A 70,277-nucleotide genomic window follows, 5' to 3' on the forward strand; every position below is an offset into this window, starting at 1 on the left:
GAACTCACTGTGACCATCATTCTGTCTCAGTCTCTTTAGTGCTGAGATTACAGCTCTGTGCCATTATGCTCAGCTGACATTGTTATATCTGTGGAGAAACCGAGGCCCAAAGATGCTCGAGCTACCCTGTCTTCTACATGAATGACATACATGTCACATGTCATGGCAGTCAGATGACTTTTGTGATGCTCAGGGATTTCTCCATGACCCTGGGAGAATGATTTCATTAAGGAATCAATCTTGAGGGATGGATAAATGGCTCATTGACTTGGAACCCTTCCTACCCTTGCACAGTACTGGAGTCCCCAGCCCAGCACCCAAGTCAGGTGGCTCCCAACTGCTTGTCACTTCAGCTCTGGGAGATCTGATCCCTCTGGCCTTTGAGGGCAACTGCATTCATATGCACATACCCATACACAGACATGAACACATACATGCACAAATAATTAAAAAAAAAAAAAAAGACTGAAAACAACGAGAGAGAGAGAGAGAGAGAGAGAGAGAGAGAGAGAGAGAGAGAGAGAGAGAGAGACACCAAGCTAGGTACCTTGGTGTGTGGTGCTTAACTATAATCCCAGCACTTGGAAAGTGGAGATGGGAAGATCAGTAGTTCAAGGTCATGCTCAGCTAACATAGTGACCTAGAGGCCAGCCCGGGCTGCACAAGACCTTGTTTCGAAGAACAAGTAGAAAATGGGGCTGAAGAGCCACAGATATAGGTACTTGCAGAAGCGGACAGGAGAACAGGAGAAAATGCTACCCAAGAGCCACGTTTTGGAATTTGGACATGTCCCTCTGAGAATTATCATTAGAGTCTTAGGAGTGCCCCCTTTCTCCAGCCTCTCAGCAAACTCCCTAGCCTGGAGGAGGTGCTCCACCCCTGGTGTTGGGGGAGTGGAGGACAACAGATGAGCTCACTCTTGCAGGAGGGGTTCTGAAAACAGAGCTGGCCTAAAAACCGTAGGCTCCTGGTCCATTCCCAGGCTAGCTGCAAGGGCTGCCATCATAACACACCTCAGACTGGGTAGCTGAAACAGCAGAGGGCTGTTTTCTTAGTTCTGCGTTCAGCCAGCTTTGCTGGCTCCTTGCTGTGCCCAGGGTCACTTTCTTACTAAGTCCTCACGAAGCCCTTGGTCTGTGTGCACACATCCTGGTTGCCTCGTCTCCTAAAGGCTCGGGTCTTACTGGATTAGGGCTCCAGTATTCTGACATCACTTAGTCTTAATTACCTCCAAACACAGCCCCCTGGGGTTAGGGCTTCACTGTATGCATTTAAGGAGGCTACGGTTCAGTCTGTGACCAGAGCTCACTGCAGTTCTGAGAATAAACAGAGGCCTTGTGGGGAGTATGCTGTATCACTGCCAAGCTCCCTGCCAAGGTCCCGTTTCTAGTTTGTCTTCTCCTCATTTATGCTACAAATACTTACTGAATTCTTTAAATGTTTATGTTATTCCAGATCCCCTGGGACTGAAGCTATGGATGGCCAAGAGCTGCCATGTAGATGCTGGAAATTGAACCTGAGTCTTATGGAAGAGCAGCCAGTGCTCTGAACCACAAAGGCAGCTCTCCAGCCCCTTTACTGAGTTCCTTAAACTCAAGTTCTCTCAAGAGGCTACGCTTACCCTGAAGAGCCTGAAGGCTATTTGAAATTGACCCCCAGATCATAATGGCCTGGAGAGACCCAGACCCAGACACCTCAGCCTCTGCTAGGCCCTTCAATGCTCATACGGCACCAGCCTCTGGATCTCACCTGGGGCCCTGGTGACCAGGAGATAAACTCTTCGATCACAGAGCTGATAGACCAAGGCCTTACAGCAACCCTGAAGTTAATATTATAAAGTGCACTTTGGAGGCAGAGGAGGCCAGCCTGGTCTACAAAGTGAGTCTAGGACAGCCAAGGCTACACAGAGAAACCCTGTCTCAAAAAAAAAAAAAAAAAAAAAAATATATATATATATATATATATATATATATAGTGATATCTGTTCTGGGCCAGGGGAGGGAGGGAGAGAGAGAGAGAGAGAGAGAGAGAGAGAGAGAGAGAGAGAGAGAGAGAGAGAGAGAATATCTAAGAGTTAGAGCATGGATGGGGACTTATTAGAGGAGGTACTACTGGGGTCCAGTCCATGGAAATGGGTCACGCTAGGCAGCGGCAGCAGCAGACTGGCCTGGGGTCTGTCTAACCAGCAGGCCTCCAGAGGGCCCTTATTTGACTAGACCAAAGCAGAAGGGGAACTTTGCGTACTCCAAGGGTGGTCCAGAAGTGCTGCAATTAGCGCTGCGGACATAGCTCAGTTGGTAGAGTGCTTGCAGAGCATGCGCAAAGCCCTAAATTTGACCCCAAGCTCCTCATAAACTGAATCACATGTGTAATCCCAGCACTCTGGCAGAGGCAGGAGGACCAGAAACACAAGGTCCGCTTTGGCTCCATAATGAGTTTGAAGTCAGCTTTGGCTACATAATGAGTTTGAGGTCAGCTTTGGCTATGAAGGACCATATTTGGAGGAAGAAGAGGAGGAAGAGAATGAGGAGGAGGAGGAAGTAGGAGATTCTTAGATAAAAATATAGACTCTCAGAGTCCATTCCAGATCTGCAGAATCAAAAGCCACAGTCAAGGGGCTGGAGAGATGGCTCAGAGGTTAAGTGCACTGGTTGCTCTTCCAGAGGTCCTGAGTTCAAGTCCCAGTAACCATATGGTGGCTCACAACCATCTATGGTGAGATCTGGTGCCCTCTTCTGACACACAGGCATATATACAGGCAAAACAGTGTATACATAATTAATAAATAAATCTTTTTTTAAAAAAAGCCACAGTCAAGCAGGAATTCTAAGGGAAGTTTGGGGGCTGGAGATGAAGCTTAGTGGGTAGGCCTGCTGCCTCGTGTGCATGAAGCCCTGGGCTCGGTTCCTAGCGCCACATAAACCAGGTGTAGTAGACAACGCATTCCTATAATCCGAGCCCTGGGAAGGTAGAGGCAGGATTATCTTGCGTTCAAGGCTATCCTTAGCTACGGAGCCTAGGCAACAAGAGTCCCTGCCACGTGGGTGTGGTGGTGCACACCTTTAATCCCAGCACTCCAGGGTGGGGATGGGGGTGGGGGAAAGGCAGAGGCAGGTGGATCGCTGTGAGTTTGAGGCCAGCCTGGTCTACAAAGCGAGTCCAGGACAGCCAAAGCTAACACAGAGAGACCCTGTCTCGAAAAACCAAAAAAAAAAAAAAAAAAGACCCTGCCTCAAAACAAAACAAGCCCCACCCCAATTCTATGTGTTCTATGTGGCCCCCTCTAGTTCTTTTTGACATTTAGCTCCTTATTATTTGTCGTGGCTCTGTGCCCAGCCCACTGTCCTCATACCCTTCTCTGATTTCTTCCCTCTCTAGAGATCTGACATCCTAGCCTGGCCTTCACAGGCACCAGGCATGCTTATGGTACACATACGTACACACAAGTTTTTCATTAAAAAAACAACAACACTCCTACATATAATTAAGATACATTTTTTTCCCCTGAAATGTGCTGGTCTTGGCCATGGCTCAGTTGGTAAAGTCCTGCCACGAAAATATGAATACTATGGGACTGGAGAGATGGTTAAGAGCACTGGCTGCTCTTCTAAAGATCCTGAGTTCAATTCCTAGCAATGACATGGTGGCTCACAACCATCTATAATGAGATCTGGTGCCCTCTTCTGGCGGGCAGGCATACATGCAGGCAGAACACTATACATAATAAATCTTTTTTAAAAAAGTATGGACACTAAGTTTAGAAGCCATCACCCACATAAAAGCTGGGTGCGGTAGCACTTATCTATAACCCCAGTTCCAGACAGGTAGATCATTGTCCAGCCCACCTAGCAGAATCAGTGACTGCAGCCTCAAAGATTCAGTCTCCAAAAACCGGGGGGTGGGGTGGGGGGTGGGCTGGGAGTCGGGGTGCTCAATTTTAATCCCACACTGGGAGCTAGAGACAGGCACATCTCTGTGAGTTCAAGGCCAGCATGGTCTCCATAGAAAGTTCAAGGTGAGACAGGGCTACACAGAGAGACCCTGTCTTTAAAAAAAATTAAACAAAAAGCCACAGAAAGCTCATGAAAAAATTAAATTCTTATTTTAGGGAAGCCAGAGGTGTGTGAGAAAGAAAGGCGCAGATGACATTTTAAGCAACCTTTGTCTAAGTCACGAGAGTGTAAGCTGCAGCAAAAGGGACAGGAGTGGTCTCCACACTGTACTTGCTGGTGGGTTCCTTCTCCTTGGACTCAGAGACCGGGAATCACAGGGCTGAGCTCACCTCATCTGAAATCCAGTGTTTGAGATTTCACATTCACAGCAGGCCCAGTTTCTAGACCAAAAAAAAAAAAAAAATCTAATTCGGTGGTGAAGAAAGAGTTTGTGGTTTTTGGCATTGTTGATCTGAGGGATATATGGGACAGACCCAGAACAAATCCTCCCTGCAGTCTGAGCCAAAGGCCTACCCCACTCAGAGGAGGGGTTCTCCTACTGCACAAAGATGCCTGGAGGCAGAGGCTGAAATCCAGCCAAGGCTCTGCTTGCTGACCGGGAGGCCTGGGAAGCAGAAAGCACCTTCTACCTAAGGACCACACCAAGCTTCAAGAAGTACCTTTACCCAGGGCAGGCCATTGAGTTTGCACAAAGGTTCCGATCAGTTAATGGTGGTTTACCAGCCTCGGTACTGGACAGTAATCCAACACAGATGAGCTCCTTTTCCTGTACTCCACAGAGCCAGTGTGTAGGTGTGTGCACACTCCCCATCCGCCTGCCTCAGCCTCCCAAGCACTGGCATTAGAGACCTGAGCCACCGTATTTGGCTCTGCTATTCTCACTCCTATTTTAGTCAACATTTTTTTATTTTTTTTTTAGGAGCCGGGGAGGAGGTAAGACAGGGGCTCACCATGTAGCTCCGGCTGGTCTGGAACTTCTAGGTATACAGGCTGGCCTCGAACTAAGCCCCTTCCTTTCTGCTCTCTGGATTCCCAAACATAACCAAAGACAACATAAACAACCGTTCCAAACATAATGTGAGAGAGAGGCATGGCGATCACCTTGCCGCTCTCTTTCTTTCCTGAGACAGAGCCCTGCCAAGCAGCCCTGGCTGGCTTGGAATTCACTGTAGAGCAAGGCTGTTTCTAACATGCAACATTTTTCAAGTGGGACCTCATGAAATAAGACACTCCTGGCAACACAAAGGTAACAGTTAATTACACAAAGAGACAACACACAAGCCTTGCTGGCTAGTCATCTGACACAGGATTGACAGCTAGAATATAGAAAGATTTGATTCTCAGCACCCAGATCAGGTGACTTACAACCACCCGTAACTTCCAGTGCCAGGAAGCCAATAGCCTCCACAGGCACTTGTGTGCATGCAGAGAGATGGCTCAGTGCTTAAGAACGCTGTCTGTTCTTCCAGAGGTCCTCCTGAGTTCAAGTCCCAGCAACCACATGGTGGCTCATAACCATCTATAATGTGATCTGGTGCCCTCTTCTGGCCTGTAGGTGTGCATGCAGACAGAGCATTCCTATACATTAAATAAATAACTTAGTTTTAAAAATAAATCTTTTAAAAATATAATATGGAGAGAGATATTTAAAAAAAGCCATGACAACTAAATGACAGGAAAGCAAACAACTCAATTATTAAATGAGCAAATGAAATGAACAGAAAGTTCTCAACAGAGGAAGTACACAGCTTGGGAGACTGCTCAGTCAGTAAAGTGTCTGCCCCGTAAACGTGAGAGCCTGACTTCCTCCCCCGAACCCATGTGACAGCTCCAGGCGTGACGCAGGTCCTCATCCTCTCGTTTCTGGGAAGATAGGGACAGAAAGATCCCTGAACTCAGCAAACAGCCAAGCTAACATAAGTGGTGAGCTCCATGCCAATGAAGGACTCTGCCTCAAAGGGGACAGATGACACCTGCGCGCGTGTGCGCATGCACACACACACACACACACACACACACACACACACACACACCTACATGTGCACCTCATAAATGAACACAGATTTTAAAAAGATGAAACACAAATGCTCAATATAAATATGAAAGAATCCGACCTGTGCATCAGAGAAATGTAAATTAAAACACTAAGCTTTTATCCCAATTAGAACAGCAATCATCAAGAAAACAATGTTGGTGTGGACACAGAGAAAAGGGAACCATATATACTGTTTTCAGGAATGTGAGCTAATCTAGCCACTGTGGAAGTCCGTGGAGGTTCACCCAAAATCTTCCTCATATGAAGATCTTCCATATGACCTGGCTGTAGCACTTGTACATACTTAGCCAAAGGACTCATGTCAATCACGTCACTGTTTACTGCAGTGCCGTGCACAGTAGTAGGTTATGAAACCAACCTCGGTGCCCTCAACAGAAGAACAGATGCAGAAAATGTGGTGTATACACACATCAGTCTTAACTGCAAAGAAAAATGACCTTGTGTTGTTTGCAAGAAAGTGTATTCAGCTGAACATAACTAAAGTAAATTAAGCTAATCTCACAACATTTGAGATTTTTGTATAGATACATAAAAGCATCTGGCTGGGCTGGGCAGCACATGTCTTTAATCCCAGCACTCAGGAGGCAGAGGCAGGTAGATCGCTGTGAATTTGAGGTCAGCCTGGTCTACAAAGTGAGTCTAGGCCAGCCAAGGCTACATACAGAAACCCAAGCCTGTCTCAAAAAACCAAAACCAAAATCAAGGAAAAAACTATCTATCTATCTGAATGAAAATGATCTTATATAACCCACTACCAGGTACAAAGAATGTAAGCCAATGACATAAGAAAGAAAATGAAACACACCCATTGACAGCTGGGCATAGCACACACGTGCAATCCCAGCACTCAAGGGGCAGAACCAAGAGGATCACTGCAATTTCAGTGCCAGCCTGGGCTACACAGTGACCATCTCAGGCTATACAGCAGAACCCTGTCTCAAACAAAACAAGAGGCAAGAAGGAGTTTCTGAGCTTGAAGACAGGTCTTTAGAAATATCCTGGCCAGATAAGAGAGGAGGAGACAGGAAAATTAAAAGAACAAGCAAGCCTTTGAGCATAAGGGTCGTAATTAAACACATAATAGGTGTTCCATAGGAGAGAAGTGAAACACCCTAGAAAACCTATGCAATGAAATAGTTGCTGAAGCTGGGAACAGTGCTGTGTGCCTGCAATCCCCAGCATTTGTTGGGGGGTGAAGAGGGGTTAGAGTCAGGAGGAGTGTGCAGAGTTCCAGGCCAGCTTGGTTTACACAGAAAGTTCCAGGCAGACAGAGCTACATAGGGCAATCCTGGAAAGATACAGAGATCAAGTCTAGGAAGCTTGAAAGACCTTAATAGCTTTGACTATGAAAGATCCTCTGCAGCCAGGCATGCAGGCCCATGCCTCTAACCCTAACATTTGGGTAATAGAGGCAGGAAGCTCAGGAATTCAGTACCAGAGTTAACCATGTGGTGATTTGGGCTAGCCTGGGCTGTATGAAACCCTGTCTCAAGCAATAATAAAATATTTGGCCTTAGAAACAGTATATAAGTTTATAGGAAATATTTTCTTCCTAAGAGAAAACATGGGCCGGGCGTGGTGGTGCACGCCTTTAATCCCAGCACTCGGGAGGCAGAGGCAGGCAGATCGCTGTGAGTTCGAGGCCAGCCTGGTCTACAAAGTGAGTCCAGGATGGCCAAGGCTACACAGAGAAACCCTGTCTCGAAAAACCAAAAAAAAAAAAAACAAAAAAAAAAAAAAAACAAAAAACAAAAAACAAGAGAAAACATGGTCCTGCAAAGCACCTCTTTGCTTTACCTTTCCCCCATTTTCCCTTCCTTGAGTGGCAACTGTGGAATAGGAGTCTAGCTACTATCAAAGAATACTGCGGCCAGGAGAGGACTCTGCCAGTCAGGGCATTTACCACCAAGTCTGAGGATCTGAGTTTGATCTGGAATTCACATGGCGGAGAGACGCAATTCTTTTGTTTGTGTTTTTGTTTTTCTGAGACAGGGCTTCTCTTTGTAGCCCTGGCTGTCCTGAACTCCCTTTGTAGATCAGGCTGGCCTCGAACTCACAGCAGTCAGCTTGCTTCTGCCTCCCAAGCAGCAATAAAATACATCTGTAGAGCCATTTAGGAATAAAAGAGGTCTACAAAGTGTATTTTATTTATCCGCAAGGAAAAACTTCAGATCGTCCATTAAACCCCTCATATATTATGTGCCTGGAGGCCTCGCAGACATCAAAGTGATTACCTAAAAAGGCGACAGTGTAGTTGAAAGCAAACTGACTTCAGAGACAAAAGTAGACTGCATGTTGGGTAAATGCATCTTCATTTTGTTTTGTCTAGTGAAGCACAAATTGATCTAGAGAACACATTTGCAACAATCCTTTCCTTCAGTAATGACAATAGAAAAAAAAAAAAAAAGCTCCCTGTGTAACTGTAGTGAAGATGGCAGTAGAAGCTGGTCATGGTGGCATACACCTTTAATCCCAGCACAGAGGCTGGCGTCTAGCACAAGAACTACCTAGTAAAACGTTAGCTTAAAAAAAACAAAAAACAAAACAAAACAAAACAAAAAACAAAAACAGCCAAATGAACACTGAGCAACTATCGCCACCTAGTGGTGGCCTAGTCTCAATCCCAGGTGCCTTGTTAAAGAGGAGCTGTTTTGCGAGATGTCTGGAACATTTGGACATAATAATCCTGTGGGAGGTAGGAAGCTGAAGGCGAAAACCATTAGGAACACCTAGCATTTGACTGAATCCCACACTGTTCATGCTTTCCAGCATGGATGAAGCCCTCCAGTGTAGGTGGTCTCATTTAAGCCTGGTGGCAGCGCTAGAGACCTTGCTCTTGAACACATGACAGCCAGGTCCAGTGTCGTGGGGAACTTGCTCCGGGATGGTCAAACTCAAAGCCTACAACATTGCTAGTACTAACGTGTGCAGTCTGTTTAACTGTAGCATGTAGTAGCATCAATGTACGTGCACATGGGGTCTTATAGACAACAGGGTCTATATTGCAAGGTATATTTTGCACACATACCTCCAACACTGCTAGTGCGACACACACCCCACCTTCTGTAGCAGAATTCGCTAGGCCTCTGGGTTTGCTTTGTGTGGGTGATGGCAATGCTGTACTAGCTGGCTTTTCAGTGACATGGCTCAGTATACCGGTGCTTACTGCCAAGCCTGCTGATCTGAGCTCAGTTCCTGGAACCCACATGGTAGAAGGTGAGAACCAATTCCCACAGCTTGTCCTCTGCTCCACATGCGCTGTGGCATGTGCACGCCCATACACATGTATATAGATAAATGGTAAATGTAACTTTAAAAACCTTGCTGAAACTTTCATGGTCTAGGCCGTTTCGTGGGTACTTTATACCTATTTAAATTAAAGTATATGTGTGAGCATCACTGAGAGTCAGCGTTGCTCAGTATCAGAGGTGGGCACGAAAACTTTGCAGCCTAGTTTTATTTTGTAAAAAAAAAATCCGGGGTGTGTAAATTACTCCTGTGGGTGGAGGAGTCTTGGCCAGGTTCATGACTTCCCTGTCAGCTAAGTCCTGGCAGGGGTAGGGAGGTCTTTGCTTTTAGCGTCTTCCGCTTCCTGTTGTCAGTGCCTTCTGCTTGTCCCTTGGCTAGACAGACAGTCAGTCCTGTGTCAGCAGCTTTCCACAGCAGCACCTCAAGACAGCTCATTCCCAGCCCACCCACACCAAACCCTCACTCCCCCTACCCCCAGAGCTGAGGACTGAACCCAGGGCCTTGGGCTTGGTAGGCAAGCAGTCTACCACTGAGCTAAATCCCCAACCCCAAAACCTCACTTAAAAAAAAAAAAAAAATGATTAACGGGGCTGGGTGGTGGTGGTACACACCTATAATCCCAACATTCAGGAGGCAGACGCAGGTGGACCCTCTGTGAGTTAGAGGCCAGACTGGTCTACAAAGCGAGCCCAGGACAAGCCAGGGCTTGTTACACAAAGAAACCCTGTCTCAAAAAACCAAAAAAAAAAAAAAAAAAAAAAGACTAATGTGTGTGCACATGTATGATGTGAGCGCATGGGCCCCAGTGCCATGGCGCACATGTGGAGGTCAGAGGACAACTTTTGCTGGTCATTTCTCTCCTTCCACATCTCTGAGGCAGGATCTTCTAGGTTTCTGCCGAGCTGCTGTTCCACCCTAGCTGGCCTGAGATTTCCAAATGATCCTCCTTGTCAGTTCAGCCGTGCTGGAACTAGAGATCTGTACCACCACACCAGCTCTTAACTTGGGTTCTGGGGGTGCGACTTGTAGTCGGGCTTTGTGTGCCAAGCCTTTTAATCCACTGAGCCAACTCCCAGCCTCTTACTGGAGTAAGAAGATTGCCAAGACTGCCAGGCAATCGCCATTCTTCGCGGATGATTCCCATCTCCTTTCAGTCTTCCCCACCGACCAAATCCCTCCTCATTAAGTGACACTAGCCAAAGACAAGTGGCTCTTGTATTTATTATTGGTCAAGCTGTAAAGGATGGAGCCACAACGCTGGGAACTTGGAAGCAAAGGTTTATCTCCAGTGAGAAACGGATGGCTTCCCTCTCTAAGAAATAACATTCATAACTGATCTAGTTTGTAAGGCCTCCTAAAATGCCTGTTAGTGTGCTGATCTTATCCCTGAACTCAACTTTCTCCCTTCATTCTAATTTTCTTACTTATAATTTTCCTATTTTTAAATTTTAGTTAAAAACATGTGTATGCATAGGTATTTTGCTTATGTTTGTCTGTGTATCACATACTGGTGCCTGCCTGGTGCCTGCAGAGGTCAGAGGAGAACATAGGATCACCTAGGACTGGAGTTACAGACCGTTGGGAGCCATCATGTGGGTGCTGGGATCAAATGTGGGTCCCCTGCAAAGTAGCAAGTGCTCTTAACTACAGAACCATCTCTAATTCCCAATTTGCCTACTTTACAAGTCTTCTTCCTTCTTTTTCTCCTCCTCCTCCTCCTCTTCTTTTTTAAAGAACTTATAATCTTTATTATGTATACCATGTTCTGCCTGCATGTATGCCTACAGGCCAGAAGAGGGCACCAGATCTTATTATAGATGGCTGTGAACCATCGTGTGGTTGCTGGGAATTGAACTCAGGACCTTTCAGCCATCTTTCCAGCAACAAGTCGTCTTTAAATTCCTTTGGGGGAGATTTTAGAACAGAAAGGAAACGCTGTGGTATGGGAGGTCAAATAGTGGCTACCCTGGGTTGGGGAATCAGTGACTTGCAGGAACATTTGGGATTCTGCAATATAGATCAGCCATTTCTTCAGCAGGATGCTTGTCACACAGGTGTGTCCACTGTGACACCCTTGAACTTGCTTTTGTGTAGCTCTTTGTGTGCAGGTGAAATGATAACATGTCAGTGAGGCCTGTGTACCTGGAGTGTTGACTCTGAGCCACACATCACAAACTTTCCTTTTAATCCTCACACTTTGAGGACACGTTTTACATGGGGAATCTAATCTGAGGTTCAAAAAGGGAAGGGACTGGGGGACTGGCCAGGTCCATTTTCCTATCACACTGCCTTTTCCCACTTCCTATGTTATTCTCTCTTCACTGGACTCAGCCACTGACTGTGAAGTTGAGGGAAAGGACTTCCTGGAAGCAGCCTTGAGCAGCGTCAGGGCTAAGCCAACATGGGATGCCTTTGGTGGAGGACAGGGTCTGACCTTGAGACCTTAGGCCCTCCTGCCCACCCCTCCACCCCCCACAATCAATATTCCCCGGGAGACCCATGTAATTTCTTGTAGTTCCCCTCCTTGCAAGTTGATTTCAAGGGGGGAAAAAAGGCAAAAGAAAACCTCTTCCATTTCCTCAGCTTTGTTCCTACTTGCAATAGCCATTTTTGAGCCTCCAAAGAAGTGATTACACAGCTGACTAGCAGGAGAAAGGGCTTCTCTCAAGCTGAAACAGATGGCCATGAAGGTCAGCCAGGAACCCCAACTGAGCTCTGAGCCAGCCCCTCCTCTCTCTGGCATTAGGTGATGTGTTTTGACTGGGCAGACCCACAGTGAACACTGCCCAGCCTCATCCCCACCAGACCACCCCTCTTCAAGATATGGTTGGGGTTGAAAGGCCCTAGTTACTGCACAAGCAGGCTAGCCATGTGCTCAGGATGATGTTCTCACTGACATCTCTCTGCAAGCAAACACAGAAAAGGCTTGCAGGGACAATTTTTATGCACAAGTGGGAAGAACGTCAACTCTGTGTCATAATGTAAAAGTCCCATGTGGCAGTGCCCAGTAGACAGGAGTTCCCCATAGTCTAGACCATAATTAGCTTGGGCCTCAGCATTCCGCTGGAGCCACTGCCTCCCAGCAGGGAACTGGGCCCACTCCAGGGCCCGTTGCCCGTTCACAGCTAAAATGCAAACTCTGAAGCAGGTACCAACCATGTTCCTGGAGAAAGTGCAATGGGCAGATGGGAGGTGTAGGTGGTGGCCTTCCCTACCTCCTCTCAGGGCAACTGGCCAACTACTGAGGGCATCCACAAGTAGGCAGAGAGGGCTGGCAAGATGGGTTAGTGGATAAAGGTACTTGTACCAAGCTTGAGGACCTGAGTATTTTTAGTTTTATTTATTTGTTTATAGGACTGGGGATTAACTCAACAGCCAAGCATTTGCCTAGCATGTGTCAAGGCCTGGGTCCTATCTCTACAACTACAACAACAACACACTATTTTAGCTAGGCATGGTGGTGCATGCTTTTAATCCCTGCAGAGGTGCAGAGGCCAGCCTGATCTGCAGTGTATTCCCACCCAGCGAGGGCTACACAGTAAGACAGTCTCAAAAATGACAAAAAAGCAATTGTGTGGTTTTTTTGCTTGTTTGTTTGTTTGCTTGTCTTTTGAGACAGGGTTTCTCTGTGTAGCCTTGGCTGTCCTGGACTCACTTTGTAGTCCAGGCTGGCCTTGAACTCACAGTGATCCACCTGCCTCTGCCTCCCGAGTGTTGGGATTAAAGGTGTGTGCCACCAGGCCAGCTTAACAATTGTTTTTAGATTATTAATGAATATGAATTTTGGCCTGCAAACATGTATGTGCACCATGAGTGCCTGATGCCAGAGAAAGGAAGATGAAGGTGTTGGATGCCCTGGAGCTGGAGCTACAGATGCTCGTGAGCTACCAAGTGGGTGCTGGGAACCAAACCTGGACATTGGTAGATAACCGAACTTTGATATTTTCTACTTCCTCCAAACCCACATCTTCTAGAAGCATTAAATTTCTAAGAATGACCTGTTCCCACCTCCCATTGCTGGGATTAGAGGCATGCCACCATGCCCAGCTTTATGCAGATTCTTGGGAATCAATTTAGGTCCTCACTTGCATAGCAAGCACTGCTGCCTCCTGGGCCCCAACCCTGAACTTCCTCTGCCTTCTTTTTTCAAGAGGCGGGATTATGGGATTATGGGTGTGACACACACATGGCTAACTCAGCGCCGGGGAGGTGACCCAGGGTCTCATGCATGCTGGGCAAGCGTTCTACCAACTGAGCTATACAGCCAGTTCCAAACCAAGATTTTATTCTTTACGTAAAATTAAACAAGCACATCCAGCCAATTAGCATGCAAATCTGATTTTGTCCTTAATAAAGACTGCACGCCTACCAAAGAACTGTCTTAAATGTATTTATTTTCAGCAGATGCTTGTTTTGTGCACCTGAGAGTCATACAACACAGCTAAATCACGAAACCTTACTTTCAGGACTTACAGTTGGGTTTTTCTACAGTGTGTAAATGCATTCACTTTATTTACTTGTGTGCACATGTGGAGGTCAGAGAACAGTCCTCAGGAGTTGGTTCTCACCCCACCTTTCTGAAGCCAGGTCCCTTGTCTGCTGCACTGTGTACTCCAGGCCAGCTGGTCCTGGAGCTTCCAGATGCTTCTTCTTCCATCTCTGCTTCTAAGCTTGAGGTAGGAGTACTGGGATTACAGATTCAAATGGCCAAACATGGGTTTTTTTTTTCTTTCTCATTTTGGGTGTTTTGCCTGCATATATGTTGGTGCACCGCCTGCAGAGGCCAGATGAGGGCATTTGATGATGCCTCAAGACTGGAGTTACAGAAGGTTGTGAGCTGCCATACAGTGCTGGAAATCAAGCCCAGGTCCTCTGCAAAGGCAGCCAACACTCTTGACCACTGAGCCACCTCTCCAGTCTCCTTGCCTTTTTTTTTTTTTTAATTTCATTTTTGTCTAGACAGATTCCTGGGGTCAAACACAGGTCGTTAAACTTGCACAGCCAACATTTTTACCTGCTGAGCCATCTCCCCAGTCTTCAGTTGTTTTTAGTACAAAAATAACAAATATAAATTTAAAATATAAGAATATAAAAAAACATAAAGCAGCTTAAGATTCTTCTCTTCAAAGCGAAGCAGAGTCGGTGGAGGGAGCGGGGCCCTTCGGAGGCTTCCGGAACTTGCCCTGAAGGAAAACTCGCGGCACGGACAGGCCTTCTTTTTTATTTACTGTCTCCCGAAACACATACTCGTTCAGCACTTCTTCATAACCTGCATCCACAAAGAGCTGCGCCAGGAACTCTAGAAGGCAAGCAGCGGTGAGCGTTGAGGGCCAAGACAGCATAGCTGGAGGGGTTTATTTATTTATTATTATGTACACCTGCAGGCCAGAAGAGAGCATCAAATCATGATGGTTGTGAGCCGCCATGTGGATGGTGGGAATTGAACTCAGGACCTCTGGAGGAGCAGTCAGTGCCCTTAATCGCTGAACCATCTCTCTAGTCCCGGGTTTTTGCTTTTATGGGTTTTTGTCCTTCTGTAATGAAAACTTCAATGCTAATTTTATTTGATTTGTTTTTAAGTTTTTCTCCTCTGATTTTTTTCCTCTCTTGAGAAAGAATTACACTTTACATCTCAGACTGGCCTGAACTTTTCAGTGCTTCTGTTTCCCTGGGGTTGGGAATACGGGCTGGTGCTAGCACAGCAGGCTTGCTTTCTTTTCATCCATTCATTGGGCCATTCTATCTTTAAAAAAAAAAAAAAAAAAACACATCCTACTTCACATAGCCTTTTAAAAATATATATATTTATTTATTTTATACATGAGTGCTCTATCTGCATGTACACCTGCCCACCAAAAGAGGGCATCAAATCCCACTAATGATGGTTGTGAGCCACCATATGGTTGCTGGGAATTGAACTCAGAATGTCTGGAAGAGCAGCAAGTGCTCTTAACCACTTTGCATGGTCTTAACACCCAAACAGAAGCCTCCAATTAAAGAATCAGCAAAGGTGTACCTATCTTGGCTTATTCATGTGTTAGCAAATACAAAAGTCTGACTAAAAACAGACAAAGCCCAAGCTAGCTATTGAAAAGACCTGCACACACTCAACTTGTTTACAGAAAGGAAGGATATCCGTGACTGGGGCTTCCTGATGATGGATTTAATCAGATGTGGCAATTTCAGACACCTTAGATTCTTCTTCATTTTCTTCTGATATTGTACATTTAATTGTAAACACTCATTTTTAGTTTAATTTTAGTATCTAAAATAATGCCAGAAAATAGCAGTATAAGTTGAATGGCATATACCTGTGAGGCAGAGACCGAAGTGCTGAAAGGCTAGGCCTGGGCTACAGACTGAGGCTTTGTTTCAAAAAACTTAAAAATATAGGGCTGGAGGTATGCATAGCTCATCAGGTAAGACTGCCTGTTGTTCTTGCAGAAGATCCTGAGTCGGTTTCCATGGTGCCTCACAATTATCTTTGGAGTTCAGAGGATCTGACACCCTCTTCTGACCTCCCCACTCACCAAGCACACACATGGTACACAAACAAACACACACGCAGACAAAACATATACATTAAAAAATAACTTTAAAAAACCGCTAAAAATAAATAAACCTAACCCTAAAATGAAAATCAAGAGGTAGGGTCACAGTTTAGTGGCAGAGCACTTGCCTAGCGTGCTTGAAGCCCTGGGCACAAGCTTGAGCACCCCAAGAGCAAGCGGACCCCTCCAAAGCCACAGAGCCCAACACTGACAACTCTCTTATTCCAGACTATTAGGTAGACTCAAAACTAATGTTTGAAACACTTAAAACCTAAAATGTTTGGCTTTTTCTGGTTCAAAATGCTTTTTCAAGTATTTTTTTTTATTATTATCATGCATATGGAATATGTGGTGTGTGTGTGTGTGCGCGCACGCATGTGTGCATGCACGCATGCCTGGTGTTCTCAGCAGCCAAGTGGGTGTTGGATCCCCTGAAATGAAGTTACAGACTTCATTTGTTAAGTGCTATGTGACTGCTGGGATTCAAACCCAGGTCCTCTGGAGGTGCTCTTAACCACTGAACCATCTAACCAGCCCTCGGCCTCACTTTTTTGGGGGGCAGGTTTCAAGACAAGGTTTCTCTGTGTAGCCTTGGCTATCCTGGAACTTGCTCTGTAGACCAGGTTGGCCTCGAACTCACAGCGATCGGCCTGCCTCTGCCTCCCGAGTGCTGGGACTGGTGTGAACCACCACACTTGTTTTGACATTGTAATTCTTAACATTCATGCACTCAACACAAGCCGCCCCCACCTTTTCTTTTGAGACAGGGTCTCTCTCATACAGCCCTGGCTGTCCTGGTCCACCTTTCTGAGACAGAATTTCTTCATCAACACAACTAGCTGCCCAGGAAGCTCCATGGATATTTACTGTTGCTGTCTTTCCAGCACCAGGATTACAGGTCCATGTCACCATACCTGGCTCTCACAGGATACTGAGGTGCTGCAGCAAATATTTTATTAACTGAGCCATCTTCCCAGTTACAACTACCTATCTAACTTTGTTGTTGTTTTCTGAGACAGGATCTCATGTAGCCTAGGAAGTAGATGAGGGTGAGAAGGACCTATCATTGAATTTATTTTCTAGGTGTTTTGCCTGTATGAAGCATGTGCATACCGTGGTGCCCACAGGGGCCTGATCAGAGAAGGTGCTTCATTTCCGGGAACTACAGTTACAGATGGTTGAGCCACCAGGTGAGTGTGGGGAACTGAGGTAGGTCCTGAGCAGGTGCGACAAGTGTTCTTAACTGCTGAACCATTTCTCCAGCTGGACCTTGAACTCTCTTGCTGTTCCTGCCTCTGGCTTGCTGGTGTCTAAGTCCTGTGTGCCATCACCCCAGTTTATGTGGTGCTGGGACTGAACCCAGAATCTGACCCATGCTAGGCCAGCACTCTAGCACCTGAGCCACCTTCCCAGCATTCTCTGACAGCAAATGTATCTCCTTGCAAACCCAATCACTTTTTTTTTTTTTTTTTGGACACAGGGTTTCTCTGTGTCAAAAAAAGCCCTGGCTTTTCTGGACTCACTTTGTAGACCAGGCTGGCCTCAAACTCACAGAGATCTGTCTGCCTCTGCCTCCTGAGTGTGCCACCACTGCTCGGTGATCCAATCACTTTTATTTAAGAAGAACTTTTGCCTTTGGGTATGGGAAAGTAACCTCAAGTCAGCATGCTAAACTTAAGCCACTTACTTTAAAGACGTGTCTGAGGCCTGTCTATTGTCCCAGGCTCACTCACTAGCCACTGTCAGCAGAGGCCTTCAAGCTCCCCGCAGCCCAGAGCTGGGTCTGTGTCTCGCAGGTACGGGGTGAGTGGTGTGCATCAGAGTGAGTTCTAAGGACTTGGGACTTGTGTGTTAGCATGGCCACATACCTGCGCAAGCAGCACTCCTTCACTGATGATGCAGTCAAGTCAAGAGAGCAGAGAACAAAACACTCTAAGGAGACGCGTCAGTCCTCTTACCATCAGTGAAAAAGTATGATCTGGTTCCATCTTGTCTGACATAAAAATTTTCTCCGAGTTTGCTTCCAGCGTTAAATCTAAGCATGGCATGATCATGCAGCCCATAGTCACGGAACAAGACACTTCTGCCTGGTTTTAGGACCTACAAAAGTAAAGCAGGTTGCATCTAAGCCCGTTGAATAAAATACAATCTGATGTCGCTAGGAATTAAAACACAGACCTAGGGTAGCTGTGAAAGAAGACATAGAAAATACTCTTAATATGAATGGCTGCTTTTAAAAAACATGTCATGTGTGGGGGTATATACCTGTGGTCCCAGCACGCAGGAGGCTGAGACAGGAGGATCATTCTGAGTTTGAGGCCAGCCTGGCCTACATAGCGAGTACCTGGCCCATCAGGGATACATAGCAAGAGGACTCTGTCTCAAAAAAACACATGTAAATAAAATGTCTAAAATGTCATTTTTTGGATATTATGGAGCATAGCACAGTCTCAAGCCCCACATAAAAGCAAGCAGTTAAGACACGCGCTGCCTTCTGCAAGGCATGAGCCATCCATCATCCTCACCAGGCTGAGGCTCCAGATATCTACTGACAACTCATCTCTGAAGGGCTGCCGTGTGAGACTCCCTATTGGGTCTCAACACTGATCCCCTCCCTGAAGTGCTCGGCTCTGGCCTGGCCATCTTGCTCTGCACCATGTGGGAAGGAGGAGAAAGCGATGCTTTCCTCAGAGCCTGTTTTCTGTGGGGTAACCAGTGTCACGCACACCTCCTCTACACCTCAGGACTGACAGGTGTCCACAGACCCACACCACCAGGCTGAGCATGAAGCACTTGTTTTAAAATGAGAGGTTACCATCTCTTGTGACAAGCTTTGCCTCCTTTGGAAAGTGTGCGGTGTTGCACGTGCACAGAAATGTCCTCCCTCCAGCCTCTTTCTGCTTTTTGGGGGGTCCTGTTGCATACAGGGAGCAATGAGCTCTGTGGTGGAAAGCTTCTGCCTCAGACGGTTCACACCGGGCTTTACTAGGCTGCTGATTTCCTGACTGCAGAGCCTGAAGACGGCTTCTCACTAGTTCTTTTCCATCAAAGCGCATGATTTTAAATTAACCAACCAATCACATGATGGTAGTGAGAAAGTAACTGGACTGGGTTAAAAAGTCATTGTAGCTCAGCTGAAGAAAGGCATCTAATGGAGACTAAAAATAGAGGGACTACTAAAATGGAATTTGTTACTAAAGGAAATCATGCCCTGGGAAAGCACAAAAAATCGACAAGTATGACATGTCATACGTACTAAAATATAGATGGCATATTACTTATTTCTATAAAAAGCTGAGGAGAGGCTGACCTATGAAGACAGGCTGGGCATTAGGGCACGCAGAGACATTCAGCATCTAGGTGGTATGCTCACCATAAGCCTCTCTGATTGTACGCTGAGGGTGGGGCGCTTATGTTATGAATATTAAACCTTAGGGTGATGCAGAGTATAGACAACACATGTGAGCCGTGAATTCTGAGTTTACTGCTCTGTCTAAGATGACTACCACTACCTGCCCATAGGCTCCCGGCTCCCTCCTGTCCTCTACCCATCAAGAGGAATTCTTTATCTAGAGCGCACAGGTCCAGAAGGCATAAAGTTAAGAACTCAGAGGGCTGTAAATTTCATGTGGAGAGTCAAGGTGCACCTTTATTTTTACTGCTTCTCATGGGATGTAGCATTGCTTTAACTATGAATTGTGATGGTTAATTAATGAAGATATTCTCGTGTCATGGCACAGTTCTTTTTATAATTTTATAATTAGAAATCTCTTTAGCCCCAAACTCAGAGATCCACGTACTTCTGAACACTTAAGCTCTGTTCTCATAGAACAGGTTTCTGTGGTGTCTGTGGAGACCAGGCTTCCCTGGCATCACTCACAGGGCCTCTGGCATCCCTGCTATGTCCTGTGTACCCTTTCTCCACTCCACACTTCCTCTCTTTCCTTCCTTATTTGTTTTGTTTTGGAGACAGAGTTTCTCTGTGTAGCCTTGGCTGTCCTGGACTCACTTTGTAGACCAGACTGGCCTCGAACTCATGGAGATCCGCCTGCCTCTGCCTCCCTGACTGTTGGGATTAAAGGCCTGCGCCACTCCTCTTACCCCTCTCTTTTCTTGGCATCTTACTATCCCCTGTTACTCTCACCTATTAACTCCAGGGTTACTTTCCTACATTCTGCAAGGACTGTATCTTCTGGCTTGTCTTACTCTAAATGCCATTCTATTTTATATTATGGAAAATTTCAACAGACAAGTAATTGTCCTTCCAATTATCCCTCCCCGCTGCCCCCCCTCTCTCTCTGAGGCAGGGCCTCTCATTGTTCACCACTGCCCACACCTAGCTAGCTGCCTTCAGTCTTGTGGGGATTTTCCTGTGTCTGCCTCCCATCCCACCAGAAGAACACTGGGATTATACATATGTGGTACCAGCTTCCCATAGGTTCTGGGGATCTGAGCTGAGGTTATGACTGGACGGCAAGCCCTCCACTCACTGAGCTACCATCTCAGCCTCTATGCTGGTTTCTTTATAATGTCATCCCCCCCCACCACATTTATTTATATGAGTGTGCATGTGTGTGAGTGCCATGTCGCGGGCGTGGAGGTCAGAGGGCTGCTTGAGGGTTAGTTTGCTCCTCCTTCAGAGCCAGCTCAGGTCACTAGACGTAGTAGCAAGCATTTTTACTCACAGAGCCATCTTGCCTGCCCTACTCTGGCCTCTTACTGATTTCTCTCTCCTCCACCTACCTGGAAAGCACCTATTTTCACAGTGATGTCACGAAGCTCTGGCAACACTAAGAAGCAGATCACTCCACACACTCAATGGCAGGCAAGCCACCCTCTTTCCTAGCATGTTCTCTCGCATTTTCTTACGCCCTGTTTCTAGTGGTCCTTCCCTCTCACCTGGGCCTGAGTTAGGCAGTATGCTCCTCTTTGGTGCCTTTCTCCTGTCTAGTTAAGTCCCTATCCCATTTGTGTGCATATTCTGGGTTCTCACCTGCTCAGATACCAGGGACAGAACAGAACCGAGGAGGAAGGCAACAAAGCTGGGAAACTCGCAGGCAGAGATAAATAAGCGTGGCAGAAGTAGACATTTTAAGATATACTACTTTGGAGGAGAAAAATTCCCTACGTTTTCCAATGTCTTGAAACGTGTCTTTATTTAAACCAGGGCTAAGGGCTGGAGAGACAGCTAGCTCACTGAGAAAACTTGTTGCTCTTGCAGAGGATCTGGGTTGAATTCCCAGCACCCACATGGCGCTTCACGATTACCAATAATTCTAGTCCCAGAGGACCTGGTGCCCTTTTCTGATCCCCTTAAGTACCAGGCATGCACGTGGTACACATATACACACACATAAAATAAAAAATAAAGACAAAACAGGGTTAAAGCACTAATGTACACTGCCAAATGCACAGATTCTCTCATCAGCATCCGTTTTCACCTCGATGGCTGCCCCTTTCCTCTGAAATCAGACCACACAGATACTGAACTGCCTCATCCTCCATGCTGTGCATGGATCAATCATCTTCTCTCCAGCTTACTTACGCCTCTGCAATGATACACTTTAATTAAGGTGCTGAGTGGGGCTTAGCATTTGCTGCTCTGCAGAGCATGGCCACCAGTTTGAAGGTGCCTCAGACTTGGCAGGAACCACATGGATAAAAGTTTTGTAGAGCACAGAGCCCCTGGGCAGACTGGTGACCAGATCCTTAGCCTCCGAGTTTTTGGGATTGGGCACACAGACCTCTTTCGAGTATTGGATTATCCCCTCCTCCAGGGCGTAGAGATACTTGTTCTTCCCCAGTCCCACATGAGTGCCTGGGTGCCATCTAAACCGACGCTGAGTCCCAGGGATGCTGCCAGCACGAACATAGTGACCTTCCATTATCTGCTGTAGTGTTTGCCTCGTGACTGCCCACCAAGGTTCTCAGAGCTGCCGCCCATCTTCTTGGATGCGAGTCTGACAGGGAGAGCTGCAGGTGCTGTGGGGCTCAGCAGGGCTGCTGCACTCAGCCTGTTTGCTTCACGTTCGCTTCCTGGCTTTCTTTTTCTTTCTTTCTTTCTTTCTTTCTTTCTTTCTTTCTTTCTTTCTTTCTTTCTTCCTTTTTTTAAATGAAGATGAACAAATTGAAAAGACTTGATAACAGAAATGTTAATCAAGCTGCGTTTTTGCTTTTTGTTTTTGTTTTTCAAGTCAGGGTTTCTCTGTGTAGCCTTGGCTGTCCTAGATTCTCTTTGTAGACCAGGCTGGCCTCGAACTGACAAGAGATCCACCTGCCTCTGCCTCCAGAGTGCTGGGATTAAAGGCATGTGCCACCATACCTGGCCTCATCCACCTGCTTTTATTAGATGTGAGCCTCAGCTCTGAAAGTTGAGGTCAGAATACAATCTGCCCCTAGATTCCTGGTCTATAAAGTCCAGGTCAGAATACAATCTGCCCCTAGATTCCCGGTCTATAAAGTCCAGGTCAGAATACAATCTGCCCCTAGATTCCCGGTCTATAAAGTCCAGGTCAGAATACAATCTGCCCCTAGATTCCTGGTCTATAAAGTCCAGGTCAGAATACAATCTGCCCCTAGATTCCTGGTCTATAAAGTCCAGGTCAGAATACAATCTGCCCGTAGATTCCTGGTCTATAAAGTCCTGCTCTGCCTTTTAAAACAGCGTTTGAAGCAGGGCCTCACAGCATTATGCCCCTAGACCCCTTGTTCTGCTTTAAGGAACACAACCCTGTGTGCGCTGATGGAAGAAGCAGCAGTCTCAGACTCAAAATGATGACCCCTGGGAGTGATAAAAATAAGTGCTCAGGTTTTTAAGTTAAAAAGTTTGAGAAGATTCCTTTTTGTGTGTGTATGTTTTGTCTTGTCACATAGCTCAGGCTGGCCTCAAATTGAGACTCATCCTGCCTCAGCCTCTTGAGTGCTGAAATCACAAGCATGTGCTACCATGCTTATCAGAATTTACCATTTTTAATGATTGATTTCACTGATTCCTTTGTTTTGCTTTGTTTTTCGAGATAGGGTTTTTCTGTGTAGCCCTGGCTGACCTGGATCTCACTCTGTAGACCAGGCTGGCCTCAAACTCAGAGAGCCACTTGCCTCTGGGATTAAAGGCATGCTCCACCATGGCCCATCAATGTCTCCAGTTCACTGCAATGAACATGCCATTGAAGTTCACAAAGCAGTGGCATCACTTACTTGTAGTCTCAGTGTTAGCATTAAGAGAAAACAGGCTCAGAGATAGGTGCCATAGCTTGTCTTGACTCATATGACTCAATAGGTGAAGTATTTATTTGACACAGTGTCACGTAACCTAGGGTTTGTTTATTTATGAGACACAGTATCAAGTAACCTAAGGTAGCTTCAGATTTACTCTACACATGACAAAGATCTTGAACTCTTGACCTCCCTGAGGCTGATGGTGTATGCCTTGTTGGCTTGTTTGTTTTCATTAAGAGTCTATAGCTGAGGCTGGTCTTGAACTCACAATGTAGACTAGGCTGGCCTTGAACTCACAGCACTCCTCCTACCTTAGTTCCAAGTACTATGATTATAGGCATGCTCCAGCAGTTTCCTGGTGGCCACAGTGGTTTGGGTTCCTGGCACCCTAATAATAGTAATGGTGGTAGTAATGTAAGAATGGCTGGCTTTGAGAAACACTTAGCAGAGTGCAAGCAGTACTGGGCACACACCATACATCTTATTTAATCTCCCCCAAATTGTAAAATGAACTTACTACTTAATAAGCTCACCCTATCTTGTTCTTTCTGAGCTCATAGGCACCTGGCTCAATTTAGCCGTTCTGCTTCAAACTCCTCTCCACCTGCCTTTTTCAATCTGGCCACTGAATTGCCTCTGCTTGGTCTCCAACTAACTCCAGCAATTTGCTCTGATCTCCTGGCTCCTTCTTTGGCTTGTTCGGTCTTCATCTGAGTTCTCTCTCTACAACTTTTCTATTACTGTCCAGGTAAAGCTGCTCCCTCTGCCCCTCTCTTTCTCTGCATTACCCCTTAAGTAGCTTCCCTTTCCTCTCTCTTCTCATGAGAGCTGGAGTACCCTATTCTGTTAAATCTTCTCTGATTCATCACTTTCTTTTTCTGCCATCCAATTAGACATCCCTTTCAAACATGGGTGCTTCCTTCTACAAATTAACTTTACCTTCGTTGTTTGGGATTAAAGGTGTGTACCACCACGCCTGGACCTAAGCTTTTCTTTACCTGGCTGAACTTAGATCGGCTTGTCTCTGCCTCCTGGATTAAAGGCGTGTTTGTATCAGCTGGATCACACAGACCTAGAAGGATATGATCTCTTGCCAGAGCAGCCATGTTTGGAATTAAAATTCCTCTACCCCAAATGCCACCATCTCAGAAGGATTATCCCAGCATTCTTCAGGTATAGAGGCAGGCGTGGAGAGGAAAAGGAACTTGCCTAAGTAGTGAACCAGCTTAGAGTGGAGCCTTCTGACTGTGCTCCTGACCACACAGTCCCAGGTAGCTGCAGCAGCTTCCTTGCTCTGGGGCTGGCGATGCCCTGAGGTGCAGCCACAGCACTGCACAAGCCCAGACCCACAGCAGATGCTTCATGCCAGTCACTCCCTCCCCTGGTACTGGCTACCGTCCACTCAATTAGGAAGAGGTTGGGAAGGCAGCACACAAGCCGTACAGAGAAGGTAGGCAAGGCAAACAGGCTGGCCAGCCCTCCAGCACAGGCACCGAGTCACTAACCTTGTACACATTTAGCAAGACAAGGCGCATCTTCTCTGGGTGAACAGCTGAGAGCACAAAGATCAACGTGACGGCATCCACAGACTCTGGGGGGACGTGGTCAAGGAGGTCATCTCGAGTGAGGTCACACTGGAATACTTTGCATCTCTCTGTGTTATATAAAGGATTTTGCTAGAAAGGAGAAAACAAAAAGGACTTAGGACTTTAACCAACCGCCATGTGATGCATGTGTGAACACGCAGCACTGGAGAAGATTCTGGTTCTACTTGTTCACTGCTACATGAAATGGTCACCCGTTGCCGGGGAATTAATTCTTGATACTGCTACAGGAAGCAAGGCAGCACTTCAGCAAACTGTTTTTAACTGAGGGCAGAATGCTGTCTGTCACAAATTTAAAACCAATGGTTTTAGAGGCTTACTTTTATAAAAGGATGATATAAAGTCGGCAGCTGCTTCCTAACCCTCCTTGGTTATCTGTGACAAGCCTACACCATGAGAAGTCCTCCCACCTGACTCTCCTGGGATGCGGCCATCACAGTTCTTATGTGGCATATTTTCCTTGAGGCAAAAGACTAAAGGTCCTAACCCATCTTTCTAATAGGTATATTTCTGGAATGTTTTGGTTGATTGGCGGGCTCCAACACACTTAGGAGTATTATAAAGGAAGGGAATAAGTTTTTTTTGTGTGTGTGTAAACAGGGACCTGAATAAACTAATATGCAAGGCTATTGCTGGGTGGGAATTTTAGTATTAAAAAAAGATTCATTTATTTTTATTTATATATATTTGTGTGCATGTGAGTGGCCCTCGGAGGCCAGAGGGCATTGAATCTGGTGGAACTGGAGTTACAGGCAATTGTGAACCAGCAGATATGGGTGTTGGGAATCAAACCCAAGTCCTCTGTGAGAGAACTCTTAACCACTGAACCATTTCTCTATCCCTGCAAATGGCAATTTTTTTTTTCTTTTGAGACAGGGTTTCTGTTACACAGAGCTCTGGCTATCCTGGACTCTCTTTGTAGACCAGGCTGGCCTCAGAACTCACAGTGATCCGCCTGCCTCTGCTTCCCAAGTGCTGGGATTAAAGGCGTATACTACCATGCCCAGCTCAAAAGGCAAATTTTTAAATGAATAAAATAGATGTTGAGGGTGACTGTGCCTCAAGCCAAGCAACCGCTATCTTGGGGAGTTCCCCTTGCAAGAGGATTATCCCAGCTGGGCTTGCTGATTGTTTACACACCCTCCTGGAAGGGTTGGAAGGGTCCCAAGACCCTCACCTGAGGATCTAGCTGCCACCTACTTTGGGGGCATGGGACAAAGGAAGGTGTGTTCCAGTTAGGTGGCTCTAAGAAAGCCCTTATTCCTGCTGGGTAAAAGGCTTTACAGGTGTGGCCTGCAGGGGAGGAACCCTGTAAGAAGTCCAGGAAACTCACTGGTTCCCAGAGTGACCTTTGGTGGACTGTGCCTTGATTTGCCATTGGTAGGCATCAGTTAGCATCTCCCCCAGAAATGAATTTTTGCAATAGAAGGAAATATGCCACTAGGCATCAAAACATACTACAAAGCATAGTAATAAAACAATATGAGAGCGGTGACAAGCAGTTCACCAAAACAGAAGACTCTCAACCAGGTCCGCATCTATTTGTGAAAATTTAGTATATTATGACAAAAGCTAAAGAGGACAATCAGACGAAAAGGTCAATAATAATGATAATGAATGTGCTGTGCTCTGAAAACCACCAGATACACGAGAAGACTTTAGCTTAGAGATGAGCACGAATGGAAAGACACTCCCACACTTAAAAAAAAAGCCATGAAGACAGTAAAATAATGGCAAGTGTGCAAAGCCATCAAACAAGAAAAGCCACAGAACTTCTCAACCCTGAAGTCTAGAGAAAAACAGGGATATTCAGGGAGACTTAAGCCCTAAGCACTTCCTTACCTGACGCAGAAGTCTCCAGCCTGGAAAAACAATATTGAAAACTTAGTAGCTGGGGCCGGGCGGTGGTGGCGCACGCCTTTAATCCCAGCACTGGGGAGGCAGAGGCAAGCGGATCACTGTGAGTTCAAGGCCAGCCTGGTCTACAAAGTGAGTCTAGGACAGCCAAGGCTACACAGAGAAACCCTGTCTCAAAAACAAAAACAACAACAACAAAAAAATTAGTACCTGGGCTGTGGTGGCACACACCTTTAACCCCAGTACACAGGGAGCAGAGGCAGTCCGATCTCTGAGTTCAAGTCCAGCCTGGTCTACAGAGTGAGTTCCTGGTTACCCAGGGCTACACAAAGAAACCCTGTCTCGTAAAAACAAACAAAAAACAAAGCAAAACAAAATTAGCAACTGGTTTGGGCCTGTTGAGTATGTGTGTATGCCTATGCATGTGTAAGTGTATAGTGGGAGCGGGGAATGGCATAAGATACTTGTGACTGAACTCTGGGGGAAGAAGAAAGAATAAGAATTCAAGAAATTATGTGAGTATGGTCAGATTAAAAAAAATATATTTTATTTAATTTTAATTTATGTGCATTGGTGTAGGGGTGTCAGATCTTGGAGTTACAGACAGTTGTGAGCTGCCATGTGGGTGCTGGGAATTGAACCTGGGGCCTTTGAAGGAGCAGGCAACTCCTTCATCTAAGTCATCTCTCCAGCACCAGGTCAGATTTTTCCTCCCAGATTAAAAACCATAACAAACAAAACAATAAATGATCATCTAAGTGCCAGGAGTAAAGAATTCTTACACACAAAACATTATTACCTCAAAAGTAAAAGGTTAATATACTTGATATGAGCCAGGTAAACTCACTTGTAATGCATGGTGCACACTTGTAATCCCAGTACTGAGGAGGCTGAGGCAAGAGGATCAACAATTTCACCTTGCCTCAGTCTGGGCTATCTCAAAGAAAAAAAAAAAAAAGATAATTAAATCCTGTGTTAAGAAAGAGCTACCAGTGGCGGTGCACGCCTTTAATCCTGCCTTGGGAGGCAGAGGCAGGCGGATCGCTGTGAGTTCGAGGCCAGCCTGGTCTACACAGTGAGTCCAGGACAGCCAAGGCTACACAGAGAAACCCTGTCTTAGTATTGAATAGGCAAAAAGAGATGCTCAAAATATGTAAGACCCTGAACATATTCTAAAAATAAGAAAATGACAAGCCAACAGGAAAACAGATAAAGGTTATGAATAGGTAAGTTTTACTGTGCTGTAAAATGTGCACAGGTGGGGACTCTGCCTCTTGTTCACTGCTCACCCCCAGTGCTGAGGACAACACACGGCAGATAGTAAACTCTCAATAAACACATGCAAAAAGGAGGTCATGGCAGAAGAAATAATATGTATATTTACATATTTTAGTCTTTAGTATCTCTGGTAATGATAAAAGTAAAATACTGAGACTTTTTTCTCAATGTTTGGCCAAAAAAAAATAATAATAAAAAAAATAAAAATGAGGAAACAGGAAAGAATACCTTTATCTTACTGGTAAAGTTGGCATAATCTTTTTGAAAGGAAATGTGGCAGCATCTTTAAACAACATAAATATTCACATTCTTCTAAGGGATTCTGTCTCCTCCATCCTCACCACAGAGGACTGTGTGTGTGTGTGAGTTTTGAGAGGCTTATACACAATACTGGTCACACCTGATTTACAAGCACAAGCAATGAAGCTAGGTGCACACCTTTAATCCGGGCACTCAGGAGGCAGAGCAGGCAGATCACTGTGAGTTCAAGGCCAGCCTGGTCTACAAAGTGAGTCCAATACAGCCAAGGCTACACAGAGAAACCCTGTCTCCAAAAAACAAAAACAAAACCCAACAAAACCCAAAAACAAGTATAAGCAATCACACATAAATCTGTGAACTATATGAATGAAGCACAAAGACACTGTGTGGTTTTGTTTTGTTGTTTTTGATTTGCATTGAATAAAATGTTTTCATATGTACACTCAAAAGAAGATGGCCTTCATGGTGACCTTCGCTGGTAAGCTCCGGGAAGTGGACTCTAATTAGACAGATGGTCTAAGGAAACAGAACAGCAGAATACATGTATGGTGTACCAACCTTAACGTAGTCAACTGCCCTTGGGGAGAAATCACAGGCATAGGCAAAGATGTTTAAATCTTCTTCTAAGAGTGGGAATAAACAGTTCCCAACCCCACATCCGGCTTCCAGTAGAGTCAATTTTTGACCTTCATACTGAAGAATAAGAACACAAAAAGTTACAGCACATTACATTTGCACAATGAAGAAATACACCAAGCCATGATGTTTAGCATGCAAGAAATGTCGCCTCTGACCTCATGAAGCAGATAATAAACAGAACTAATGCTGCCACCTCACTTGTAATTAGGCTTTCTTTTCTAAAAACGGGATGACACTAAAGCACTTCACAGAGTCGCTATGAAGCTTAACTAGAGCAGTTGTAAAATTCTTAGAAAAAAGCCGGGCGTGGTAGTGTACACCTTTAATCCCAGCACTCAGAAGGCAGAGGCAGGTGGATCTCTGTAAGTTCGAGGCCAGCCTGGTCTACAAAGTGAGTCCAGGGCAGCCAAGGCTACACAGAGAAACCCTGTCTCAAAAAAAAAAAAAAAAAAAAAAAAAAAGAAAAGAGTTACCGTGACTGATTCATTCACTATTGTAAGTAGCTCCAATCTGTCACTAAAGTTTACCGTTTGCCTATTTAGTATTTCTAACTTTCAGATTAGCTTTAAGTAAGTAGAAAACAGCATTAAGGGGCTGGAGAGATGGCTCTGGGGTTAAGAGCACGTGCTGCTCTTCCAGCAGGTGTGAGTCCCTGCACCCACATGGCAACCTACAATTCTAACTCCCGTTCCAGTAGATCTGACCTTCACAGGCAACAGACACGCATGTGGTGCAGACATACACGCAGACAAAACACTTACACACGTGAGATAATAAGACGGGCAAATCTAAAGGGAGCCTTCAAGTTGTTTTCTATTAAACAGCCCAGAAATTGCTAAAAATTCCTTGAAACCAAACAGAACTCCCTTTGGGTACATTTTGATGAGCTTCCTAAATTTTCTTTCAGACAGCCCAGTAAGGGAAGCGCTTGCCACACAACCCACCCGCCCTGAGTTAACCTGTGTGCCCCGAGCTAACCTGTGTGCTGAGGGCCAGCAGAGACCCCGTTTCAAAAAAAAAAAAAAGGAGGTAGACAGCTCCTGAGAAAGGTCAGCCAAGGTTCACAGGTGGGGGTCCACTCTGCGTGTCATAAAGGACCTCTCTTCTACACATCATCGCAAAGGAGGATGAACCCCAGCCTACCTCCCTACATGACCTTAGCTCCTCAAACTCTCTGGTGGTCCAGTGTCTGTCCTTGAAAAAATTAGTACTGTTTCTTTTGTAAAAAAGGTCCCAGTTCTTCTGAGCCTCTCTCTCCAGTTTTTGCTGTTTAAAATCAGACACCAAAGTTTGGTCTCTCTGCACTTTCTCCTCTTCTTCAGAGCTAAGAATCCTTGTCTGCAGTCCTTTCTTTTGGGAAGAAGCCATTGTAGTTGCTGATAACACACTCAAGGCTGCTCTGTTCTTCAACCATCTGAGTAGTCAGCGCAGATACTGCAGACACAGGGTTTCCTCTGGTTCATTTTCCCCAGGGGTCTTTCAAGCCCGCAAGGCTACTTAGAAAAAAAAAAAGATTCTGGTTAGTGTTTCTCTATCAGCAGTCTGCCCCACCCCCTCCTGTTTATCTGAACCAGGGTCTAATTCTGTAAAGCTGTCCTTGAATTCCGTGTGGAAGAAGCCCAGGCTGTCCCCTGGATGTACAGCCTCCTGCCTCAGTCTCTCAAAATGCCGTGATTGTGGTTGTACTTGCCTCAGAGGGCTAGAACGTTCTTTAGAACTTCTGGAGTTTGGGTTCTAAAATAGTCCAAGACTCTGGGGAAGAGGTTCCTGAAGGGCTCTTTCAGGCGCTGGGGTCAATTCACCAAACACTCCCCAGATGCTGACTCTACCCACCATTCTGCCGGGAGTGGGAGAGGTCATAAAGGCCCAGACAGTCTCTACTGCAGTGAGCTCACTACACGCCGGGACCAGAGCTCTCACGTGCGGGACCCCGATTCGAACCAGATGAGTCAAGTATTACAAGAAATAGGTTTAGTAAGGCCAAAGGGACGCGGCGTCCACGAACTGACTGAGAAAAGGTGAGAAGAAAATTCACATCAACGTTCGGCGCCGGTGGAAAACGTGGCTTCAAACCAACAGCAATGACCTCCCTGACTGAAAGCCGGTAGACGACTGCCAGACGAAAGAGGGAATCAGGGTGCGTTTAGGACCATGTTTTGGGAGGTGTGATGGATATAATCCGGAGAGGCCGGAGTTCCTGACCGCACCCACAAACGGAAGGGAAGAGTCGCCGGCCCGCCAAGAACTAAGACCCTCACACCGCAACCATGGAAGTAGGGGGAAGGGCCGAGTGACGGGTGGCTGAGGTCCCGAGATCCGTCATCTCTCTCAGGATACACTAGGTCACAAGGGTCTCAGGCATGTCGAGGGCCATTCATACCAACGCTCAGACTCGCGTTCACTCGGTTCCCCACGCTCTGGGCTCCCGGCCATCAGCTCACAGGGTCACCAGCAACGGATAGGTCAAGGAAGGCACTCACCTGTCAGTCAAGCCCAGGGATCGGGGATAGAATCTTCTGGCTGAGGTGTAAACCTCCCGAGGCTAAACCAGATACAGCCCAGGACTGTCCATCCCAGTTCTCCCGGGGAACTCTCTCTCGATGGCACTGCCCCCGCTATTTCCTTTGGGGAACAGGAAGTCCCTCCCCGATACCGGAAGTGCAGTGGCCTTACTTCCTCAGACTCTCCCCAAGCGCGGAGTTGACTGGTTTCCGGCCCCCGGTGGGCGCGGACTTGGCTCAGAGCGCGCTCCACAGCAGCGTCCCCGGAGCGCGGTCCAGCCGGCCGCTGGCGCGGGTATCCGGGAGTGCGGCCGCGCGAGGAGAGCGCCGATCCAGGTGCCGGACAAGTGCAAGGCCATGAACGGCACGGCGAACCCGCTGCTGGACCGCGAGGAGCACTGCCTGCGGCTGGGGGAGAGCTTCGAGAAACGGCCGCGGGCCTCTTTCCACACTATTCGCTGTGAGTGAGTCCTCCCCGCGCTTCACTTCGCCCTCTCTGGCCGCCACGTGCCAGCCCAGACTCCCCCCTCCTGTCTAACCTCGGCTCTCCAGAGCGTCACCTAACTTCTCTCTCCCCCCGATCCTCGGGGACTTCGACCGGTTCTTTATTTTCCGATTGCTCCTACCAGACTAAACCTCTGGTTGCTGCCAACCAACTGGTCCTCGGTTTCAAATACCATTTCAGAAGGTCGCGCGGGCCCTTTATTTCAAATCCCCCCTTCCCGGTCCTTAAGCCAAACTTTACTCCTTTGGAACGAGGTCCTCGTCCCCTCCTCTTTGTCGGGTTGTTCCGTAGGGGCTCTTGCCCTGGGAAAGGCTTCCCGTTTTCTTTCCTTGCTTTCCTTTCCCCTTGCTCTTGATCTCCACAGCCGGGGGTGGGGGGTGGGGGTCTGTATTCTTTGTGGCACCCGTAAGGTTTTCTTTTCCTCTCTCTGTGCTTCTTTGGACTGTTTTTTGATGATGTTGCCGCTGTTTGAGACGGTGTCTTTCTCTCGGCTGAGCTGGCTTAGAACTCACTATATATTTTGAGGCCAGCCCTGGGTATGCTGCAGTCCCCCCCTGCCTCAGCCTGGGCGGTGCTGAAATGGTGAGCCCGACGCACCATACCTAGCTGCCATTAGTGTCTTTCGGTCACCTACACCACCTTGACTACTGGGTGAAGAATAAAATTAGAGTTTGCGAATCTGGCATAAGTTAAATGTCTGAGGAAACGTCTGAGGAAAGGAAGACAGCAGCATAGGGAATGTGCAAATAGTCATTATGTTGCGCCCTTTTTCTACATGATTATAGACTCCAGGGGTGCCTCCACTGTGTGTCCTGAGTTAAGATTTGGCTGACTGCGCACGTCCCTCTGTGATTCACAGGCTTCTGGTTTCCGGCAGCATTAAATTGGTTAAGACTTGCTTTGTCATAGGAGCTAATAGACGTGACTCAACACATAAGAAGGGGGTGTGTTAGATATTAAAGTTCCATCTTCCCGTGGCCGCTTGTGCTGTGCCCGTGCTTCCCACTGACAGCGCATGCAGCTGTTTCAAAGAGATGGTCCCGGGGAAACAGTAAGACTATCACCTCCTGAGTTGAGGTGTCTTCCCCCCCTCCCCGCCCCCGCGCCCCCTACACTGAAGGGCTGTGAATGTTTAAATGAGGTCCTGCACGTGTGCACTTGGCCTACAGGTGTGTGTTAATATGAAAAACGGCCGTTTGTAAGGTATAAGTATAATTTGCAAGAATCAGCAGGGTAACTTCTGGAGTTGACCAGTTTCTGAACATATCCAGAAGGTGGGTTTTTTTTTTTTTTTTTTTTTTCCCTTCCAAAATGGAAGAACTTGATGTGTCAGGTTCTATTTTTGAACATTTCTGTGCCAAAAAAAAAAAAAAAAAAAAAAAAAGTCAACTTCATGGGGCCTATGGTTTTTCATGTAGGATTTATAGGCAAGAATGTTTGCACTGTTGCTTTTATAGACACAGTTCTTACTATGGATGGTCAAATGCTAGCTGTTATCTGTCACTTGAAAGAAGGGACTATCTTGCACTAACACAAGGGTGTCTGATTCCAGCTCCCTGAACAAAAATGATAGCGTGGTTGTGGGCAGCCCGCGCAGAGGGCTTCCTGAGTTGGGAACCATCCACTCGGGCTAGGCCGTGTGGGACACATTGAGCTAGTCTCCCTGCTTTTGCGTATGAAGTTTTCTGTGATGACGTCTTTCCGAGTTTTAAATGATGGGGTGGGGAGTTGGCTCAGTTTGTCAAGTACTTGCTATGAAAGTTTGAGGATCTGAGTTGGATTCCTGGAACCCACATAAAAGTGTGACAGTGTGTGATAAACAGTTGCAATCCCCAGGGCTGGGGATATTGAGACCGAAGGATCACTGGGGACTCACTGGCCAGTTGGCTTCGCTTAGTCAGTGAGCTCCAGGCCAGTGAGAGACCCTGTGTCAAAAAACAAGGCAAGCAATGCCGAAGAGAAGCTATCTAAAGTTGCTCTCTAGAGGTACCTGCAGATATGTGCACCCGTGTTCACACGTACCCATGCACATACAGGAACACACAAACACATGTGAAAGACTCCCAAATTATTTTTATGGTTTTTTTGTTTGCTTGCTTGTTTGTTTGATTGGTTGGTTGTCTTTTTTTTTTTTTTTTTTTTTTTTTTGGTGTGTTTTTTCGAGACAGGGTTCCTCTGTGTAGCCTTGGCTGTCCTGGACTCACTTTGTAGACCAGGCTGGTCTTGAACTCACATCGATCTACCTTGCCTCTGCCTCCCGAGTCCGCCTAAAACGGTTTTTATTTGTAATAAAAATTTTAATTCTGTCTGGGTGTGGTGGTGCACACCTTTAATCCCAACACTTGGGAGGCAGGTGTTTCTCTGTGAGTTCGAGGCCAGCCTGGTCTACCGAGCAAGTCCAGGACAGCCAGGACCAAAAAAAAAAATTTTTTTTTTAAATTCTGAAGTTAAAATACCCAGGAGTCCTTATTTTCAGTCACCCAGTGGGAAATATCCGTTGTTTCCTTTTAGATGACTTTAAGCCAGCGTCCATAGATACTTCCTGTGAAGGGGAGCTCCAGGTTGGCAAAGGAGATGAAGTCACAATTACGCTGCCACATATCCCTGTAAGTTGTTCCCATTGTTGTTGGTCTAATGTTACAAACCCTGTGTGTGTTTGTTTGTTTGTGGTTTTGGAGACAGTTTCTCTGTGTAGCCTTGACTGTCTTAGACTCCCTTTGTAGACCAGGCTGGCCTCCAGCTCACAGTGATCCACCTGCCTCTGCCTCCCGAGTGCTGGGGTTAAAGGTGTGTACCACCATGACTGGCCTAAACCCTTGTGTTTTATTTATAGTTCGAATTTCCTTCTGTTTAAATTTGTATTTTATTTATAATTTTAATTTGCCAACATAAGTAAAATAGGAATTTATAGGTTGGGTGGGTAGTTACTCATGTGGCCGGGGCGTGATTTAAGGTAGTCTTTTGCTCTTGTCCCTGAGTGCCCTCTCCCCAGTACACAGCACAGTAGTGAAAGCTGCGTCTGGACAGTGGCTCCTCTGCTCGGCATACATAGATAGCATTTATCCCAAGCAGTTCTGGAGAGGAAGGCCCTATGTGCCCATGTAGCCATAGCAGCTCCTGAATGTAGGACAGCCAGAAAGTAGGCCAGGAGCCAGGGAGACATCTTTATAGGTAGTCAGGGGTCCAGTGCAGGCTGGTGGTCTCAGGCAGGAACACTCAACTAATTTAGGGGTAAAGAACTCAGTTCAAAGTTGTACCAAAGACTTGGAAGAAAAGACTTTGTAAAGCTCTCTTTGGGGCAGCGCTTTGGGTCTGGGGCTGAAGCTCTGTGGTAGAGGGCTTGCTTCGCATGTGTGAGGCTCTAGGGTCAGTCCCAGTACAGCCAAAGGGTGAACAGAAAGGAAACCTCGAGTTTGCCTTAACAATACTGGGGAGATGGCTGAGGGAATAAAGTGCCCAAACAGGACTGGAGTTCGGGTGCCGTAGAACCCATGTGAAAAGCTGATCAGGCATGGCGGCTGCCCGTGATCCCACATTTACAGAGGCAAGGACAGGGTATCCCTGGGGCAAGATGGCTAGATAGACTCCGTTGGGTTCTTCAAAAGACCCTGCCTCAATAAAAACAAGTGGAGAGTGATTGAGGAAGGTGCCTGGTGTCAGCGTTGGGCCTCCAGGTGCATGTATACACACATGCACCTGCGCACACATCTGCTCACACATAGGGGACAGTCATAAATGCATGCACCGCATAACGCACGCATATAAAACAAACCAAAAGTTAAAACAGAAGAGGTCTTTAGTACATTTCATAGTTCTATGAAATTACACAGAAAGTTCAATGTAACTGGTGACAGAATGAAGTCTATGCAGCAAGACCTGGAAACTTTGAGCTGAGGCAAAAACAGTCTGTTCGTTCAAACTCCTGTTTTATTGCATGTTGCCCATGGCAGATTACATCATCTCCCATTGGATCTTAGTTTCCCAAATGAAAAATCAAAGGGGTAGGTAAATGGTCCCTAAGCTCCCTTTCTAACCTAAATTTTTACTGTGCAAATAAGGGGTTGAAGAGCCAAGCAGTTTTGTTGTTGTTTGTTGCTGTTGTTTTCTTTTTTAATTCTGAGCAACAATTAAATCCTATATTTGACATCTTAAATCAATATCCAGTGTACTAGCCCATTACTAAGCTCTCAGAATTAACTTTAAACCAAACAAGTACATTTCTTGCTTTTGTGCAGCTTAGGGTCTAGAATTTAAATACAGGAATATATAGTAAGTATTGACCACGATGCCTTCCTATAACCCCAGCATTTGAGGGTGGAAGCAGAGTGATTGAGAGTACTGGGCCAGCCTGGGCTACATGAGACCCTGTCTCAGAACCAAACCAGAGTAAACATTTATTGTGGAAAGCCAGAGAGAAGAGTTCTTTGAACTTTGCAGAAGGCCAGTTAAAGCCCCAAGGCAGGAACTAGAGCTTCTTGCTTTCTAAAGCCCACAGAGCCCAGAGAAGGTTGGTAGAGCCAGGGGGCTGAGGAAAGGTGCCGGCCCAAGGGCAGCATGGGAGCTGTTGAAAGGCTTGGGTGGATGACTAGCAAGAGGTAGTTTTACTCACCAGGCTGATGGGCCACACTTGGTCATTTGCCTGAGGGGAGGCCCTGCGGTCTTCAATTGCAAAGACATACAAAGCTCTTTCGGTAGCCTAACCAGTTCTAGTGGTGGCTCTGTGCGGGGTGGGGGAAGTTAATTGTTCTCAGTTCGTGCATTATTATTCTGTGAACCGCTTCCCCACACCCTTAAAAATGTGCCTAGTAATTAAAATTTTTATGCTGAATTTCTTGATTGCCTAAAACCAGATGCTTGCCATGCTATAACTGCTCCTTTCCTTTTGTCTGGAAAGCCAGAGGAGTTAAGACAGATCAGTCATTTGTTCTTTTTGAGTGGCTCTCATGAAGGGTTGGATAAGGCAGTGTCCTGTGTAAAGATGGGCTGTTCATAACTGGTGTGTTTATACTTTTGTGGCAAACAGGGGTCCACACCACCGATGACGGTGTTCAAAGGGAACAAACGGCCTTATCAGAAGGACTGTGTGCTCATTATCAATCATGACACTGGAGAGTATGTGCTGGAGAAGCTCAGCAGCAGCATTCAGGTCAAGAAGACCAGGTACGGCAGACTTCCATGTCCTCCCTTCCTTTTGCACTGTGGGGATCAAAACCAGGATCTCGCGGGGACTGGCAGGAGCTCGCTCTCCTGAAGGATATCCTTGAATGTCCCTAACTTGTGGCATTTAGTCCAGTTTTATAAAGGTGTGAGCATCTGCTTGCTCACCAGGTTCCATCAGTAAATGTTAGCCACTGCTGTCACAGACACATCAATAATAAAATGTACATTTTCCTCACATGCAGTAAAAAGAAAGAATGCTTTTAAGAACTAAAACGTGAAGTCATTGGGGGGGAAAACAAAGTACTTAAAATTGAGCCAATTTTGTCAGTCTCATAATTGCTCTTATACTACTAGTAGGGGACTCTATTTATGACATATATGTTGACTTAAATTACAATATAATAATTGCATAACTTTATTAGAGTAAACTAGTGCTTGTAAATTAGGATATACTTGAGGTGATTGTACTATCAAAATAAAGCCTTGCCAACTGAGTATAGTGGGTTATACCTGTAAGCCCAACATTTGAGTGTTTTGGGGCAATAGGTTCAGAGTTCAAGGCCATCTGCAGCTGCATAGTGGGTTTGAAGCTAGTCTGAGTTACATGAGCCCCTGTCTCAAAACAAAACCAACAGTCTTGCAAGGTTGCTCAGTGGGTCAAGGTGTTTGCCACCAAGTCTGACCACTTGAGTTCAGTCTACAGGACCCACATGGTAGAAGCCACAGCATAAATAAAAATATAATTTTAAAAACTTAGAAATAATTAAAAAAAAATTAGAATGTTTTCTAATTTTTTAAATAGTGAGCTTTCTTAATAGTTTATTCAACATTATAGTTTATTTGAGAGTCAATTCATTATATAAATACACTGCAATACAGTAATCATTGTAAGACTAAGGGTCTTGTGTGGAGGGCACTAGGCATCGGCCCAGAGCTGTGCACATGGTAGGCGAGTGCTCTTACATAACCTGAACGAAATCACAAGTCCACTAACTGAGCTTTAAGAGACTTTTAAGACTTGGTGTCTGCCTCCATTTTTCCTTTTTCACTCATTCCACTAGAAAAGGAAACAGCTCCCGTCTATCGAAATTATCTGCTGGGTGTTTCTTTACCAGCAGTTTTAGGAAGGTGCTACTCTGTGAGGCAGGGGATGAGACTGGGGATTACAGAAAGTGACATTTGCCTAATTCGACTGCTAGAGCTGAGACGCCAGGCTAGGCGAAGGGCCCCCAGTGCCTGCTCCTGTCCTGCCCTTTGTTCTTTGAATCAAGGCCTACACTGAAGCTGCTGTTCCTGGGACCCTGGCAGTGCTCTGCTCCCTCCCTACTCTGTGGCTTGAGGACCAGCAGCATACCTCTTGGGTACTTATTATGCTTGCAAACTCTCAAGACCTACTAGTCAGAACCTGCAAGACCTCCAGGGGATTTGTGCAGATGCTGAAGTGAAAAGCACTAGGCTGGTTCCTAATTTAGTTTATTCAGAAGCTTGTATATTTATTATTATAAGTTTATATTGAATTTAAGTCATTGTGTGAATTTTTTTCTTTTCTTTTCTTTTTTTTTTTGGTTGGTTTTTCGAGACCGGGTTTCTCTGTGTAGCCTTGGTTGTCCTGGACTCCCTTTGTCGATCAGGCTAGCCTCAAACTCACATCGATCTGCCTGCCTTTGCATCCTGAAGCTGGGATTAAAGGCGTGCACACCATGCCCAATGCATAGTGTGATATTTTCTTGTAAACGTTTAATGTTGGCACACATTGAACACTGTATTTTATCTCCTTGCTGAGCTTATATTGGATGTAGCATATTGTGGGGTTTTTTTGTTTGTTTGTTTGTTTGGGCTTTGGTTTTTTGAGACAGGGTTTCTCTGTATAGCCTTGGCTATCCTGCATTCTGTAGACCAGGCTGGCCTTGAACTCAAAACGATCCTCCTGCCTCTGCCTCCAGAGTGCTGGGTGTGTGCCACCATGCCCTGCATGGATGTAACACATTGTAATATCAGGTCTTACAAGGCTGAGGCCAAAGGATCTTGAATTCTAGGCTGAGGCTGTCCTGAAAACATAGCCTGACCCTGACTCAGGAAAAAAGTGAGCTCCTTGGAAGCAGAGGGCCAGTTCATTGACTGCATCACTGATGCATAGTGCAGTCCTGGGATGCAGTGACGCATGCATGTTAAGTGCGCTCTCATGGTGAGACTACAAAGATAAGATTTTGCAGTCACCTGGAAAGAACATCGGCTCTGCAGACTCTGCCCGTGTGCTTGCTCACCTTGAGAAATACTATTTTGCCTCTTGATTTAATGTCTCTTTCAGAGCTGAGGGGAGCAGTAAAATCCAAGCCCGAATGGAACAGCAGCCCACTCGACCCCCACAGCCATCACAGCCATCACAGCCACCCCCTCCACCACCACCCATGCCGTTCCGAGCACCGACGAAGCCTCCAGCTGGACCCAAAACTTCTCCCTTGAAGGATAACCCCTCACCTGAGCCCCAGCTGGATGACATCAAAAGAGGTAGGGGGCCAGCGCTGGGCTGGCGCACGGGGTGGGGCCAGGTGTGAACTCTGCACGACCTCACAGCCACGTCACCGAGTTCTCCCCTGGACGTCATTTGACAGGAGTGAGGCCAGGAATGGTTACTTGGGTGTGATTGTCTTGGCAGCTGCTTCTGAAGCTTAGGGTTTAAATCAGCCAGAGCTTCACGGGGCTTCAAGACTCACAGAAAGAATAGTCTAGGTGTGCTGCTTCTGAGCACATCTACTAATGTAAGTGTTTTATTAAAGGGAACTCCTAAAATGCCAGGGTTAGATCTCCTTGCTGTGCCAAAGTGAGTAATTCTGACAGGGCTGGAGGCTAGTGGCATGGGACCTGGCCCAGAAAGACTTAAAGGACGGGCTTGCTTGGGCCTTTCCTTTGCAGACTTGAGACAAGTGTACCGTGGCTTTTGCTTCACACAGTAGAGGGATCTGGTCCTCCACACTCTCAGCATTATGGGTGTAAGCATCGTTCATTTCACGGGTGTATGTTTGTGGAACAGATGCAGTCCCTCATAGCAGAAAACGGGAGGAATTGAAGGCAGGTTCCTGGGAGTGTGCCTTTCTAACCCTGTAGAAATGCTGCCTTTTCACAGTCACCCTGAGCTTTGAACAGTGCTGCAGCTCTTGACTATTTCCCTCTCTGATTCTAGAAAGCTGTTGTGGAAGTGTCCACTGTAGTGTAAGAACAATTAGGCCAAGAGTGGCCAGTTGTTGCCAGCTGTGCTTAAAGCTGTAGCCGTGTAAGGCTATGGTGGGATTTGGACAGGAAACGCTATGTCTGTCTTGATGAGCCCTGCGTGTATTCAGGAACATTGGAGTGGTTAGGGAAAGCGTGATTTGGTTTAGTCTTTTTCCCGCCTCCACTCTACATCCACGAAGAATGCAGATCCTGACAAGCATGGCCATGATCAAATGTGTAAGAGTCAAATGAGGGGACGGTGCCTCACCGTTTGCCCTCCTTTGCCAGGGTCTTTCTTACAGGCTTCTCTGGGAGTCAGACAGGACTCAGGCAGACTCAGGATGTCCAGGCTTCTTTTTTCATAATGGCTTAGAAAATCCATTGACATGAACTCACCTGCTCTTCAGCAGCTGTGATGTTTAAGTGTTGTCACCTTGACAGGATCTGCAGTCCCCAGGGACAGCCCTCTGGGCACTCTGAGAGGCGCTCCTCAGCCTCTGGGCATGGCTTTGAGGGATTGCCTAGGTTAGGTTGAGGTTAGGAAGATCCACACAAGTGTGCAGCACCATTCCCTGGCTTTGGGTCTCTGGCCAGATGAAAAGGAGGAAGTGGGCCAGCGCAGGCTTCAGTCACTCTTTGCTCTTGACTGTGATGCCCCTGCCTCTGTGACTTACCTTATAGGCTGTACCTGGAGCTGTGAGCCAGAATAACTCCTTGCCCAAGTTGCTTCTGTCAGAGATTTCTTTTATTTTTATTTCTATTTTTTATTTTATTTTATTTCGGTTTTTCGAGACAGGGTCTCTCTATGTAGCCCTGTCTGTCCTGGACTCACTTTGTAGATCAGGCTGGCCTCGAACTCACAGCGATCCGCCTATCTCTCCTTCCTGAGTGCTGGGGTTAAAGGCGTGTGCCACCATGCTCAGCTCCTGTCAGAGTTTTTAATTACAGCAACAGAAAGATAAACAGAAGGATCTAAAATAATCCTAGACTTCCAATTGGTAGACAGATGGTTTCCTATCCTTTTCTCTTGTTTTTTGTTTTTTTAACAATTACATTTGTTTGCTTGTCTGTACAAGGTCTCACTCTGTAGCCCTGGTCTTGAATCAAGATCTTCCTAACTCCTCGGCCCAACTGCTGAGGTGATGGCACACACCACACCCAGATCAGAGCCTTTATTTAAGGAAGTCATAACCCTGGTGTGCTTCTTAGTGGAAGAGGCCTTCTGAAACAGGTCTGCCTTTTGTTTATTTTGGTTAATTCAGTAATCCCATCAGCCCTGGAAACAGAATAGGCGTTCTTGCTGGTTCAGGGCTTCAGTGTGCCTCCTTGGGAAGCAAGGAGGATTGAAATCCCTCGCTGCAGTCGGTTTGTAGGAGCTGCCTCTCATCTCAGAGCCGTGTCATTGCAGAGCTGAGGGCTGAGGTGGAAATTATCGAGCAGATGAGCAGCAGCAGTGGGAGCAGCTCCTCTGACTCTGAGAGCTCCTCCGGAAGTGATGACGACAGCTCCAGCAGTGGAGGCGAGGACAATGGCCCAGCTTCTCCTGCACAGCCTTCACACCAGCCGCCCTACAACAGCAGGCCTGCAGTGGCCAATGGAACCAGCCGGCCCCAGGGAAGCTCTCAGCTCATGAACACACTCAGTAAGTGTATCCTCCTCTGGTGCTGAGACACAGGGGGCCATAAGCAGAACCAATAAACTACAGGCATTTAGGGTACAGGAGAGGGTGCTGACAAGGACAACCTGGGGAGGCCCAGATCTTTCTTTTTCCCTTTACTTATGGCTGTGATTTCGGAGTACTTAAACTTGTGTAGACGCTTTGGTTTCCCAGGTTTAAGACATGGCCTGCCTACATTGCCTACCTCCTGGCCTTTAAAAGTTCACCTGTTACCTCTATTTGGACACCTAGCCTTTGGCAAGAGAAAAGGAGGAATGTTGTCATGTTTGGGGAGCTTTTCCTACAGTTGAAGAAAACAGGAAAGCCAGAATAAAGTTGGCTCTGTTTCAGAGGGGGGCAATCCCTCTCTTCTTCTCTGTGTCTCCCTCCCTCTCTCAGGCGTTATTAATCTCAGCACTATGGCATCCCAGGCTGGATAGTGTCTTCCTGCAGGGCTGTACAGGGCCTTGGTGGGTGTTAGGACCATGCCTGACTTCCACCCTCTTATGCACTGCTGTTTCTTCCACCCACCCACCGAATGCACCTCAGCATTCTGCCCTAGTGTGCCCTATCAGCTGGGTAAGTTGAGGTCCAGAAAGGAAATCTGTCCTCACACAGTCAGAAAAGGAAGTCCTTGCAGGTGGGGCTGGGTCCTCTGAAAGGGTTCCAGGGACAGAGAAGCTGGGCTAGAAGTTAGAAATACTGGATGTTTACTTTCATCCATCTGGTATCAGCTCAGTTTTGTTGTTGTTGTTTTTAATACACATTTCTGTTATGTGTATTCTAAAACCTGACTAGTTTAAACTTGAGATTTAAAGTAATATCGGCATCCTGGTCTGAGGTGGGCAGAGGTGAGCCCAGATTAGCACGCTGCAGGTATGAGCAGCCCTCGGCTGCTGCAATGGGAGCCTCTTCCTTAGCTCTTTTGCTGTGTGGGGTGGGAAGTAGGACCAGGCCAGCCTTGGATTTGTGGTCTTCCTGCCTCGCCTCCTTGGTATAGAATTTATAGGCAAGAACCACCAAACCTGGCTCTACTTAGCTTTTTCTAAAAACAACTTAATGAAACTGGGTAGATAGCTTAGGGCTTAAAAGCACTTGTTCTTGCAGTGGCCTGTGTTCAATTCCTAATACATACATGGCAGCTCACAACCACCCACAACTCCAGATCCAGGGGCTCCAACATCCTCTTCTGACCTCCAAGGGTACCAGGCACTCACATGGTGGTGTACAGACATGCATGCAAGCCAAACACTCATATACATAAAATAAAATAATTTAATTATAAATCAACTTAATATGAACATGGCTGCCAAATGCTGTATGCTATTTATATTTTCTTGCAATTTATTAATATTTAAATTGTCTTGCTGCTCCTCTTCAGCACTAATAAGCAGTACCAAATTGTGTTTGCATGTGCTAAAAATAGTGTTCCTTTCAGGGGCTGGAGAGATGGCTCAGTGGTTAAGAGCACTGCCTGCTCTTCCAAAGGACCCGGGTTCAATTCCCAGCACCTACATGGCAGCTCACAACTGTCTGTAACTCCAAGATCTGACACCCTCACACCAACACCCATAAGTTAAAAAATTAAATAAATAAAAAACATTTTTAAAAAAATAGTGTTCCTTTCGAAATATTGACTGCACCAGCCTTTTCCATGACCCAGTTCCACCAATCTCCTGTTTAATATATTGGATTAACAAAGTTTTTTTTGGGTTTTATTTGTTTTTAAATTTTTAAATTAGGTTTATATTTGTGTGTGTGTGTGTGTGTGTGTGTGTGTGTGTGTGTGTGTGTGTGTGTGTTTGCCTGCTTATATGTGTCACACCACATGAATTTGATACCTAAGGAGTCAGAAAGGGCATCGGTTCCTTTGGGACTGGAGTTACAGATGGTTGTGAGCCACCGTGTGGGCGCTCGGAATCAAACCTGGTCCTCTACAAGAGCAGCAAGTGCTCTTAACCTTTGAACCGTCTCTCTGGCCCTGATTAGCAGCCTTGTACTATAATGTGATAGCTGAGCAGCCAGCCAAAGAATTTTAAGATAGTCTTGATGTTTTGAGTGAAGGCAAAATATAAGCATATTAAAATGCAGTGAGCTACACGGTGTTGGAGAGGGAAGTGTAGAAGGCAGAGGAGCCAAGGAAGTCATCAGCGGTTGTTCTTTCAGCTTGATGTTGTTTTCTTTCCTAGGAAATGACCTGCAGTTAAGTGAGTCTGGCAGTGACAGTGATGACTAGCACCTGCCTTTTGAAATCTGCTTTCTGGTACGCAAACATTGCTGCAAGACCCAGTTACTTCTGCCGGGACGCTGTGCCACAGGAGGATGCTGCCGATCCAAGCCTGTAGGAGGAGTTGAGGCCTGGAAGAACTCACATACTCAGTTTTTAACTTGGTGGTGGTGGGAGATTTTCTTATGTAATTCTTGAATAAGCTCTTGTTTCAGAGTAGATCTATAGGAGAACTAACAGAATTCTGGTTTATTTAGTTAACACTATTAATGAAAAACAGATCAATGTCCCCTGGTCTAGGTGACTCAAAGCCCATGTCTTCACCAGGCCAGCAATTGAGCAGCCCTCAGTGTGGCCGGGGAGTCTCTACCAGTGTAATAACAGTCTCTGAGAGGTGTGGGAAGGGGATCCTCAAACTGTGTCATAGAAATATGTTAAGACCACTTTACATCCTTGACACAAAGTGGTCAGGAAGTTTTGTGTGACCCAGTTTGACAAGGCCGTAGAAGAGTCTCGGCAGAGTCTTTGGGTCAGTTGGGGGTGAGGGGTAGGGTGGAGATCCAATAGTTAGCCCAGCACAGCTGGGAAAAGGAAGCGTGCAGCAGAGCACGCCAGTCACCTGTCCCTGGGGCAAGCTTGCTCACCACTTCCTCTTTTGAGTTACACTTGCTGCTGTCAGAATCTTCTGCACAGGACTTTCTATTGGATTCCAAATGACAAAAAGAGCGACGCTGGCATTCAACTTGGATTCAGACCCAGGCAGTTCCTGTGTATGCGAGGCAGAGTAAGCAGATAGAGCAGCGCCAGCCACCACGCTGACACATCCTCAGCTCATCTGAGGCTTTTGGTTTCCTGTGGATCCATCCCTAGGATGTTGTTCGTTCTGTGGATGATAGCAGAGGGTAGGAATCATAGAGGAATGTAATGAAGCGACCTCTGAGCAGAGTGAGCAGCAGCCAGCTTCCACAGATGGGAGGCCAGATAGGAGTTCTGCAGTACGGAACGTTCTCCCGAAGCTCACTTTATGCTTTTGTGCCTGACTCTGTCTGATTGGTATTTTTATAGAGGACAATCAGATTGCCTTTTGCAGTGTGCCGTTTCCAAATGACTGTTGTTGCTGGAAACTGGTCACTAGTCAGTGCTCCACACTGAGGAAGTGTGTGGTGACTTGTATGTTGCTGCCCATCTCTGCAGTCTGAATGAATATATCCTAGGAAATTCTATCTTCGCTTTAAGATATTAATAATGCTTTTCTTTCTTTGGGTTCCTCCACTCACATACCCCCTTTCCTCCTGAGCTAGTGGAGGAAGGTGGTCTGGACCTAGGAAGGAAGTGGATGGTCCATGGTAGGGGCTTAGGTTAGAGTCCACTATGTGATTCACACAGAGATTGAAGTGAGTGAGCTGAGGTGGGGGAGATGCTCAGTGGATCAGTGGCAGATGGGAACTTGTTTGTGGAAAACTGATAATTGCTTTATAATTCTTTGGTAATGACAGCTCAGGGAAGGTGAAGGTTATGATTGGGTGACTTGACTTGTCACTTGGATGTGGGAATTGAATTGTTTTACTGCTCTTAACCTGTTCAAACTGGGGCAGGTTCCAGGAACTTGAACTAAAAATGTCTGTTTAAGTCTCCCCTTGCCCTGCTTTTCTCCAAACACTTTGGTTTGTGTAGACAGACCTGTGGTGCTGGCTTGCTGGTCAGTGGCAGTTTCTATAGGAAGTGCTTGCATGTGGCGTGGGGCCCTCTGAGCCTCAGACCACCCTGTTACCTGGCCGACCCAGCACCACTGTCATTCTTCAGTAGGCTCCAGTGTCTTCTCTCCACACAAATCCCTGGGTCGTTCTATCCTGCCCCCCAGCAGAGGAAGAAAGATATCTTTAGAAATGCAGAATGGAGCCTCCCGGATGGCTTCTCAGGGGTAGCCTTGTGCCAACCAAAGGACTTCCTTCCTGTCTCTGTGCCTTTGCTGTCCCCTCGTCTTCGCCTACTCTAAACCTCTCTCCAGAGCTCCTCAGACATCATTTTTACACACTCTTCATTTATTTCAACCTATGGGTATGGCCTGGTACACGTGCAAACTGCCTTTCTCCTCCCTGGTCTCTGGTTGGTATTAGTGCCTCAGAAGCCGGGGCTGTCATCACGGAACTAGAGATGCAGGTGCTCCTTGCTTGGTTGAGGAAGAAACTTAGCCAGCCAGTGAAGGACTGTGCATAGACACAGGGGACCGTGGCAGGCATTGAGACAAAGCTGAGAATACCCATGCAAGTCTCTACTGAATTTTCAGTTTACCTTGTATTTACTCTATGCAATGTTGGCCACTTAGGTGAGGTGGAAAGACTCATTCTACACAGATGCCATGGCAATCCTTTGAAAACCATTGGGAAAACGCAATACAGACAAACTAGAGATTTGTAATAATGCCACTGGTTAGTTCATTTCTGTAGCAGAGTAACGCTCTCTGTGGGTGGACTGCTGCAGTACTAGGGAAACTTGAAAATTCCAAAGTCCTTCCTTCCCTTTTGTGAGTCTGCTTTAGTGTGTGTGTGTGTGTGTGTGTGTGTGTGTGTGTGTGTGTGTGTGTTATTTATTGCATTATTTTGAAAGAGAATTATTTGTTTGTTGTATAGATATGTATTGAGAACAGCCAAACTGGATCTTTCCACTTGGCAAGGAACACAGACTTTCTGACACTCAGGCCTTACCTGGTAGCTTGGAAGACCAACTCAAACGTTAGGAGATGTGTGTCTTTGTTTTCTGTTTTTTCAGTCTTAGGTTCCTTGTCTCCTTTAATATTTAAAATCTTGTGCCTAAAAATTTATTTTGCTTAATTCTGATGTAGACATGCATGTTTACATTTATATAAAATATTTGCTGTGTAGTTTCAAGATGAATATATTTAAATAAAAATGAAGGTCAGCAATATATTTAATGTCTCGGGGGTTTTTTGTTTGTTTTTTGTTTTTTACTGAAAATCTGTGTAAAATAGGGTTCTTTAAGAATCTTTTATGATTAAGTCTAATGGATTAACTTGATTCCTTTTCACTTTTGTGTCATGAAGTTCACCTCAGCTTTAAGAAGATCTAGCAGTCAAAACTAAATGAATTATGATTTTAAAAAGATATGAGGTGCAGAGAACTAGAGAGATGGCTTGGCCATTGTGAGCTCTGACTGCTCTTCCATGGGAACTGGGCTTGATTCTGAGCGTGGCAGCTAACAGTTATCTGTAACTCTAGAACCATAGGATCAATACTTCCTTGTGGTCTTGGTGTGCACTGTGTGCACATGATGCACACTCATGTGTACATGGAAGCAAAACACTCACAGCAAAAAAGAGGAAGTTCAGGGTGGAGAAAAGTGGCAGCCAGCTAAGAGCTTCTTGGTAGTCAGTCTCTTCCCCTATGTACATCAAATTGAGTAACACCAAAGTGTCTTCACAGGATGAGAAAATGAGAAGATCCCATCGTACCTGCAGTTATTGTACCAGAACAAGACCCATCAATGTGGGAGGGGAAGAGTTGCTCACAGCAGCTCTCCCTCAACTCCAGGCAGGCCTGGAGGAAGGCACTTCCCTCTTAAGAGAGTGAAATGCACTAAGTCCATGCTGTAGACTTGAAACCTGCCCCAGTGCTCCTGCATCCCTGCGAAACCCTGACACTTAATGGCTAGACTAATACCTGCAGAATAAACATCTAAAACTAGGTTAGGTCAGGCATCAGAAGGAACCCCTATCGCAGCCTGTGGGCCTCGGCCCCTTTGGGAGTCGAACAACCCATTCATAGGGGTCGCCTAAGACCATCAGAAAAGAAATTTAATGTTCATAACAGTAGCAGAATTACAGTTATGAAGTAGCAATGAAAATAATGTTATGATTAGGGGTTACAGAATCAGGAAGGTGAGAACCATGCTCTACAGAAGCAGCAGCAGAGTCGGGGCAGGACTGACTTCACTCTGGGGAGCAGGGCACCACAGCACAGGGCTTCATCTCAGAGCCCAGTGTCAGGCCAACCATGGAGCAGAAAGCACTGTGCAGAAGTCAAGCCCACCGCCTCAAGACCTGCTTGGGCATGAGGTGTGTTCCTGGGCACCCTCAGTATTGGTTCCAGCTTTATCAGCCCTTGAGTGGAAAAACCTGCTCTTTCCCAAGATGTCACAGTCATGACTAGATTCAGATTGCTACCAGCTTTCTGAGCTTTTCCACCATCTGTTCCTAGCCCTGGCTGTCCTCAATGCTCCTTAATTGTTGCTGTCTCTCCACATATTTTCTCCCACAACCCCCTCTCTCCTGCCCCTCCCCATTTGATCCTCCCATTCCAGCACCCCCTTCCATCCATATCTCCTTGTGTTGTCCTCGATTTACTTTGTAGCTCCAGACTGGCCTGGAACTCACAGAGATCTGGCTGCCACTGCACCCAGCTCATACCTATTTTATTTCCCCTTAACAAAATCTACCTGACCCTCTAGTCGGTTACACTATACTCTGTGGATTATAGCTTAGTTATCACTGATTTCACAGCTAATATCCATATTTAAGCTAATACATACCATATTTGTTTTTCTGGGTCTGGGATACCCCCTCACTCAGAATGATTTTTTTTTTTCTAGTTCCAGCCATTTGCCTGCAGATTCATGATACCATTTTAAAAAATGGTTCAGGAATACTCCATTGTGTAAATGTACCGCATTTTCTTTATCCATTCTTCTATTGAGGGATGTCTAGACTGCTTCCGATATCTGTCTATTCTAAATAGGGGGGCAATGAGCATGGTTGAGCAAGGGCCTCCGTGGTAGGATGAGGCATGCCTTGGGTATATACCCAAGAATGATACAGCTGGATCTTGAGGTAGATTAATTCACATCTTCCTGAGGAGCCACCACACTAACTGCCAGAGGGTCAAGTTACCCTGCACTAGATGATTCAATGGTGTCATAATTCATACTTTGTTATCTACACACTTGGTTACCCTTTGGATGTACTCTGAAAGACCCTAACAAGCACCTCACTTTACCTCACTTGGGACCAATCAGGTCAAAGGTTAGCTGATAACGGTTAGCCAAAATGTGTTACGGCCCTCACCTTGTCCTTTACATTTGGTTTTTCCATAAAAGGACTGCCCCGACAGCAGGCCGATGTCCCAGTCAGGCTCCTGAGTGCTTTCTGTGTCCCTTATTGCAATCAGCTCAGAAAAGGCTTTTAGGAAACCATCGCTATCTCACTGAGATGGGAGTTTGAGTGGGTTGTGTGGCAATTCTTCTACTACAACATGTTTTTGCTAGTGACTATGACAAAGAAAATCTTAAGGAAAAATAGATTGTTTAGCAGATGTTTTTGCTGTCGGCTCTGATGTAGAAAATCTTAGGGAACAACTCGAAGTTAAGAAAAGTACAGACTATGGACTTTTGGAGGTTGGTGAGCAAAGACAATAGTCCAGCATGCCACTGGCTGGAGTGACTTTTTCAAACTGGGCTGTTGACTGAGATGATTATTGATTTCCATCTCCCTATTTTTTGCCCTCAGCTTCCTGATAAGATTTAATAAAAATTTATTAATGAGTAGATGCACACCTTAAAGTTTTAAAGTAGAAATGGCTGGTTGTTTTTATATAAAAGTTTAGATTGTGATTCTTTAAAGATTTTTTTATAAGATTACCTTTTAAAATAATTGATTCTCTCTTTGTAACTGCAAACTACAGCCTGCCAGTAAAGAGAAACTAGCTGAGAAATTACCTTGTTTGCTCGTACTTTGTTAATATATAACAAAATTGCTTAGTTATAAATGTATGTGGGTTCATGGGAGTAACTTGTTTTTCATGTTTGTTTTTCACACATAATACATATGAGCATGTGAAAGTATTGGGGAATGGGCTGGATAGAGGGCTCAGTGGTTAAGAGCACCACCTGCTCTTCCAGAGGTCCTGAGTTCAATTCCCAGCAACCACATGGTGGCTCATAACCACCTTTAATGTAATCTGATGCCCTCTTCTGCAGATAAAGCACTCATATGCAATAAATAAAATAAATCTTAAAAAAAAAAACGGAAAATATTTGAGGACATAAATATGTTTATCTTAATTTAAACACTAACACAAATTCCAGGCAAGGTAGTATACTACTGATTCCAACACTCAAGAAGTGGAGGCAGGAGCATTAAAAGTTCAAGGCCAGCCAGGCAGTGGTGGTGCACGCCTTTAATCCCAGCACTCGGGAGGCAGAGGCAAGCGGATCACTGTAAGTTCGAGGCCAGCCCGGTCTACAGAGTTAGTCCAGGACAGCCAAGGCTACACAGAGAAACCTTGTCACGAAAAACAAAAACAAAAACAAAACAAAACAAAACAAAAGTTCAAGGCCAGCCTGGGTTACATAGGAATATCCTGTCACAAATAAAAATTGTACATGTATCAAACATTACATGCTGCTCCATTAAAATGTGTAACATATTTTTTATCCATTAAAAACTGTAACTGGCAAAGAATAAAAGTCCTAGAGTTCAAAACTGACACAAGAGGCTTAGCATTGGACCAGAGAGTTCACCTGGATCCCTAGATATGTCATCCAGCCGCTTTAGCTCACACAGTTCTACTTGGAATGCCTTGCCACACGTATGCACCCGACATACCTGAGACCTCTACCCAACCTCTGTCTTGAGCTTCCAACCTCTCTCTTGGGCTTATGGCTTTGGCTCCCCTGCCAGACTGCTTCTTTCTTATTTTTATTTTATTTTTTTATATATTTTATTTTTCGAGACAAGGTCTCTCTGTGTTAGCCTTGGCTGTCCTGGACTCGCTTTGTAGACCAGGCTGGCCTTGAACTCACAGTGATCCGCCTGCCTCTGCCTCCCGAGCACTGGGATTAAAGGCGTGCGCCACCACACCTACCTATCCTTTATTTCTTTATTCTCTCTGGCGTCTCTAATGGGAAACTCAACAAATTAGGACTGGCTAAAATTCCATGCTCAGAGAGACACTTTGGGAATCTTCTAGTTATTCTGCAGCTGAGACCCTTGTTCTCAGGTGAGCATAGACTTGCACCATTTTGCTGGAAAAGTGACTGTGTACATTATTCACCTAGGGGAGTTTTGTTCTCAGTGAAACTGCTACCTCTGCCATGCTATGCAAGAAGCCATCCCAAAGCTATGCAGCTTAAAACAACAAGCGTATTTTTGGCTCACAAGTTGGCAAGTTAACGATTTAGACTGGGCTTGGCTTGACAGTTCTGAGCTGGTTGGCTCCTTCACAGGCCACGCAGTGTGAGGTTTGGTTCATCTGCCATGGCCTTAGGCAGCTCAGCTGGAGCAGTGACATCCTGGCTCTGTATGCCTTGTCTCCAGAAGCATGGTCCAGGCTGTCAGAGGCAAGGAGCGAGAGCTAGAGAGGCGAGGCAGAGAGACAGCTCAGTGCTGAAGAGCATGTGTTGCTTTTGCGGAGGACCTGGGTTCCAGTCCCAGCATCCAGGGCTGGTTTCTAGCACCCACATGGGCAACTCATAACCATCTGTAAGTGCTGGTCCAGGTGATCTTGACACCTTCTTCTGGCCTCCACAGCACTGGGCACAACAGATGTGATACACTTACACACTTGCAGGAAAAACACTCATACACATAACATAAAAAAAAATTTTTTTTAAGAGTGAGGAAAGCAGGAGATGCTTCATTCACAGTTGCTAACAGTAGGGTTGAGGAAAGACTCCAGCTCATGATGGGAAGAGTTGGAGCCTTATTAAACCTGAGAATCATGAGAGAAACACAAGTTCCACAATTTTGAGCCAAATTTGAAGCAAGCCAGGTCCATGCTGGGGTTCCCAGGAAATGGCCACAAGTCACAAAAGTTTTGCAGAGGCTTAAGAAGGCAGAACCGTGGGGCGACTGTACTCCCCATCTGGTCCAGTCAGGAGCAAGCATATATCCTGGTGCATTTCCTGCCCACGGAGCTCCCTCTCACATCCTGTCAAGCACATCTGGTGCAAACAAACTTGTCCAGGGGAGTGAAAACATGTGGCTTGTTATTTCCCAAGAACCACAGCCCTCGGCATTCCGGGTTATCTGACCTTGGGCAATGGGGCTTGCAGGTCACCTTTGGCTCTTACATTTTCCTCCTTGACTCTATGATGGGTACCTGTTCATATTGGGATCTGATGATACCCAGACAGGAATTGCCATCTAGTTAAGGCATTAAGGATTCAGGAGCAAACAGGAATTAGCATAAACAGAAGGATCAAAGGCCATGCGGTGGCTGCCATCAGAGTACTATCGAGGAGGAGGCTGGGCATGAGAATGGGCACCATGTTGGACTCCAATCATTTATTTTATCTCAGCCTAACCCCCCCCCCTTTTTTTGCAGTGTTTTCTTTGAGTACGGCCAAATTATCTGTAATGGTTCCCAAGTGTTTTGTATGGAAACAATTTCCTCTTAAAGCTATACAATAACCTCTCTGTTTCACACAGAGCAGGTTGAGTGCCCCCATCATACTGTGGAACTGTCCCAGTGAATGACATTACCTGGGCCTACTTTCCTGGTATTCTAATTGGCATTATAGGTAGCCATTTTGTGCCCTATACCAGGGAGTTTTCTTTTGATTTAGTATTCCAGCCTGTTGGAAACGGGGCAATGTACTCTCCTCTGTAACTACTAACAGCTGAAACTAGGACATCATTGTCGGTACCCAGGAAGGCTGGGATGCTAGTCACAGGCCAGGAGGGGAGTCGGTGATGGGGCATTCATCAGAAGCGTCTGGTTCGCTGACCCAGCTGAAGCGACTGGGACAATCACATTGGCTGTTGGTTCACGTCTGCTCTCAGCAGGTTTAGAGCTCAGCGGTTGGCAGTCCATGCTGATTCCTGGATAGTGTCTGCCAGCCAAGTGGAAATCTGCTGAGACACACGTAGACTAGGGACAGAAGTTAAAGTTTAGGAACTTAAAGGAGAATCTTACATTTGGAACTTTCAAGTCCACAGTCCTGGGGAAAGGAGGAGTCCCAAGACCAGGAGAGAGAGAAAGAGAGAGAGAGAGAGAGAGAGAGAGAGAGAGAAGAGGGAAGAGAGAGGAGGGAAGAGGGAAGAGAAGGGAGAGAGAGAGGGGGAGAGGAGGAGGAGGAGGAGAGAGAGAGAGAGAAATCTCATCCTTAGCCATAGATAGATGGGGGGAACTTAAGCTGTACTTATCTGGAGTCCATTTGACCTGTGAGAAGAGGCTCTGATTCTCTGAAGCTTACATGAATTTTTTAGTTTACAAAAAGGTTTAGCTATATTATCATTACCTCTCTTTCTTATCTGCACTAAAATCCACATTGTAGAACAAGCAACTAACAGGTGTCTGTAAGAAATCTTAGTACCCTGAGTGTGGTGGCACAGGCCTTTGATCCCAGCACTTCTGAGGCAGAGGCAGGCGGATCCCTGAGTTGAAGGCCAACCTGGTCTACCAACCGAGTTCTAGAACAGCCAAGGCTACACAGAGTAATAACCCTGTCTGGAAAAACAGACAGACAAACAAACAGGTCTGTCCTGCTTCCTGTTTGCAATAAAACTTACTGACACATCGGAAAACACAGACTCATTCGTACGCACAAAAAGACAAAACTAACCCGACTTCCTTCGGTGTTGTAATTCCTGTGGGCAGGGCTGCAGCTGCCGAGTGCAGTAGCTATCCAGCTACAGAGTCCTCCTGCGTGGGTGGGGTGGGAGGCTCTAAGAGCAGTGGCTGAGAGCCTTGAGTTTCAGTAGCACAGAGCCGTGATGCTGGAGCCGAGCAGCACAGCCGTGCTGCCGTGGGGCCAGCCACAGTGGACTCCTTCAGATGGACTCCGGCCTTTTCTTCCAAGCTGCACACTGAGCTCCAAGTAAGAACAAATGAAGACAGGTACAGACACAAGACAAGACACAGAGCCCAGATGACAACAGAAAACACCAGTCAATGACATCCACAATTGGAGTCCTTCAGAGGTCCCCCAGTCTGACCAAGAGAAATTCTCTTACCAAACAGGAGGTTGCTCTCCCCCCCCCCCTCCTTTTTCTTTTTTAATAGGCTCCCTGCACAACTCAAATGCTGGGAACCCACCAGAGGCCGAGTCTGTGTGAGTCCTCAGCTCCTGGACCGCCTGAGCTTGCCCCCACTCCCACCCTCTGTATTTCCCTCCCTCCTCCGAGTGTCGTGAAATGCTTATGGTTCCCCAGCTGTGTTGTGCTACCTAGACATTGGAACCCTATTGATGGGTGCCCAGGTGTTGGGCCTATCCTAGGTCTTTGGCTTCTGGTCTCACCAGGGTGTCCTTAGGACTCCAAAGCGGGTCAGAAGAGGGGGAAAAAAATGATGGCCTTGACTGAACCCTCAATTAACCAAAAATAACCAGTGGGCCATGGGATATCTCCCATTGCTCTGGATGAAGGATTGTTGGGCATAATCAGACCCTCAATGTCCCCAGATCAGGATCATCCGGAAACAGAGTGCAGAAGCCACCATGGAGGAAAAAAGCAAAAAAGAAAAAGAAAAAAAAAAAAAGCTTGATGTTTTCCTTTCAAGTGTAGCTGCTCACCTGGGTTCAGCAGAATTTGGGTAGTTCATCTTGGGACTGGGGGGTGGGGGTGGGGGGGGGCTCCAAATGTTAAACCTGAGAACGGCAGACAAAAAACCAACTCCACAGTTTTGAGCAAAATTTGAAGCAAGCTTTAATTAAATACTGGCCAGGATGCTGGACTCTGGCCAGGTCCATTCTGGGGTTCCCAGGAAATGGTGGTGAGTCATGTTTTGTAGAGGCCTAAAAAGGCAGAAACCATAGGGCCACCGTATTTTCTATCAGGTCCAATCAGGGACAAGTAAATATCCTGACATATTTTCTGCCTATGTACCTCCTGCCTTTTAACTCTCCAACCCTGGGACAAATGGCTGAGGTGCTTATTTAATGTATCAAAACAGACCTGGCCACCAGGTCCTCTCTGTTACAGGATATGGCTGGCATAACCTCCCCCACCCCCACCCTAAACCTCTCCCCACAAGGGGCTGGGCTGCCCTATCCCCCCTCCCCCAGCTGCCTTTCCTTATATAATCCAGCCATTTTGGTGACTTGTCTTTTTGGGGCCTCCTGGCTGCTGCACCTGGTTTCAGAGTCATGACTCCCCCAGATGTGTCTGCCTCTGGCTATGCTCTCCCTTTTATCTACAATAAACGTTCTCCTCCACCATACCTCGGAGCAGTCGTGCCCCTCCCCCCTTTTTACTTTTTTTCACTCACCATCTACATCTAACGAAACATATCCAATGCAAACAAACCTGTCTAGGGGAGTGAAAACATGTGGCTTGTTTTCTCCGAAACCCCTCCCCCACCCCCGATCCAGCATTCCAGGGAGTCATCTATCCTTGGGCAAGTGGGGCTCACAGGTTAAGTTTGGCTCTCATAACCTATTTTTGGAAAGAGTGCAGGCGTGGAGAGGATTGTTGAAAGGATCAGACCACCATGGCTACAGACGCTATTTCTCCGCCGTGATTGAAAAATAGAGGGTAACGCGTCTCCGAGGACTCTGGGGCTCTGGTGCTGTGTGTATGGCTCTCCGATAAAAAAAATTCCAGTAGAAGCAAAGACTAGTTTCTATTTCTGATTCCTGCAGAGGGCACCAAATGCAAGCCAGCAGCTTCTGTTGGCTGTTGCTTCGCGCATGCGCACCAACACACCTTCACGCTGTAGTTTGCTTCCTTTCCCGCTTCCGTTCTAAAAACAACCTGAGGCAGGAAGTGAATTGTTTGACTTATGGGTTACAGTCCATCCTGCCAGGACAGGGACTCAAGGCAGGAGTTTGAGGGAGTGGCCATGGAGGAACACTGCCTGCTCCCTCTGGCTGCCGAGGCCCAGCTGCCCAGGAGTAGCACCACCTACAGTGGCCTGGGCCCTCCCGTACCAGTTAGCAATTAAAAAAAAAAATGTCCCACAGACATTCCCACAGGCCAATCTGACAGACGCAATTCCTAAACTGAGGGTCCCTTTTTCCAGGTGTGTCAGGTTGACAAGTGAAACTGCAATATCTTCCTTACTCCTAACATTCCAGATTCCAGTTACCGTAACAAACCACCCAACACTCAGTAGATTAAAACAACAACCACTTTCTATCATGGAATCTGTTGTTAAGGCCTGGGCTCACACCTGGCTGGGCAGGTCTGTTCTGTGGATTCATTCACATGCTTGGCACCTTGAGTGGGGTGGCTAGGAGGCAGTTCACCTGGGACCAGCAGGCGCTTGGGCCTGCATGACTTTGCATAGCCATCTCAGGGCAGTTGGCTTTCTTCCAGAAACACTGGCTCCCACTAAGGTGTGCTCAGAGAAGCAGTGTGACCTATGACCTCATCTGAGGAAGTCATAGTAGTCTATGGGTCAAAGCAGTCCCTCCCCCATTCAAAAGGAGGAAGCTTAGATTTCATAGCTGTAATGGATGCATTTTAAAAAGACTTATTTATTTATTTATTTATTATTTATACAGTGTTCTGCCTGCATGTGTGCCTGCACACCAGAAGAGGGCACCAGATGTCATTCTAGATGGTTGTGAGCCACCATGTGGTTGCTAGGAATTGAACTCAGGACCTCTGGAGGAGCGGCCAGTGCTCTTAACCTCTGAACCATCTCTCCAGCCCTAATAGGTGCATATTTAAAGTCCCACCTCAGCTTCCACTTTTCACTCACTTCTGCCTCAGCTGCTGTTCCCAGATGCACCATTGGAAGCTAGAGGTATCTGATGACTCCTTTCACACCTAGAAAAGCTAGGAGAAATAGGGCAGGGACCGCTACCATCTTCCTTCGCTAAAGACTGTGTTTCTTGGAGAGTTGTCGGAGGCTAGGAAGAATTCAGGCTGGACCCTCAGAAGGGAGCCCCTCAGATAAAGGCAATGTGGGTTCACTTCCTTGGTAGCTCAGTGGAGTAGGTATAGCTTTCAAACCTGGAACAAACTACTGACGTGCCTATATCAATGTGGGCCTGGCTGCCTGGTTCTCCCAGCATCCCTCAGTCCCTACCTGTTACAGGCTATGGCTGGCATAGCCCACTCCTTACCCTAAACTTCTCCAACCCTGCGCCTGAGCTGCCTTTCCCCCAGCTGCCCTTCCATATATAATCCAGTCATTTTGGCTAGCTGGCCTTTTGGTCTACCCTTTACTTTCTTGGCTGGCCTCTTGGCCCAGGCTACCCTTCTTGGTCTTGGTCTGTGGCTGCTCTCTCCTCTCCTCTTCTCTCTCTCCCCTCACATGGCCCCACTCAGCCTGGCCATGTTCACCCTGGGCTCTCCCAGGTATGTCTGTCTCTAATAATGCTTTCCCTTTTATCAACAATAAACTTTCTCCTCTCCTACCTAGAAGCAGTCACGTCCTTCCTTTTTATGTCTTGTTTTCACTTAGTTGGGTAAGGTAGTGGATCCCTTATGCCATAACTCTTTGAAACAAGGGCTCACTGTGTTGATTTGGGTGGCTTTGAACTTGCTATGTAGCCTAAGCCACTGATATGCCCAGCAAGCTCTCTGTGTCCCTATGTGTTGCAGGAAATACTTAGAAATATGTTGTACCATTTTCCCTAAGTACTAGTAGCTTGGCGTTCTCCAGAGACCTTACTTTGTTCACACATATGTCATGTGATTTTACAGCTGGGTACTGAGGCATCTTGGGCCAACCTCTGACAGGCTGTCACCCTGGGAGTCAGTTGGGCAGAGCGTGGGTCTCTCTCTTATTGGTGAGATCATCAAAAGCCAGGTCGGTACTGGAAGTGTGAAACCTTAGCCCAGGAGGAACCAAAGCCACCTTATGGCCCTGAAATTCATCGGACTATCTTGGCATACACCACAAAGCCAGCTTGGAGAGAGAGAAAGAGAGAGAGAGAGAGAGAGAGAGAGAGAGAGAGAGAGAGAGAGAGAGAGAGAGAGAGAATATTTCTCTCACGTTGTTACTTCAGTTTCAAGTGGTCTGTCGTTTTCTAAGGGGCCACGGCTCCCCCTCCTCAGTGGCATCTCCAATCTTGCTGTCTTCTTTTTTTTTTTAATTTAATTTTATTAATTTATTCATATTACATCTCAATAGTTATCCCATCCCTTGTATCCTCCCATTCCTTCCTCCCTCCCATTTTCCCCTTACTCCCCTCCCCTATGACTGTGACCAAGGGGGACCTCCTCCTCCTGTATATATGCTCATAGGGTATCAAGTCTCTTCTTGGTAGCCTGCTATCCTTCCTCTGAGTGCCACTAGGTCTCCCCATCCGGGGGACGTGGTCAAATCTATTACCACCCAACATTCATCACAGCCAGCCTTTGTGACCGAACTCTCAAGCTGTTCATCCTTTGCACCTTGAAAGTCAATCTACGTGAATGGAGCATCCCACTGTTGCCTGGGGAACTGACCCTCACAGGTCATGCTGCCACAGAAAAACAGTTTCAACGTTTAGCTGAACACAGACTCACTTCTCTCTCCACTCCTTGTTACTCTCTTTCTCCTCCTTCTCTCTTCCCTTCCCCTCCCTTCTCCTCCTCCCCTTCTCCTGTTTTCTTTCCCATCTTCTCTCTCTACATATATGTATGTGTGCGTACAGGTACATGTATGTAGAGGTTAGAGGATGACCTCTCTGGTGTTGAGTGTTGTTCCTCCTTTTTCTTTTTTTTTAGGCTGGTCTTTCACTGAGTTGGAACTGACCAAGTAGGCTAGGCAGGCTGCTGGACACTGTCAATGATATAAGTGCACACCCCCAGGCCCAGATTTGTTTTGTTTTTTAACATTGATTCCAATGATAGTATGCGAGACTTGGGTCCTGGTGCTTGCCTGGCAAGCCCTCCGCAGACTGACCTCCCCAGACAGCAGCCTCAGAACTCCTGATAGGCTTCCAGGCACAGCATTCCATATTCATCTCAACTCCAATCGGGCCCTGCACCCGCGTTGTCGTGGGTCAGTTCGTTTGTGGAGCCTGCTGTGCGCCGAGCTCATCACGGTTCAGTTTGCCCGCAGCTTATAGGCTTTTTTCCCCAAGTCCTGTCCCCTCTGTCGTGAAGAGATGGTCCTTGTTTTGGTGTTTTGTCTCCCTGCAAGTCAAGGACCCCTTCCCTTCTGGGTGTGGAGCTCCGAGAACAGCATGATGCTTCCTCCTTCCACCGTGTGGGTTGTGGGGGTCAGGGGCAAGTGCCTCCAGCTGTTGTGCCATCTCACTGCCCTACCCCATGCCACCCCCAAAGCTGTTTTTGTCAAGGTATTTTATCACAGTAACTAGAAAGAAAACTAAACAACATTCTTGCTCCCCAGTGGTCAGCCAGGTAGCCGTTATGTTTCTGGAGAATTCTCAGAGGACAGGCTAACTGAATATTGTTACCTTTGCTAGCTTGTGTTCAGGAACCCAGCTCTGGTTGACTCAGCACACTCCGTGTTCCTGGATGATTAAAAACATTTGGTGGGGGGAGGGGGCGAACAGGGGGCGTGATGCAAAGAAGGCTTAGCAGTTGAGAGCACCGAATGCTCTTCCAGAGGTCCTGAGTTCAATTCCCAGCAATCACATGGTGGCTCCCAACCATCTATAATGTGATCTGATGCCTACATTCAGACGTACATGCAGATAAAGCACCCATATACATTAAATAAATAAATCTTAAAAACAAATAAACAAACAAACAAAAGCAGGCCTCAGACCCAAAAAGGCCAAGTAGTCTACAGGCAAGATTTACCTGGGGGCTTTGGGCTGGAGAACCTGTGGAATAGTGGTTCTCTACTCCCCTGTGTTGTGCTGGGGAGCAGATAGAACTCCCTATGGCAGTCAGCTCACATTAGCAGAAGGGGCCTTGGTAGCAGAGAGGATGCAGGAGCAAAGAAGCAGGCCCCGTCATTGAACTCTGCCTACCCACCACTGGACACTTCAGCTGTGACTCAGTCAATACCTCCCTGTGGCTGGCATGACCTTGTTTGGTTGCTAATCACATCTCTGAAGACCTACTCATAATCTTAGCCACTCATGTGTCCCTGCGGACTCAGGGGCAGCTGAGGGACTCCCTCACCGTCTATGGGGAGTGTCCTGTCAGGGTAACAGAGCAGCATCTGCCCAGGTGGAACTGGAAGAAAGTACAGCCTCTGGCTAGCTCTCCTCACGGAGGCTGGGAAAGGTGCCACTCCAGGTGTGAACTCAGGGGGCGTCTTCCCATGTTCTTTCCACACTATGGCCCTTCTCAACTAGCTCTATGCTGGCTGTAGAGTTACCTCAGGGGACAGTTCCCTGGCACATGTGGACTCTGTAATGCCTGTGAAGAGGGTCAGGCCACCCAAGGCCTCAAGCACTGCTCCCAAGGTGTGGGACTCAGGACAGAATGCCTCTTCGCTAGATCCACAGGTTCACATAGGCCTAACTCCACCCATCTTGGTCCTCCAGCAAGGTTAGAGCCAGGGCTGAGCTGGCAAGTCTGGGCTTGGTGATCTCTGGCAAGCATCACTATCCCTCAGGATAGCAGTTTCCTCCCTTATCCTCAAGGAAGCTGGGTGCTCTGCAAATCCAGCCAACCGAGTCTGGGAACAGAACTGAACCCACTGTCTCCACTCCAACCAGGATCGGGAAGCATTGGCCCTGGCATCCAAGGGAGTGCAGGCCACAGCCAAGAATCACCTTTATTCCTTGTTTGCCCACCCAGAAGCCCCAGACAATAATGGAAACAGCATAGATGCCTGCCTGTGTAGACAGCCTTGGGCTGATTCCTCTCAGCAAATAGAGTTCACAGTTTTGACTTGCTGGGTGAGAGGGGGCCGCCTGCTGAGTTCCCAAGACTTAGGCTCACTGAAGAGCTTTGTATGACAGCCCAGCGGGCAGCCTATGCAGTGACAAAGTAGGTGTGTGTATTGGGGAGTGGGATAAAGAGAGGGGTTTCTCCAAAACAGAGCCAGACCTCACCTGGGATCTATAGGAAAGGCAGTTCTCAGATGTACAGGGTTAGGGGGAAGGGAGTCCCAGGAGAACAGAAGAGGTTGGGCACACAGGGGCTACACAAGGGTATACAAGATGCAGGCATGGAGAAGAGTCACAGGGCCTTTCCGGCAGACAGCAGGCAGCAAGGACTCAGCAGTGGAGCCTCCAAACCAGGGAAGCCAGTGTGAGGAAACACCATCGCCGGCCCTGGACAGGGCATGTGGACTGAGGCCCCTTCACAAGACATAGTTCTGGAAGGGCATTGTCAAGACAAGGTCAAGGTGCAGAGAGAAGCACAAGGTCAAGATGGCATCTGGGACTTGTAGCTACAACCACTGCCCCTTGGAGAAAGAACTTCAAGAGGAGGGAGGCTTCTGTTTTGATGGGGTTCATGGCGCACGTGCCTCAGCTGAGTCTTCCCCCTTTTCTTGGGAGTAAGCCTGGACTTTGTGGCTTTCTCAGTACTTCTGATGCAAGTGTGAAGTGGATCCAGGCTCTGGCCAGTTGCAGGGGCCCTCAGCACGTCTGAAGGTGGGAGCTGCACCAAAGAGAATACGCTCACCTCCTGCTTTGTGGTTCTTAAATCTTGCAAGACCCAACAGCTGGCTGCCTCGGGTCAGAGCAGCTGTGCTTGGAGGTACTGAAGCCTGTGCACCAGCCCTCTTAAACTCAGATGAGCTCAGAACGAACCGCCAGGCCTGCAGATTCCCGTGTGTTGAACAGTGCTAAGCCAAGTTCACAGCCTGAACTAGCCTCTTTCCAGAAGAGAGAAGGCGTTACAGCCAGCTGTTTAGCCAAATTGGAAGGGGGGTGGGGGTGGGTATGTAAAGGATTTCTGGTTTCTTTTCATTAAGACAGGATGCAGTGGTCCAAAACTCTTCCAGTCAAACTGAGTCAAAAGCATGTCTTAGCAGCAAGAATGTATCCTTGTTTTTGTCACATGAAGGTCAGTGGGCACTGTCCCAGGAGAGGGCAAGGCCAGCTTGACATGAAGGGCAGAGAAACAGCCACTGGTTACATGGGCTGCAGCCCGTCTGTTCCCCGAGGCCCTCACGTAAAGTAGCGGCAGGGTGTGGAGTCGATGTAGCAGTACTTGGTGCACTGGAGGTCTCCATATGATCTGAGGGAGGCAAAGATACTGCTCAGGGAGAGGACAGCAGACAGCACAGTGGGCAGGGAAAAGCACGCTCTAAGAAATGACTGGTATCTGCAACCCTCACTGAGAGCCACTGAAAGCTTTTCTGCTTCATTTGGGGTGTAGGTCTCTGGGGTGTTCCACGTTAAGCCCCAGCAGTGGGACTAATGTGGGAGGAATGGTTAGCCCCTAAGTTAACACATCCTCGATGAGTCTCTTGCCCCTTCTCAATGCCTGTGTCCTGGGCTCTCTATGAAATCACTCTGTACTAATGCAAATGTCCTCTATCTGTGCCCAAGGGGCCGCATTGGCCTGGCATAGCGTCAGAGCTCTTGAAATTTGGCTCGTGTAGCTGAAGAACTGAATTTAAAATTCTAATGATTTTAAAACGGAACAGGGGCTGCCATGTTGGACAGTGTAGTCAACGTATCCGCAAACCCGAATGGAAATCGTCAAACAGCGTCTTAGCCACACACATCCACATTCGGCTCTTGGAGGTGTCTAGAGATGAGAGGAGCTGCTCCCGTGAGCTAGAGAATCAGCCCAGGCGCTCCATGTCAGACGTCCACACTACATGACTCTATGGAGCCATTAAGCAGCTCAGTCTGGCCAAATCCAGTAGGTGGCTGTTAGGAGCCTTCCTTAGTTTCAGGCATAGGGCAGTGCATGCAGACACACACACACACACACACACACACACACACACACACACACACACGGGTTGGAGTCTGAGGGGTAACAGGAGGTGTGCAACTTCTGCAACCAGGTTTCATAGGCTGATATGTGTTGGGGCTGAGTGTTGGAGACCCCTGCCTGAGTATATAGGATGGGAATAGCTGTAGGACAGGTGATGTCTGTGTCTCAGCTTGCTGAAGGCCTGCCACAAAAAAAGTGATGAGAGGCGAAGCTCGTGAGAGACTAAGTGATCTGAAGAGTCAGATACAAATGGCTCCCTAGAGCACCAAACAACTGATTCTTAGGATCAGGTGAGCACAGTGCCATTTAGTGACATTCTGTACTGGAAGGTTGCATTCTGGGTAGGGGCAGGGGTCTTTAGGTGGCTTGGAAGATGCCATCTTGGAAACCAGGGCACTAACACATTTGAATATCCACTGAGATTTTCTGAGGTAGCTAGAAGGGTCCTTGAGGGGATATTTTCTTTGAGAGACCATGAAATGGCAAGATTAGGCATTTTTCCTTTTCCTTTTAAAAAATTATTTGTACGTGTATGTATATGTGTCAGTCTTCCTCCCCTTTCTCTCTCTCCCCCCCACCGTGTGTGTGTGTGCTTGTGTATGAGAGAAAGAGAGAGAGAGAGAGAGAGAGAGAGAGAGAGAGAGAGAGAGAGAGAGAGAGAGATGGGGGTAGGAGTGTGCCGTGGTATACATAGGTTCTGGGGCTCAAACCGAGGCCACTAGGCTTGCACAGCAAAGTGCCTTTACCCACGGAGTCATCTCGCTGACCTCCTTTTTCTTCCTCGTAGAACTGGGAGTTGAACGTTGGCCTGCTGAGCTGTATCTTAGGCCCCTAAGGTTACACCCCAATTCTGGTATGCTCTCCTTTAGCTTTGTGGAGGTGGCTACTGTGCTCTGCCCTGGCCCAGCATGACACCGAGGGCTGACACCGCTCCGACAGAGGCCCTTTTGGGGACTGTGCTGCTTAGGGAGCATGGGCTCTACCCTACCTCAATGTTGATAACGTACCAGGAACACGGAAAGCCCTTGAGAATATCTGCAGAGGAGAGCAGGGGAGGGGAGGTGCCCTGAGAGCATGGGTGGCCTTCCTACCCAGGGAGATAGGTCTCGCATGTCAGGTATCCAAAGTCAGAGCCGTCACAATCCTCCACGCCCTGGTGCCGGTAACCGTCTCCACAGTAGGCCCGGTGACAGTCTAGAGGGACAAGAAGTATAGCCCTGAGAAGGGGCAGGGTGGAACAGGCTTGCCTACACAAGTAAGGGCAGTGTGGCCCAGAGGAGTCCCGAGAGCACTGACCCATGTAAGAAGCAACTGCCATAAAGCTCAGACTCACCCAGGACCAAGCGTCCCACTGACATACCCTGAAGGTTCTGTATAACAAGCGTACTGGGGGACATGGGCCTTCACACCATCTGTGAGACTGACAAGACGGCACAGCCTGCCCTTCATATAACTACTGTGGGGTGTTGGTAAGGTAAGGTTTAGGAGCTGGGCACCCCAGACCCTAGTCAGAGAACATGGTGAAGCCTCTGTCAGCACAGCTCTGGGGAGGCAAGCAGCCTCTAGGCTCGTCCTGGGTACCTGAGGGACCATGCGGTCTCCATAAAGACTTCTGTCTTCACACAAAGAGTAAGATTCTATTCATCCACCCACCCATGCATGCATCCATGAAACCCCTACCTACCTACCTACCTACCATCTACCTACCTACCTAGCTATCATCTACCTGCCTACCTACCTACCTATCTGCCTACATATGGTCTTGCTTTGTACACATGGTCTGGCCTTTGGTTTTTTGGGTGATCTTCCTGCCTCAGCTTTTCACATGCTGGCATCACAGCTGTGTGCCACTACGCCCTGCCCACCCTTATTTTTAGAGGGCACAGACTGCACACTAGTTTCTTTTGATTATGACAGAGCCTATTGAAGGGATCCTTGGAAAAGCAGGTCACCCCATAGATTATCATTCAAAAGTGGTCAGGGGTCTGGGGCATCTCTGCTGAGAGAATAACAACCTCCCGCTGCCTCTCAACCCTGGGTGGAACCTCATCTCAGTCATCTGTCCCTGAGCTTCTAGAATGCAAGGGCCACGACGGTGTTCACACATTCCTAGTTCTGACCTAAGCAAACCGGGTCACGTATGGACACCCTGGCCCCAAGCCACACCCAGACAACCCCTTCATACATCAGCTGGAGGGGTTTCTGAAGACGTGAGCCACCGTCATCCCAAACCTCTCTTACAGTCGAGAGAGAGAAAGAGAGAGCCAGGCTCAGCTGGAAATGGCCTCCATCCTTGATGAGCTGGGTGGCAACCAGAGCCAGCTGCTGACCCCTGTTCTGACTCTGAAAACTGTACTTCTATCTTGCTTTATGTAAAAAACACTTTATCTAAAAAACAAAACTGGTCACTTTATGTAAAAAACAAAATAAAACAAGAACACAACACAAAACAACAAAACCCCCAAATCAATGCAAATCCTCCAGAGCCAGGCCCTAACACTGTCGAAGAGTCTGGAGGCAGTGTTGGCTGCCTTCCCTGTCCACTGACAACTGACAGGGCTTGCAGCTCATGTTTATCTAGAAAAGGAGTTCTGATTCAGCCCAGCGCCGCCTTCTGCCTTTCTCTGTAGCATACAAAATGAGGGCCATCACCACCTTCTCCTGAGCCTGCAGCATGGGTTTGCCAAGAAGTGAGGCTTGGAAGACAGAGGGCCAGGGTCAGGAAAAGCCTCTCTAGTGACATGACCCTGAACACCTCTGTTGACATGCTTGGATGAGATGAGGGAAGGATTAACGTGTGGCCTAGGTTGGGAAGGAACTCTCCATCCCCCACCCTGCCCCGCCCTGTACATTATCTCTTGACTTTGCCTCAAACTGTCATAGCTGATAGCCAGAGCTTGCCCCACCCCCTTTGCTGGCCAGGCACCCCAAGCTGGGCCCCACTCACCAATGCAACTGTCACCCACATCATGGTTACCATCGTCACACTCCTCCCCAGGCTGCAGGACCCCATCCCCACAGGTGCCACGCTGCTTTACGGTGTAACCCACAGGATAGAAAGGGGTTAGCTGGCCAAAGAAACACATAGGCATTAACGATGGTGGCATGCTGAGGCAGCCACAAGGTAGGAGAGTCTCTGGCCCTGGGAACAGATGCTCTGGGTCTAGGAGGCATCTCTCATCTTCCTCTGGGGGCGGGGGAGGGGTGAGAGAGAGACCATCTTTCTCAAAGGGACCGCTGGCTCAAGATGAGCTTTTAATTAGGCATGGGGCTATGGAGGGCTGCTCAGAAGCTGGGGGCGGCGGGGGGGGGGGGGGAAGGATGCGTGGCCCTCTCCTGCAAGGAGGGGGGAGGAGGGAGGATGCATGGCTCTCTCCTGCAGACACACAACAGAAACTTTGTCCCGCCCCAATTGTCTAGCTCTCTTCCCTTCTAATAGGAGTGTCCCTTTCCTGGCTGAGGACAGTGGGATCACAGCCCCAGAGTACCTGGATGGGGAGCCAGCCAAGGCTGTCTTTGAAGTACAAAGATCGCTGGTCTCTGCGAAAGGCAATGGCATTCTGAGTGGTCAGCTTCTCCAGCTCCTCCTGGCTGTTGACCACAAAAATCTGCCAGAGGACACGGTGGTCCTTTCAGACAATAGAATCTCAAGCACATCGAAGTTAGTCTTGAAAGTAAAAAATAAACTGAGAAACACGCCCCTCCCTCGATGGCCTCACGTCCGAATTAACAGTTTGCTTGTTCTCCTTTGATTTTTTTTTTTTTTTTTTTGTCCCCACTCTGTAATTTCCCACAGTGACTAGGTGGCCATTTAACAAGGGAAAGCGAATTTTCTTAAAGTATATCATAAAGGTCTAAGATCAGGTACAGAGCGTCCTCAGCACCCACCCGGACCATGCGTGCCGGAGAGCCTTACCGCAGGAACTCGAGGGGAGCCGAGCCCATACATGGGGTCCCCGTGGGAGGGGTTATTCACATTCACTGGGGGTCCACAAAGGCATCTTCCTGGAGGCCCTGGAAATCCTCTTTCCCCTTTGAGTCCCGTGACAAGTTGTCCTAGGAAGCAACAGACTTGTGTAACTAGAGCCAAGGAGGTCGGGAGGCATGAGCAGCCTGCGCAAGAAGAGACGTGAAAGCTCGAGGCAGAGGACCGGCAGAAGGAGAGGCTCCCAGCTATGATGTGGAGGAATAAAGGAGAAACACCCAGCAAGAAAGGAAGCCTCCCTCCAGGCAAGATACTTGATCCTAAGCAGCCATAGTTTGATCTTTCACTAACAGCCTCTAAGAAAGATGAGGGGTTTGTGGGACCTGCAGTCTCGAGAGCAACACCTAGAGGCAGAATCTAGGTAATAGATCATCTGTAGATTATCTTTCGATTTCCTTGTTGGAGAACATCGCCATTTGTGAAATTATTAAATGGGTCTTTTTGTAGATGGATATGCGGTGGATGGAAAACTTTTACTGTATTAAAAAAAATGATTGTTATCCACCTCCCCTTGGTGGGGAGGCCTGGTGGCACTCAAAGAAAGAATAAGCAGGCTACCAAGATGAGACTTGATAGCCTGTGACCATATAGTGGGGGAGGAGGTCCTCCTCTGTCATAGACCTAGGGGAGGGGAATAGGATGAAAGCAGGAGGGAGGAATGGGAGGATACAAGTGATAGGATAACAATTTAGTTGTAATCTGAATAAATTAATTAAATTTAAAAAACGATTGTTATTTATTTGGGGGAGGAGGGACATACCAGGTCACACGAAAGGAAGTCAGAGGACAACTTTTGGGAGTTGGTTTTCTTCTTTCCTCCTACCATATTGGACCTATAGATGAAATTCAGGCTATGGCAACAAGTGACTTTACCCACTGAGCCATCTTGCCAATCCAACTTTCACTTTCACTGTCTTTAAAGGTTTTTTTTTTGTTTTTTTTTTTTAAGGTTTTTTTCTTTTTCTCTTTCTTATTTTCTTTTCTTTTGGTTTGGTTTCAAGACAGGGGTTCTCTGTGTAGTCTTGACTGTCCTGGAACTCAATCTATAGCCCAGACTAGCCTCACAAAGATCCACCTCCCTCTGCCTTCTGAGTGCTGGCATTAAAGGTGTGCACCACCACTGTCTGGCCTCGTTTTAATTTTTACTCATCATTTATTTATTTTGAGATGAAGTCCTACTACCTTGCGTAGCCTGGTTTTGAATTCTTGCAAGTAATCCTCCTGCCTCAACCTTCAAAGTGGCTAGAACGTCTGGTGTATACCACTCTACCCAGTCTTGCTATGACTTTTTTTTTTACACATATACAGAATTATATTTAAATTCACATGGAATAACATTTGCATGTTAATTAAGTTATATGTATGAAATTAGAAAAAGTCCCGATGATGGTTCACAAACGAAGACAAGAAAACTATACAAGACAGGAAGAGCGCCAACAGTAAATGCCACTATCTTGCCCTGCCACGGCAGGCAGGGACTTCTACAGAGAGCTACATCTTCTTAATCTGATTGTCCAAGTCATCAAAGTGTGGGTGACTCTGGGCCATTTTACAGGAAACTCATTTGGAGGGATCACAGACAAGCATTTTCGAGAGCAAAGCCAAGCCGTCTTCATCTAGCGTCCTGACATAGGATGTGAGGCTCCCTGGCTTCCATTTCGTTGTTAGGGGTGCCCAGAGCTCTGAAAATCCCGAAGAGCTGGTCAATCTGTGAGTCGTCACAGAAGAGCAGCTTCTTAGTCGTCAATTCTACAAATACAGTCCCCATGCTCCAGATGTCACCCAGGGTGGAGTAACGAGCTGAGCCCAGCCGGCATGTGTGGGGATCAGTAGCACAGCACTGCTACCTCATGTGTGTACACTCTTACATGTGTGTACATTCCAAACGCTCTAGCAAGGCCAAAGTCAGCTAGTTTGTTCTTTTGCTGTCAATCAATAGAGTCTGAGGTTTCATGTCTCTGTGAAGAACTCTTCGGGGGTGACAAAACACACTCTCTTGGAGGATTTGGTGCAGGTAACTCTTAATGCATGAAGAATCTATGAACTGATCAGGAGGCATAGAATCCCAATACTCCTTGAGATCCATGGACAGGAACTCATGAGCACATCCTGAAGACTGACTGACTATATTTGGAAGTTCTTTTAATAGAGAGATTTCCCGAATTGCAGTGCTAGGCATTCTGTCCTCACTTTTTTTTTTTTTTTTAAAGATTATTTATTTATTATTATGTATACAGTGCTCTGCAGGCCAGAAGAGGGCATTAGATCACATTATAGATGGTTGTGAGCCACCATGTGGTTGCTGGGAATTGAACCAGGAACCTCTGGAACAGCAGTCGGTGTGCTTAACCTCTGAGCCATTTCTCCAGCCCCTGTCCTCACTTTCAAGTCTGATTTTCTTCATGGCCACCGTCTGGCCAGTAGTTCTGTGTCTGCCCTTACACACCACACCATAAGTACTTTCTCCAGTTTTCTCTGTTCTGATATAGTCGGCCACAGTTACACAATAGGTTATGACAAACCTTCTTTGTTCCTGCAGCGGCCACACCGCAGGTCCGATGGCCACACCATAGGTCCAGACTGCACTGATGTAGCGACTCCTGGAGCTCAGAGGCTGAGTGCTGCCTTGACTTTTTAAATGGTGTTTTTGTTAAACAGAGTCTCACTTGGTAGCCCACCCTGGCCAGGAACTTGCTATATAGCCCAAGCTGGCCTCAAACTGTGGCAATTCTCTTGTCTTTTTCTCCCAAGTGCTGGGATTACGGACTTAAACCATCACACACAGATTCTTCATCATGGCTTTCAAAGACCTCGAAGCTTAAGTCACACCCAAAGCAATTCCGTACAGACCTCCAGACACCAATAGGTTTTGTTTTTCAGTGCTATGGATGGAACCCAAGGCCTTTACTTTGGTTAGCGCTCTGCCACTGAGCCACCCTCCCAGTCCTGGAGCATCTAAAATGTTAAAGGTTTTCAAAATGTTCCATTGTACATCATGATGGAGACCCACTAAGGAAATGGCTTGTGTACAGACTATCCCCCATCAAATCATCTTCCTTATTCTCCATCGCTCCATTTCCCCAGGGTCTCTTATGTCCCTTCTACTCTCAGTTCAGACATCACCTCCTCAGAGAAACCTGTCCAAGTCCTCTCACTCTGTCACACTCACTTTGGTACATTCGCTACAAGCCTACACATTCTGAGATGATTCCGCTAAGGTCCCCATTCCCTCAGGGGGAGTTTGACAAGATACAAGAGTATCTGGTTGATGATTGGATAACTAACTAGAGAGAGCAAAGGGCTTCTCGACAGACTGGAAGTCACACTCGTCTGTCAGAAAGATGCTGAAGCAGGACCCATTTGACAGGACAAAGCGGGCAGGATGAAGAGAGCGGTGACATGCCACTCCTTTGGGAATAATAAGGGCCGTTGGAAGTGAGCCTGTCCTTGGCCTTGGGCAGTTCATCTGGGGCCAGTCAGAAACTGGGAACAGAGTTTGTAGATCCTAGAAGGTCACAGGGAAGAGGCCACACCCTAAAAAGGACCCAATGAAAGACCTCCAGCTCCTTAAGCCTTCCTGAGCTGACTCACAAGCTGGTTCAACGTCAGATAGCAACTTACAGCTCTAACAAGGAAGAAGAATAGAGTTCTGTG

General features: G+C 46.9%; 3 protein-coding genes and 1 pseudogene across 4 annotated transcripts in view; 1 reads left to right on the forward strand and 3 right to left on the reverse strand.

The window, feature by feature from the left end:
- Positions 1–14,358: 14,358 nt before the first annotated feature.
- Positions 14,359–30,079, reverse strand: Mettl6 (methyltransferase 6, methylcytidine). Its single transcript, XM_051141631.1, has 5 exons — positions 29,810–30,079; positions 28,586–28,720; positions 24,533–24,703; positions 17,768–17,909; positions 14,359–14,557 (listed from the first exon to the last, which is right to left on the reverse strand). Exons 1-5 carry the CDS (start codon positions 30,032–30,034, stop codon positions 14,382–14,384), a joined length of 849 nt encoding a protein of 282 aa, XP_050997588.1. The 5' UTR covers positions 30,035–30,079; the 3' UTR covers positions 14,359–14,381.
- A 1,172-nt stretch (positions 30,080–31,251) lies between these two features.
- On the forward strand, positions 31,252–44,011 carry Eaf1 (ELL associated factor 1). The gene is made up of 6 exons (XM_051141579.1): positions 31,252–31,627; positions 34,184–34,278; positions 36,696–36,832; positions 39,141–39,340; positions 41,451–41,684; positions 43,889–44,011. Exons 1-6 carry the CDS (start codon positions 31,267–31,269, stop codon positions 43,933–43,935), a joined length of 1,074 nt encoding a protein of 357 aa, XP_050997536.1. The 5' UTR covers positions 31,252–31,266; the 3' UTR covers positions 43,936–44,011.
- Positions 44,012–63,710: 19,699 nt separating this feature from the next.
- Colq (collagen like tail subunit of asymmetric acetylcholinesterase) overlaps positions 63,711–70,277 on the reverse strand; it is a 95,988-nt gene continuing 89,421 nt past the window's right edge. For both annotated transcript variants that reach the window (XM_051141599.1, XM_051141605.1), the window contains exons 13-16: positions 66,555–66,694; positions 66,127–66,246; positions 65,586–65,706; positions 63,711–63,832 (exon numbers count right to left, since the gene is read on the reverse strand). In XM_051141599.1, coding sequence (XP_050997556.1) covers positions 63,726–63,832; positions 65,586–65,706; positions 66,127–66,246; positions 66,555–66,694 — 488 coding nt within the window. In that variant the 3' untranslated portion in view covers positions 63,711–63,725. The remainder of the gene's footprint in view (positions 63,833–65,585; positions 65,707–66,126; positions 66,247–66,554; positions 66,695–70,277) is intronic.
- LOC127186891 (cyclin-dependent kinase 1-like) overlaps positions 68,115–70,277 on the reverse strand; it is a 4,809-nt pseudogene continuing 2,646 nt past the window's right edge.

This window comes from Acomys russatus, chromosome 3, assembly GCF_903995435.1.
Source record: "Acomys russatus chromosome 3, mAcoRus1.1, whole genome shotgun sequence".
NCBI lineage: Eukaryota > Metazoa > Chordata > Mammalia > Rodentia > Muridae > Acomys > Acomys russatus.

Excerpts from the sequence above, each read along its gene's own strand:
- Eaf1 (XM_051141579.1), top strand. The coding sequence starts at position 31,267 with ATGGCACTGCCCCCGCTATTTCCTTTGGGGAACAGGAAGTCCCTCCCC. Across the intron at positions 34,279-36,695 it reads TTACGCTGCCACATATCCCT|GGGTCCACACCACCGATGAC; the intron begins GTAAGTTGTTCC and ends TGTGGCAAACAG. Across the intron at positions 36,833-39,140 it reads ATTCAGGTCAAGAAGACCAG|AGCTGAGGGGAGCAGTAAAA; the intron begins GTACGGCAGACT and ends TGTCTCTTTCAG.
- Mettl6 (XM_051141631.1), bottom strand. The coding sequence starts at position 30,034 with ATGGCTTCTTCCCAAAAGAAAGGACTGCAGACAAGGATTCTTAGCTCT. Across the intron at positions 28,721-29,809 it reads AGCTAAGGTCATGTAGGGAG|TATGAAGGTCAAAAATTGAC; the intron begins GTAGGCTGGGGT and ends CTTATTCTTCAG. Across the intron at positions 17,910-24,532 it reads TCTTGCTAAATGTGTACAAG|GTCCTAAAACCAGGCAGAAG; the intron begins GTTAGTGACTCG and ends TTACTTTTGTAG.